Below are 72089 nucleotides of genomic sequence, written 5' to 3'. Positions count from 1 at the left end.
CCTAGGGGAATCCAAGGAGGGGTGACTGGCGGGGCTCGGACCAGGTTCTGTTACCCAGAATCCTTTGCAAAGCTCAAAAATTGGCTAAAAAAACACATGTTCCTCACATTTCTGTGGCAGAAAGTTCTGGAATCTGAGAGGAGCCACAAATTTCCTTCCACCCAGCGTTCCCCCACGTCTCCCAATAAAAATGATACCTCACTTGTGTGGGTAGGCCTAGCGCCCGCGACAGGAAACGCCCCAAAGCGCAACGTGGACACATCACAGAAAACAGACCTGTTTTTAGCAAAGTACCTACCTGTAGATTTTGGCCTGTAGCTCAGCCGCCACCTAGGGAAACCTACCAAACCTGTGCATTTCTGAAAACTAGAGACCTAGGGGAATCCAAGGAGGGGTGACTGGCGGGGCTCGGACCAGGTTCTGTTACCCAGAATCCTTTGCAAAGCTCAAAAATTGGCTAAAAAAACACATGTTCCTCACATTTCTGTGGCAGAAAGTTCTGGAATCTGGGAGGAGCCACAAATTTCCTTCCACCCAGCGTTCCCCCAAGTCTCCCGATAAAAATGATACCTCACTTGCGTGGGTAGGCCTAGCGCCCGCGACAGGAAACGCCCCAAAGCGCAACGTGGACACCACCAAAATTTTGGAAGAAAACAGACCTGTTTTTAGCGAAGTGCCTACCTGTAGATTTTGGCCTGTAGCTCAGCCGCCACCTAGGGAAACCTACCAAACCTGTGCATTTCTGAAAACTAGAGACCTAGGGGAATCCAAGGAGGGGTGACTGGCGGGGCTCGGACCAGGTTCTGTTACCCAGAATCCTTTGCAAAGCTCAAAAATTGGCTAAAAAAACACATGTTCCTCACATTTCTGTGGCAGAAAGTTCTGGAATCTGAGAGGAGCCACAAATTTGATTCCACCCAGCGTTCCCCCACGTCTCCTGATAAAAATGATACCTCACTTGTGTGGGTAGGCCTAGCGCCCGCGACAGGAAACGCCCCAAAGCGCAACGTGGACACATCACATTTTTTCATTGAAAACAGTGCCTACCTGTAGTTTTTGGCCTGTAGCTCAGCCAGCACCTAGGGAAACCTACCAAACCTGTGCATTTCTGAAAACTAGAGACCTAGGGGAATCCAAGATGGGGTGACTTGAGGGGCTCTGACCAGGTTCTGTTACCCAGAATCCTTTCCAAACCTCAAATATTGGCTAAAAAAACGCATTTTTCACACATTTCGGTGACAGAAAGTTCTGGAATCTGAGTGGAGCCACAAATTTCATTCCACCCAGCGTTCCCCCAAGTCTCCCGATAAAAATGATACCTCAGTTGTGTGGGTGGGCCAGGTGCCTCCAACAGAATAAGGCCCAAAACTTGTAGAGATACAGGGGATAGTACTGCGAGTTTATAAGGACATATTCTTTTATACATCTTTAGACTGACTCTGCTTTGGGGACCCACATACGTGAGGTGTCATTTTATTTGGGAGACTGAGGGGAACACTGGGGAGTAGGAATTTTGTGCTGGAGTGGTGATCGTACGAAGAAAAGTCAGGAAAATATGCTTTTTTTAAGCACATTTTGAGGTTTACAGAGGAGTCTGGGTAAGAAAATGTTGGGGGATCCACGCAAGCCACTCCTCCCTAGACTCCTTGGGGTGTCTAGTTTTAAAAAATGTCTGGGTTTGGTAGGTTTCCCTAGATGAAGGCCGCACACAGGACCAAAAACATAGGTGCCCTCTCCCCCCCCAAACACAGGTAGTTTTGTAATATATCGTTTTGATGTGCCCACATACGTTCGTGATGTGCCAAACACTAAAATTTTGAAAAGAAACACACTTAGGTTATGTGAAAAAGACCCCTCACCCACCAACCAAGTTGGTGGCATGCTTCATCATCGGGGTCCCACCTGAGGCACCTAGCGTGTCATAGGTGTGCTGCGACGCCTGATTACAGCGGAGCAGGTTTGGTCATTTTTACCACACATACTGGTTGGATTTGGCACGAGGGTGAGTGATGGTTCAGTGGATCAAATTTTACTAACAAGAGCTTTCACAAAAATGAAAAGCACTGTTAGTAACTGAAAGGCAAAAAACTGAACCAATGACTCACAGCTCGTGAGCTGTAAAGCCGCGACAAGGCACCAACCGCTTTACAGTCCATTCACACAACTTTCATACATGACACACACAAGGCCATTCACACCGCCAGCCACGGGCCCAGCACATTACAACACTCACATCGACAGACAGCGCCACTCAAGGGCCCATCACTTACATACGCCCACATGCCTGATACAACAATCACACCAGCTGATGGGAGTGTGTGGACTGGTGTTTGGCTTGCAGTGTGTTGCAGTAGCCAACATCAAGTCAATATGTACAGTCTCAGCCAAGCCCCACTCCACACACAATGGCATCATATTTTTTTTTTTTTTTAACAGAGGAACCCCTAACTAAGTAGAAAGAATTACAAAACAACAAACACAAAAGCTCTAACTAACAACATGACAGAAATGCTAACCATGAAACTAAACACATGAAAATACAAAACAGACATGAGTTTACACTCATGGTTGTTCCCAGAAATTCTTCTGGGTGTGGTAATTCTTAAAACAAGCACCGACACACAGCCCAGGCTTTGAAGGACAATCTGGGCAGTACATTCGAGACTCCCTCCGGATACCTCTTCGAAAACACACTCTACATTTCTTAGCTGGAAAGTCTTTTTTGGGTGTGGGAGGAATGTGCTCAGCAAAGTGGCGATCTTTCAATCTAGCCACATCCTCCACCACTGCTTCTCTAGGAACTCTGGCCTGTTCCACCACAATAAGGCTCTCTATCACTGACTCCTGAAATTTCACAAATGTCATCTTTGAGTCTGGAGACCTATCCCTAAACACAATAAAAGCATTGAAGGTTGCTAAGTGGAAGAGGTGAAGTGCTAACTTCTTATACCAAACATAAGACTTACAAATAGCAGTATAAGGTTCCAACCTCTGGTCAACTCTATCTACACCTCCCATGTGCTTATTATAATCTAAAATGCACACAGGTTTGCGCACTTCAGCAACCTGGCCCCAAACAGTCACAGGGGAAGTACTCTCATCATGGATGGTACTTAGCATGTAGACATCCCTCTTGTCTGAAAATTTCAAAGCTAGCAGCTCCTCGTTCCGCAAGGCACAGCACTGTCCCCTCTCAAGTTTTTTACAGACAAGCTCCCTTGGATAGCCTTTCCGGTTAGAACGGATTGTGCCACAAGCAACTGTGTCCACTCTAAACAATTCCTTGAACAACTGCACACCAGTGTAGAAGTTATCTACATACAAATGGTGACCTTTGTTGAACAGTCGTCTACCAAGATCCCACACTATTTTCTCAGTAACTCCAAAAGTGGGAGGACAACCAGGGGGGTCAATATTGGAATCCCTACCAGTGTACACACGGAAACTATACACATATCCTGTCCTACTTTCAGACAGCATATACAATTTAATTCCATATCGTGCCCTTTTGCTAGGAATGTACTGCCTAAAAACCAAACGACCCTTGAAGAGGACCAAAGACTCGTCCACACTTATCTCTTTGCCTGGAACATAGACCTCCGAAAACCGATCTACAAAATGATCAAGGACAGGCCTAATCTTAAAAAGACGGTCAGAATCTGGGTGATCTCGTGGCAAGGCTAATGCATTGTCAACAAAATGCAGCATCCTAAGAAGAAGCAAATACCGATTACGACTCATGGTAGCTGGAAATATAGCTGTTGCCATCAAGGGACTAGTAGACCAATAAGAAGCCAGTGACGGCTTCCTTATCAACCCCATCAAAAAAGTCAAACCCAAAAACTTTTTTAGCTCCTCCAAATTTGTGGGAATCCACTGGGCAGCTCTAGAGTGTGGCCTAAGTCTAGCAGCGTTGTCCCTCAAATGCTGCTCCGCATACAAATTAGTCTGCTCAACAATCTCTTCCAAAAACACATCATCCATGAATAACTCAAAGAAATTGATAGGCATAAAGTTCTCTGTATTGGCGTTACACCCCGGGAGACCAGTAAAGGCAGGCAACTCTGGCTGCTCCATGTTTGGGGCAACCCAGACATCAGGTCTTCTAACGGGAAACCTTTCAGCCCCAGGTTGCTGCACTATTGGCACATCAATGTCCTCCTCTAAAACAGAACCTTCATCTGCACTGAGTGTGGCTTCATCATCAGAAGATTCCCCTCCAACAGAAACATCACTGCCAGAATCTCTGACTTCCTCCTCTGCCTCAGATGCAGAGTCCGTCTCATAGTCATGATCAGACTGTGACTCAAAAAGCATACCAACCACCTGCTGAGCGGTCATCCTGCGGCTAGCCATGATCTCTCCTGCTAAAATTAACTGGACAAATTCACCACCAACAACCAGCACTGTGTAAGACAAGTAACAAAGTGTAGCTTTGTTAGTAAGAGTTACAAACTCAAAAACTATACCGCTCACTTGCCTGAAAAAGCTTGATTCACCAGCAACTACACAGCAATCACCAATGATATCCCACTAAAAAGAAAGAAAGAAAGGCAAATTAGAAATAAGACACAACAAATATCATTGTGCACAAACCTAAGGACAATTTCACACACAATCCTGCATTTAGTACACCCCCTACAAACATGTCATTCATGCATGGCAACAATACTCCTTTGGAGTAAATTGTTTTTACTTACCTAAAACATGCAACTGTGCAAACTGTAGGTCAACCACCGCCAAAACCGCAAGGAGCCACAGCAAATAAAGCAAAAGCTTTGAACTAGAACAAAAAGGAGGAAACATTTTTTTATCACAAATGCAAAGACTTCTTCAGTTGACAAACACCCCACCATCAAACATTTTAGAAATTGGTGCCTAAGTGGATTCTGTCATAGGGGCAGATGGGCCTACTAAAAAAATAGGCCTGTCTGCCCCAAGGAAGCCAGAAAATACCTTTAGTACTGTGTCCCCATGGAGAGCGACCCTTGCCAAAGGGGACAGCCCTCAAACAAAAAAAAACAAAAAAAACACACACAACACTATCCCTGGTGCCTAAGTGGCTTCTGCCCCCTTGGGGGCAGGTGGGCCTAAGAAAATAGGCCCATCTGCCCCCAGGGGGTGTAGAAATGGCCAACAGGTCAATGCCCCCCTTGGGGGGGCGCCCCGTGACCAAGGGGACGCCCCCCCACAAAAATAAACACATAAAAAAAAATCCCTGGCGTTCTAGTGGTTTCTGCCCCCCTTGGGGGCAGATCAGCCTAAAAATAATAGGCTGATCTGTCTCCAAGGGGTGCAGAAATGGCCTGGGTACATGTGCCCCCAAAGTGGGGGGCGACCCTTGCCCAAGCCCCCCCCCATCCACTAACACACACACACACACACACTATCCCTGGTGTCTACGTGGCTTCTGCCCCCCTTGGGGGCAGGTGGGTCTAGAAAAATAGGCCCATCTGCCCCCAGGGGGGGCAGAAATGGCCAACAGGTCAATGCCCCCCTTGGGGGGGCGCCCCGTGCCCGAGGGGACGCCCCCCCACAAAAATAAACACATAAAAAAAAACCCTGGCGTTCTAGTGGTTTCTGCCCCCCTTGGGGGCAGATCAGCCTAAAAATAATAGGCTGATCTGTCTCCAAGGGGTGCAGAAATGGCCTGGGTACATGTGCCCCCAAAGTGGGGGGCGACCCTTGCCCAAGCCCCCCCCCATCCACTAACACACACACACACTATCCCTGGTGTCTACGTGGCTTCTGCCCCCCTTGGGGGCAGGTGGGTCTAGAAAAATAGGCCCATCTGCCCCCAGGGGGGGCAGAAATGGCCAACAGGTCAATGCCCCCCTTGGGGGGGCGCCCCGTGCCCGAGCGGACGCCCCCCACAAAAATAAACACATAAAAAAAAATCCCTGGCGTTCTAGTGGTTTCTGCCCCCCTTGGGGGCAGATCAGCCTAAAAATAATAGGCTGATCTGTGTCCAAGGGGTGCAGAAATGGCCTGGGTACATGTGCCCCCAAAGTGGGGGGCGACCCTTGCCCAAGCCCCCCCCCATCCACTAACACACACACACACACACACTATCCCTGGTGTCTACGTGGCTTCTGCCCCCCTTGGGGGCAGGTGGGTCTAGAAAAATAGGCCCATCTGCCCCAAGGGGGGGCAGAAATGGCCAACAGGTCAATGCCCCCCTTGGGGGGGCGCCCCGTGCCCAATGGGACGCCCCCCCCACAAAAATAAACACATAAAAAAAAACCCTGGCGTTCTAGTGGTTTCTGCCCCCCTTGGGGGCAGATCAGCCTAAAAATAATAGGCTGATCTGTCTCCAAGGGGTGCAGAAATGGCCTGGGTACATGTGCCCCCAAAGTGGGGGGCGACCCTTGCCCAAGCCCCCCCCCCCATCCACTAACACACACACACACACACACTATCCCTGGTGTCTACGTGGCTTCTGCCCCCCTTGGGGGCAGGTGGGTCTAGAAAAATAGGCCCATCTGCCCCCAGGGGGGGCAGAAATGGCCAACAGGTCAATGCCCCCCTTGGGGGGGCGCCCCGTGCCCAAGGGGACACCCCCCCACAAAAATAAACACATAAAAAAAAATCCCTGGCGTTCTAGTGGTTTCTGCCCCCCTTGGGGGCAGATCAGCCTAAAAATAATAGGCTGATCTGTCTCCAAGGGGTGCAGAAATGGCCTGGGTACATGTGCCCCCAAAGTGGGGGGCGACCCTTGCCCAAGCCCCCCCCCATCCACTAACACACACACACACACTATCCCTGGTGTCTACGTGGCTTCTGCCCCCCTTGGGGGCAGGTGGGTCTAGAAAAATAGGCCCATCTGCCCCCAGGGGGGGCAGAAATGGCCAACAGGTCAATGCCCCCCTTGGGGGGGCGCCCCGTGCCCAAGGGGACGCCCCCCCCACAAAAATAAACACATAAAAAAAAAACCCTGGCGTTCTAGTGGTTTCTGCCCCCCTTGGGGGCAGATCAGCCTAAAAATAATAGGCTGATCTGTCTCCAAGGGGTGCAGAAATGGCCTGGGTACATGTGCCCCCAAAGTGGGGGGCGACCCTTGCCCAAGCCCCCCCCCATCCACTAACACACACACACACACTATCCCTGGTGTCTACATGGCTTCTGCCCCCCTTGGGGGCAGGTGGGTCTAGAAAAATAGGCCCATCTGCCCCCAGGGGGGGCAGAAATGGCCAACAGGTCAATGCCCCCCTTGGGGGGGCGCCCCGTGCCCATGGGGACGCCCCCCCACAAAAATAAACACATAAAAAAACATCCCTGGCGTTCTAGTGGTTTCTGCCCCCCTTGGGGCAGATCAACCTAAAAATAATAGGCTGATCTGCCCTCAAGGGGGGCAGAAATGGCCCTAAAAGACATGCCCCCCAAAGGGGAGCGACCCTTGCCCAAGGGGGCGCCCCCCCATCCACTACACACACAATCCCTGGTGCCTAAGTGGCTTCTGCCCCCCTTGGGGGCAGATGGACCTAAAAAAAATAGGCCGATCTGCCCCCAAGGGGGGCAGAATTGGCCAACAGTTCTCTGCCCCCTTGGGGGGGGCGCCCCTTGCCCAAGGGGGCACCCCCTCCCAACATACCTGCACAGAAAATATAATTCCCTGGTGATCCAGTGGTTTCTGCCCCCCTTGGGGGCAGATCCGCCTAAAAAGTAGGCCAATCTGCCCCCAAGGGGGGCAGAAATGGCCGTAACTAATTGCCCCCACAAGGGGAGCGACCCTTGCCCAAGGGGCCGCTCCCCGCCAGCAAGAAACACGAGCAAACAACAACAAAAAAAAATCCCTGGTGTCTAGTGGGCATTCCTGCTGCCCGATCGCAATGCGATCGGGCAGCAGGAATGCTCAAAGAGACACCGGGGGAAAGGAAAAGCCTTTCCTTTCCCCCGGTGCCTCTTTAGCCCAAACCCCCCACCCACCGGGAAGAGGAACTCACCTCTTTCCTCGTCGCCGCACAGGAAGCAAATGGCTTCCTGTGCGGCGAAATCCCCATAATGAAGTCAGCGCGCGATCGCGCGCTGACGTCATTATGGGGGGGTGGGGGGGTCGGGGGTGGAAGGGGAAGGGCTTCCCCTTCCATCCCTGACTTTGGGGGGGTGGGGGGAAGCACACAGAGGGAGCGAGAGCGCTCCCTCTGGGCTGTGTGCCGAGGACGTAGTGGTTACGTCCTCGGCACAGCAGCACTGTGCCGCGGGACGTAACCACTACGTCCGCGGCACAAAAGGGGTTAACATACAGCGCACCATGGCAGTAGTTAGAGAACTAGAGCCAAACACTTTGACGTTAGTTTGGTGTTTTGCAGGATTAGTGTAAAAAATGTTGACGCTAATCCTGCAAAGCACATTGAGTCCCACTGAAAACAGTGGTGTGCCTCCTTTTAACGCCTGCTCTGTGCAGGTGTTAAAAATGCAGTTATAAATGGAAGAAATAGATCTTTTGGATTTCATTACACCATTTTTTTGTCCCCCTAACCGGGGAACACCCCACTTGCATACATTATGCCTGGCGCAGGTATAATGTGGCACAAGGGGTTACAAAGTGGTGCAATGCATGCATTGCGCCAGTTTGTAAATATGGCGTGGGGAAAAGGCCTACCTTAGCTCTGTCTTAGCGTAAACAAAATGATGGTAAGGGGGCGCTAATGTGGCGCATGCGGCTCTTAAATCTGCCCCACAGACAGGTGACAAAGAGCCAGACGAGAGTCAGCGAGAGGGAACCCTGGTGAGAGGAGATGACGGTGTGAGACCTGCGATAAAGGAAGAGACCGATGAGAAAGAGATAGCTGAGAGAGACAGGAAGAGATGCAAATGACAGGTTTGAGAAAAGTAAAGTGCTACAGAGACAGCTTGGGATAAACAACAGAGAGGCGGACGGAAGCAGGTGCATCTTGCCTGGAGGATGAAGCTCACAGATGGACAGTTCAGAGAAGTGGAGTGAGAAATAGGAATGTTGGCTATGGGGGAGAAAACCAACTCAAGCAACAACCACAGTCTTTGTCAGGGTGAACCACAAACATTCACAAAATTAACCCGTGCTTAACCCGCAAGTAGCTTGGCACAAGAGCAGTCAGGTTTAGATTAAAAGCAATGTGTAAAGTATTTATGCATAAAGAAAAACACAACACAAGGAAAATCCCACACCTATTTAGAAAAAAACAGACTAGATTTACATCAATTACTAGACAGCCAAACAACAAAAATGTAATCATTAGAACTGGATATATGTCATTTCATAGATTTGAGGTAAATATAGTGCCTGAAATCACACAGAGCCACTCATGGTTATCTGGTCATGTGAGACTAGGTAAAAGAGAGAAGTACAGGCCAACAGCGATGGAGCGTGGGCTGGATACAGGGACCAGGTTAGTTCCAATGAAAAAGTTACTTTCTAAAGTCCAGAGCAAATAGTGCTATTCCTGGTGGAATAGGTCACGAGGAGCAGGTAGAGCGTCGTGGATGATTGTCGCTGCAGCACGAGGAGAAGCCTGGGCATTTAGGACAGTAGTTGCTGTAGCACAAAACTCCTGTTGGGTGTCATGGAGGGTCGTTTCTGGATCTTGGCACGCATGGACTTGTTAGCAAAGAGCCAAAAGAGGAGTGCTGTAGGAGGCTGGCCTGGCTTGTAGTGGGTACCAATGGTCCTTACACCTTGTGCCAGGTCCAGTTATCCCTTATTCGTAGAGCAGTAGTGTTCTAGCAGCTTAGGCTGGTAGAGGTAGCTATAGCAGAGCAGCTTAGGCTGAACTAGGAGACATGCAATGCTCCTACTATACCACTTATATCATATAGGTACTATATCATAAGAAAGACAGTACTCAGAGTTACTAAAAATAAAGGTACTTTATTTTAGTGACAATGTGCCAATAATATCTGAGAGGATATACTCCATCAGGAGGAAGTAAAATAGACAAAATATACACAGAAAACCAAATCAGGTAAGTAACACAGCCAGAAAGTAGCTCAAACACTGTAGAATACAGTAGGATGCAATAGGCCTAGGGGCAACACAAACCATATACTAAGAAAGTGGAATGCGAACCATGAATGGACCCCTAGGCTAGTGTAGTGTGTAGAGGGTCGCTGGGAGTGTAAGAAAACACTAAGGGTGTCCAAGATACCGCACCCAAGACCCTGGAAAGTAGGAGTAAAGTACTACTATTTCTCCAGAAACAAACTAAAGTCGTGACAAAGGATTTTGCAAAGACCACAATAGACTGCAAAGCACTGAAGACGGATTCCTGGACCTGAGGACCTGCAAAGGAAGGGGACCAAGTCCAAGAGTCGCGAAACTGTCTGGGGGGGTAGGAACCCACTAAACCCCAGATGAAGGTGAAAAATGGCTGCCTCTGGATGGTGGAGGATGCAGAGTTGTTCCCTTGGCAAAATACCGTAAAAAAGCCGTGCTAGCTGCAAGAGTCGAGGTTAGAGAAAAAGGGTGCTGCCTGGGCCCAGGAAAGACCAGGATGTCGCCACTTGGGAGAGGAAACAGAGGGGGCCCTCAGCAACGTACAGAGTCCACGCACAAGAAGGTAGAACCCGCAAAAGTCCTTGAACATGGGTTCAAGAAGTCTGAACACAGCGGTCATCTCAACACTGCAAAAGGAGGTCCCACGACACCGGAGATCAACTCAGGGAGCTGAGCATCACAGGACAGAGTGCTGGGGACCTAGGCTCAGCTGTGCATGCAGGATTTCTAGGAAATGTGCACAGAAGCCCTTGTAGCTGCAGTTCACGCAGTGCACAGGATTACTGTCTGGAGAGGGGAGGAAAGGACTTACCTCCTCCAAATTTGGACAGTTGGACCACTGGACAGGCTGGGTCACTTGGGTCCACCACCTGTGTTCCAGGGGCCATGCTCATCAGGATGAGAGGGGTCCCAGAGTACCGGTGACGCTGAGATTTGGTGCCTGCTGAAGCAGGGGGAAGATTCAGTCGAACCACGGGAGATTTCTTCATGGCTTCCAGTGCAGGATGAAAGCAGGCAGCCCCCAAAGCATCCACCACCAGGAAACAGTCGAGAAAGCCGACAGGATTAGGTGCTACAATGTCGCTGGTAGTCTTCTTGCTACTTTGTTGCAGTTTTGCAGGCGTCCTGGAGCAGTCAGCGGTCGATCCTTGGCAAAAGTCAAAGAGAGAGGTGCAGAGATACTCTGGTGAATTCTTGCAAGTCATTATCTAAGGAACATCCCACTGGAGAGACCTTAAATACCCCTCAGAGGAGGATTGGCCACCTAGTAAGTTAAGCAGCTATCAGGAGGTGTCTTTGACGTGACCTGCGGGCACTGGCCACCCAGAGGCCTCCAGAGTGCCCTCACACCTCTGGAAACAAGATGGCAGAGGTCTGAGACACACTGGAGGAGCTCTGGGTACCACCCCTGGGGTGGTGATGGACAGGGGAGTGGTCACTCCCCTTTCCTTTGTCCAGTTTCACGCCAGAGCAGGGTCTAGGGGTTCCCTAAACTGGTGTAAACTGGCTTATGCAAGGAGGGCACCATCTGTGCCCTTCAAAGCATTTCCAGTGGCTGGGAGAGGCAAACCCTTCCCAGCCTTTAACACCTAATTCCAAAGGGAGAGGGTGTAACACCCTCTCTAAGAGGAAATTCTTTGTTCTGTCTTCCTGGGACTGGGCTGCCCAGACTCCAGGAGGGCAGAACCCTGTCTGTGGGGTGGCAGCAGAGGTAGCTGCAGAGATAACCCCAGAGAGCTGGTTTGGCAGTACCCGGGGTCCATAGTGGAGCCCTGGGGATGCATGGAATTGTGTTCCCAATACCAGATTTGGCATGGGGGGACAATTCCATGATCTTAGACATGTTACATGGCCATGTTCGGATTTACCATTGTGAAGCTACACATAGGTATTGACCTATATGTAGTGCACGCGTGTAATAGTGTCCCCGCACTCACAAAGTCCGGGGAATGGCCCTGAACTATGTGGGGGCACTTTTGCTAGTGCACGGGTGCCCTCACACTTAGTAACTTTGCACCTAACCTTCAGCAAGTGAAGGTTAGACATATAGGTGACTTATAAGTTACTTAAGTGCAGTGAAAATGGCTGTGAAATAACATGTGCGTTATTTCACTCAGGCTGCAGTGGCAGTCCTGTGTAAAGGTTTGTCTGAGCTCCCTATGGGTGGCAAAAGAAATGCTGCAGCTCATAGGGATCTCCTGGAACCCCAATACCCTGGGTACCAAGGTACCATATACTAGGGAATTATAAGGGTGTTCCAGTGTGCCAATTGAAATTGGTAAAAGTGGTCACTAGCCTATAGTGACAAATTTAAAGGCAGAGAGAACAAAATCACTGAGGTTTTGGTTAGCAGAGCCTCAGTGACACAGTTAGTCACTACACAGGTATACACATTCAGGCCACAAACTATGAGCACTGGGGTCCTGGCTAGCAGGATCCCAGTGAGACAGGCAATCACAAACTGACATACATGTAACAATGGGGGTAACATGCCAGGCAAGATGGTACTTTCCTACAAGTGCACTGTGATGCCAGACAGGAGTCCTGGACCTGGGAGGTATCTCTTGGGGATCACTGACTCACTCTTGCAGAGGCCAGCAGGGTTCAAGCACTTCCAATTGCAGGGCCAGTTACAGGTCCAGGCAGCAGGTCAGCTGGGCAGATGCAGTAAGGCCTCTGGAGTATGGTACGTTCCAGTACCTCATAACAGGAAGTGTATTGGACTGGCTGCTGGCAACCAACCCAAGTGCTATCAATTAGTTACAAATCAATAAAGTCACTCAGTAAGGAGCAACACACACCCATAGCTGACACAATTTTACTTTAATAAAACACTAGCATAACCACAAATATTGCCAATAATAGTCAAACAGGAGAATAACATTATATATATATATATATATATATATATATATATATATATATATATATATATATATATATATATATATATATATATACCCACACACACATAGAAATGGGGTCTCTAGTTGGCAGTCGGTTTGCACCCTGTCCAAGTAGGAACCCTCACTCTAGTGAGGATAGGGGAGATGCCTGCTCAGATAAGCCCTGCTCCCCCTCTTGGTAGCTTGGCACGAGCAGTCAGGCTTATCTCAGAAGCAATGTGTAAAGTATTTGCACAGAACACACAGTAATACAGTGAAAACACTACAAAAGAACCCCACACCAGTTTTACAAAAATAGGCAATATTTACCTATATAAAACAAGACCAAATACGATAAAAATCCACCATACGATAATAAATATATGATTTCTGCAAGATTTACTCTTTGAAGTCAATAGCTCCACCTGAGGCTATCACGGCGTCGTGATCAGCAAAACTAACAGTTCAGGCCAGCCACGGCATCGCGGGCAAGCTATGGTGTCGGGAAAGACCTGCAAACAGTACCTTTGGAACTGCAGGGCATTGTGATCCTCGAGGTGAGCGGCATCGCTGACGTTGCGGTGTCGGTTCCGGAGTCGGTGCAGGAGTCGTCAGGGCATTGAAGTCACCCGCCTTATGGATCGAACTCCGGGCTGATGAAGTCAGGAGATCTGGTGGGGATGCTGTGGTGCTACAGTACAATTTACCTAGGGAGCGCTTGCAGTTTAGCACTGGTCAGCAGTGGTTAAGTGCACAGAGACAATAAACCAGCAAAAACAGAGTCCAGTAAACCATAAAAACAGGTGATCAGAAGGCAAAAAGACAGGGGAGACACGCCAAAAAAGCTGCCAGATCGAACAATACATATATATATATATATACATATATATATATATACATTAGCAGAAATGATTATAGGTAGTTCATGAGCTGGCTCAATTCACTCATGATGCAGTAAATTAAAGGCACAATACTGACCAAAGTCCGTCACTCCCTACTGCGTGGCTGCTGCCGCTGTTGTGCCTGACAGAGCCTCTTGGCTCTGTGCTGGAGGCCCGCCTCCACCCGCAGGCATCCAGCTGAGCCTCATCCCTAGTGGCCATTTGTCTGTCTTGTTTGTCTGTCTTTTCTCTCTTTCCTCTTTTTCGCTGTTTTACTCCTTTTTCTGCTCTGTCTCTTTTTTGCACTTTTTGCGCTCTTCCCTTTCCTGGGCTTTCTGCTCCCTGCCGCTGCTGCCCCCGGCCCTGCCCCCCACCCTCGAAGCCCTTTTCCACCCTCCCACCTCCCGCCTCCCAGCTGACCAATCCCTTCCCCCTCCCTTCCCTAATTAAGGGTGGCGGCTGCGCAGTGAGGGGCGACTTCACTGACCTTTCTGGCCAGCGTCCGTCGCTCCCTCCTGCATTGCCACTGCTGTTGTTGCCGCTGTTGTGCCTGACAGAGCCGTCCAGCTCTATGTTCGAGGCCCACCTCCACCCACAGGCACTCCCTTGCGCCTTATCACTGGTGGTCTAGTGGCCATCTGTGTCTGTCTGTTTTGTCTGTATTTTCTCTTTTTCCTCTTTTTTGCTGTTTTGCTGTTTTGCTGTTTTACTATTTTTTCTGCTGTAGGAAAGTCCTCCTTTTTGCCCTGGTCAACCCCACACTTTTTGGACAGGTACTGGTGGTTACTGACTCTTGGCTGTGCCCTGGGTACTGCTTACCAGTCCCAGGGCCAGTGCTCTGTGTAAAGTGGATATGCAAATTAGGCTAATTATAATTGGCTAAGTCAACCTACCTATAAGTCCCCAGTATATGGTAGGGTATGTAGGTGTAGGGACCCCAGCATAGGCACTGCACCAATAGGTGCACTGCTGAGGTGCCCAGTGTCATTTTAAAGGCAGGCCTGCCTTGCTGGCTGCTTTTAAATTTAAGTTATATGCAAATTTGACTGTAGAATTAAAAGTAGTTCCAAAGTCTTAAACTACCTTATTTTTACATATAAGTCACCCCTAAGGTGTGCCCTATGTGCCCCTAGGGCTGGGTGCCATATAACTATAAGCAGGGACCTTATAGAAATAGTTTTATAAGCCCTGGTGAGGTAAAAACAGCCAAACTCGTTTTTCCCTCATTGTAGTGAATAGCCTTCATAGGCTAGAATGGGGAGACTTTATTTTAATTTTAAACGTCCCCTTAAGTGACAGATACAAAGAGTTTGGTATCAAATTAATTGTTATAATAAATCCCACAACTTCCAGTTGTGGGATTTAATATAACTTGTTCATGTAAAGAGTTTTAAACTTTACCTGAAAAGTTGCCAACTTCAGCCCTGCATTGTTTTTGCTGCTGTGCTCTGATTGGCCAGCCTCTGGCAGCCTGGCCAGGCTGCCTTGATGAGGTGTGAAGTGGACTGGCTTCACACAAAGAGATGTGCCTCTGGGAGGGGATCTCCCCTCAACAGATGGTGAGGTAGGAAGGGGGAGGGCTGCCAAACTGGTCTTCAAAAGCAGAGAAGGACATTTGGAGCAACCCAGCAACACCCCCACATCCTGCAACCCCAGACAACTAGGTGCCCCCTTGATTAGAATAGGAGAGGGCAGGAGAAGGGTGTGTTTAGGATTTTTAGCCACACCAGTGGGTGGGCTCAGCCAGATGAAACCTCCAAAAATCACTTTCAGCCATGATGGATTTTTGAGGAATGTTGCCTCCTGGGATTTATTTTTGCCACACTTGCCAGGAAGTGGTCATCACAGGGGGAAGGACCCTGCACCTGATTGGAGAACCAGGACCCCCCCTGTTTTTCACCCAGGAGCAGGGATAAAACTGGCAGACCTGCACCCACACCTCAGATCCCCATCAGATTCCAACAAGGAAGAACCAAAGGAGAAGAAGGACGGCCCTGCTGGACCCCTGGCCTGCACCTGGACCCTGCTCTCTGAAGGACTGCACCAGATGCACACTTGGGCTTCACCACAAGAAGGACTTTGCCTGGCTTCAACTGGTTCAAGGAGGGACTCCCTGTTTGCTACAGGTGAAAAATTGCTAACCAGAGTCCCCTGTACCAACACCTGAAGAAATCAACCAGCTGACCACTGTCCAGTGGCCAAAAAGGAGTTTGCGCCAGGTGCATTCTGGGAGTTGTAGTCCACACCCCCAAGGATCATCGCAGAGCTTCTGGAACCTTGGGGTGAACTGTGGACCCCAAAAGAACCTTAAAGAAACATCTGGAAGAAGATCCAGAAGTTTGGAGAAGTTTGGAGAACTTTTGAAAAAAAGCTCCATAGAGGGACCGACCCGTCGCGGCAACTCTAGCCGGCTTGCCTCAACCGCGACCCGGCCTGATTTGCAGGTTCGTCCCGGTGAAGAAAATCTCCAAGAAAGAGACTAATTTCAATCGTAGAAAGTTGACCGGGACCTCCCAGCCAGCATATCCGAGGAAGGCTCCAAGGACGTCGGATCAAGATCCAGGTTTACCCCGGTCAAAGGATTTTCACCTCGAAAAAAATTACTAAATCTGAAGGTAAAAGTCTCCACTGAGGGCTCCTGCAACGCGTATCCGGAGAAGAGTTCCAAGAGGTCGGATTGGACTGGCAGGTTCGTCCTGCTAAAGAAAATCTTCAGAAAAACGACTAAGTGCGAAGGTAAACTTTTGACCGAGGCCTCCCGCGGGCTGTAGCCGAGCCCGGCTCCATCGCGATCGGCCTTAAACATTGACTTTGCCCCGGTCGAGGTGTGACCAGATGACCAGATTGGCGCTTTCTGTTTCTAGGCGCTAGAAAACAATAATTCTTTAAAAATTCATATCTCAGGTTCCCCTTATCCGATTTTATTCGTTTTTGTGTCATTTTAAAGATAAATTTATAATCTATTTTGTATAAAGTGGATTTGGATTTTTAAACTGTTTCCTGTGTTTTATTTAACTACTGTTTTGTGATATTTGAATGCTTTACACTGTGTCTCCTAAGTTAAGCCTTGTTGCCCGTTGCCAAACTACCAAGGGTTGAGCTGGGTTTAATTTACTGAGACCTAACTGGACCTAAGTGGAGTTTAATGGCCTATTGCTAAGTGTAGGTACATACCTGCCCTTACCAATGACCCATTTTCCAACATCTGTTCACTGTTTTTTTGCACTTTTTGCTTTTTTCCCTCTCCTGCACTTCCCACTCCCTGGTGCTGCTCCCTGCACGGCCCCGCCCTCAAGCACTTTTGCCAGGCTGACCAGTTCCTCTCTCCACCCTTCATAAGGGTTCCTGCATGCCTGGACCCCCCTCACGATGGATGACACTCGCTCCATCATGAGCAGCATCCACTCCGGAGACCCCACTGACTCTTGCCTCCACTACATCCTCAAGAAGGCCAGTGCCTCAATCGCACCGAGCTCCTCAAGCAAGACCATCAACTGCTCCCTAGAGTCGGTAACCTTCCCCAAGGAGTGGAAGCACGCCGAGATCCGCCCGCTCTTGAAGAAACACACAGCCGCCCCAACGGATTTTAAGAACTAGCACCCCATCTCGCTGCTGCCTTTCCCAGCCAATGGTACTGAAAAAACAATCAACGCTTAGCTCTGTCAACACATTCAAGACAACAGCATCTTGGACATTTCCCAATCAGGATTCGGAACTAATCACAGCACAAGACCGCCCTGCTCACCACAAAAGATTACATCAGCTCTCTCCTCGAACCACGGCAAAATAGCAGCCCACATCGAAGAAGACCTCTCGGCCACCTCCGATACAGTGTCCCACCGCGCCCTATGCGCCAGACACCACACAGCAGGAATACGTGGCAAGGCCTTTTGGTGGATACACTTCTTCCTGTCAGGCAGAACGCAGAGAGTCAGAATCCCGCCACACCTGTCAGAACCTACAGAGACCAGCTGTGGCGTACCCCAAGGATCCTTGTTGAGTCTCATGCTGTTCAACATCTACATGGCTCTGCGCGCCCCATTCATCAGGAACTATGGACTGACATTGTCTCCTATGCTGATGAGACCCAGCTGACCATCTCTCTGACTGAAAACCCCACAACGGTCAAGAAGAACTTCCAAGACGGGAAGGAAACAATCATGACCTGGATGAAGGAGAGCTACCTTAAGCTAAACTCCTACAAGATGGAGATACTTATCCTGGCACCCTCCTACTCAGCCTTGGACGACTCCTAGTGGCCCACAACACATGGCAGCTCCCCCTCCCCTGCAGACCATGCACAAAATCTCGGCGTCATCCTCAACTCAGTGCTCACCATGACAAGACAGGTCAACTCTGTCGCCTCCACCTGTTTTCACACCCTCTGACTCCTACGGAAGATCTTCAGGTGGATCCCAAGTGACTGCCGCAAAACCGTGACACACGCCCTGATCACAAGCAGCCTTGACTATGGCAACGCTCTCTATGCCGGAACGACGAAGAAGAAACTGAGCAAACTTCAACAAATCCAAAACTCCCCTGCCAGACTCGTCTTGAACATCCCCCGCCGAGAACACATCACAGGACACCTGAGAGATCTCCACTGGCTCCCCGTCGAGAGGAGGCTCAACTTCAAGCTCCTCGTACACACCTACAGGGCCCTCCACAACCTTGGACCCAGCTACCTCAACCACTGCATCACCTTTTACTACCCTGCCAGACCTCTCCGCTCCTCCCAGCAGTTGTTCCCCACCGCACCCGGCGTAAAGAAGTCCTCGGCTGGAGGGAGATCATTCACCTACTTTGCAGCAAAATGTTGGAACACCTTACCTCTCCACCTCAGACAGTCGCCATTGCTACCTCTATTCAAGAAGGACCTCAAGACCTGGATCTTCGACTGATCCCTGAGGACATACCCCACAGCGCCTTGAGACCCCACGGGTGAGTAGCACGCTCTAAAAAAGACTGATTGATTGATTGATTGATTGATTGATTGATTGACAAAGGCAATTCTGTCATCTAGATTAACACAGGAGACATTAGCCTTTCACACTTGGATTGTATTGCTGAACCTAAGGGTACTATGATCACAGAATAGCATTTGAGTGCACAGTGCAATCACAATGAAATTAATCAAAATGCATGAGTCAAGAGAAGGCAGTACAGTCAGGCCCTTCACCCCACTTTGGACTTTACTTTGCACAACACCAGGAAGCCTGATCAACCTCTCTCTCCCGCTCCCTTTTGGTATCTATGGCGTAACCGGGGCAGCAGCCTACAGGGCGACGGCAGTTCTGTATGGCTCCTTCGGTGAGCTTCAGAGAAGTCGCTGCCACTTCCCTTTTTATATCCTAGAAACTGGCTTGAACAACATTCTGTTGCCTTCTCGCAGGTTCTTCTATTATCGGTGTTTATGACTCTATTCTTACTGTTTATGGTTTGCGCCATGGTGTGTTTTGCTCTTTCGTTTGCTCGGCCAGGGCTGTCCCCTTGGTCAGGTGGAGGAAGAATCTGCGTCCTCTGACCTGTTAGTCGGACAGGGTTCTGATGGGATGCTGTAAGCGTGCTCCTTGGTCAGGGACGTGGCCTATTTATCAAAAGCCTCTGTGTGGGAGCCCTTAATAATGTTAGGGCTGGGCTTGTCCAGTGCGATTCCCTTGCCACCCTCAAGTATCCCTAGAGCTGAGGTGTTGGACTTTTTTGCTTATGGAGGGTCATCCCCAATCTTTTTGCCTCCTGCCTCCTATTTTTTCTGACATGTTGCTGTTGGCTTTTGAACTCTGAGCACTTTACCACTGCTAACCAGTGCTACAGTGCATATGCTCTCTGTGTAAAATTGTATGTAATTGGTTTATCTATGATTGGCATATTTGATTTACTAGTAAGTCCCTAGTAAAGGGCACTATAAGTGCCAGGGCCTGTAAATCTAATGCTACTAGTGGGCCTGCAGCACTGGTTGTGCCACCCACATAAGTAGCTCTGTAATCATGTCTCAGACCTGCCACTGCAGTGTCTGTGTGTGCAGTTTTAACTGTAAATTCGACTTGGCAAGTGTACACACTTGCCAGGCCTAAACCTTCCCTTTTCTTACATGTCAGGCACCCCTAAGGTAGGCCCTAGGTAGCCCCAGGGGCAGGGTGCATTGTATGGTTAAGGTAGGACATATAGTAATGTGGTATATATGTCCTGACAGTGAAATATTTCTAAATTTGTTTTTCACTGCCGCAAGGCCTGTCCCTCTCATAGGTTAACATGGGGGCTACCTTTAAATCTGATTAAAGTGTAGATTCCCTTTGGGAGCGGATGGACATGTGGAGTTTGGGGTCTCTGAGCTCCCAATTTAAAAATACATCTTTTAGTAAAGTTGATTTTGAGATTGTGTGTTTGAAAATGCCAGTTTTAGAAAGTGAGCATTTTCTTGCTTATACCATTTCTGTGACTCTGCCTGTTTGTGGATTCCCTGTCTGGGTCAGTTTGACAGTTGGGCTGGTTGCACCACACACTAGACAGTGACACAAAAGGATCTGGGGTGTAGTCTGCATTTCCTGATGAGCCATCTGTGCTAGGAGGGAGGGGAGGAGTGGTCACTTACACCTGAAAGGGCTGTGCCTGTCCTCACACAATGCAGTCTCCGACCCTCTGGTGAGTGTCTGGGGCCTGGCCTGGGTAAAGCAGGATTTCACATTCAAAAGAGACTTTACTTTGAAGTAGGCCTACTTCAAAGGAGAAATTGGGTATAAGAAGGGCACCCAAAACCACAGACTTTAGAAACACTTCTGGAACCAAGAGCAACCTCTGCCTGGAGAAGAGCTGAATAGCTGAGGAAGAAGTGCTGCCCTGCCTGTGACTGTGCTTTGTGGAGCTATCCTGCAGTTGCTGCTTCTGCCAGAGTAAGAGGGCAAAGACTGGACTTTGTGTGCCTTCCATCTTGATAAGAAATCTCCAAGGGCTTGATCTAGGAGCTTACCTCCTGTTGTTTGAAGTCTCAGGGACAGCAAAGACTTCTCTCTGCCAGCACCTGGAATCTCTGGAGAGACTCCTACTCTGCCCTGTGGTGCCCATCCAGTTCCTGGGACACTGAAAGGAGAAGCTGGCAGCCTAAAGACAAGGAAATCCACGCACAGAGCGCCGTGCGGGGAAAAGATTGACGCGACTCTGATCTGAGGCTGAAAAAACGACGCGCCACCGGCTCCGCAGCTGAGAAACGATGCTCGCAGGAAACGCAACGGAAGAATCGACTCACGGAGCAGGAGAAACGACGCGTAGCATCGCTGACGGAGGCTGGGAGATCACAACCTGCGCTGCGGGGTTTTCGGATCATCGTGCGGCTGGATTTCCAACTCACACCCGCCCGTGCAGGGTTATTTTTGACGCACACCCGCCCGTGCGGGGTTGTTTTTGACGCGCACCAGGTACAATTTCACGCTAGCAGCGCTAGTTTGTGTTTAAAACTACTTAATTACTCTTTTTGCATTTTTATTGATAACTTGACTTGTGTGTGGTGGATTTTTGTTGTTTTGGTCTTGTTTTGTTTAGATAAATATTTCCTATTTTTCTAAACTGGTGTTGTATCATTTTGTAGTGTTTTCATTGAGTTACTGTGTGTGTTGGTACAAATACTTTACACCTAGCACTCTGAAGTCAAGCCTACTGCTCTGCCAAGCTACCAAGGGAGTAAGCAGGGGTTAGCTGAGGGTGATTCTCTTTTACCCTGACTAGAGTGACTAGAGTGAGGGTCCTTGCTTGAACAGGGGTAACCTGACTGTCAACCAAAGACCCCATTTCTAACACGAGGGTATCCAGCCTTGTTGCTGTGCAAAGCCACATAAGTGACGTTTCAGACGCCCAGTGGCCCTCACTAGCGCTTCATTAACCATATGCCTCACTTCTATGTCCAGTGCATGCACCAGATTTTGCTTCAAAGATCCTATGGGATCATCATAGACATAGCCCTCTCTGACTTCCTCATACATCATGTCTGCTATGCAGTATCAGAGGGTTAACATATTATTGTGCCCAAGCAGTAGACAATAATAATAGTGACTCCAGGTGAGGCAGTCAGGGGAAGTAAGTGCTCATTATACCCCTAAACAGTTCAAAATACTGGCAGGATGGAGTAATCATTGTTTAAAAGTAAAGGGAGGATCAGTTCATCATTCTGGCCAGAGCCTTTGCCCAAGTGTCACTAGAAGCTTGTTTTTGATGGGTTGAGGGAAGAGATTGATAAGGCGTCTCTCCTCGCCTTCAAATTGCCCGCACTTGTGAAAACAGCAAAATGGCAGGGTGCGCATGCACGCTGATTCCCCTTCTAAAACAATAGAAAGGGGACACTGTGGCCGAAAGTAGCGTCATCCTTGCTCCCTTTCTCCCACTCCACAAGGACTGAAGTGTGGGCGGCACGCCGCACCGCCGGGAGGATAAGCGCTGCAGAGTAAAACACTGTAACGAGCCCCTTTCCGACGCCCAGAGTAATCGTGCGCTTGGGAAGCGGTGTCAGCAGAATCAGCGAGTATAAAGTCTTGGTAAAAACACAATCGTTTGCGTAGCCTGTCATTGACCCAAGAAAGCACCTGAAGCACCTGCACATGTCAGAAATCAAAGTGTCATACAATTCTCCTATAGCAATAATACCTCATATACAAAACTCATACTTATTAATAATGAAAAATGCAATACAATTCTCTTACAGAAATCAATCAATCAGTGAATTTGTAAAGTGCATTACTCACCCGTGTGGGTCTCAAGGTGCTGGGGGGTGGGGGGGTGCTGCTATACCTCCTATGCAAAAATCGTAGGAGTGTATTTAACTGCCTGCAAAGCAGCACAGAAAGAGGGAGTGGAATTGCAGTAGGTTGGATATATAGGGCTACGACTCTATTGTTGGACATGTGATTATGGGGTGTTCATGGGCTATGTAGTGTTTGGAAACAAGTTTGTTTGATTGGCTGCTAAAAAATAATGAGTGAAGAAAGATAAGCATAATCAGAGCCTCTGGTCCTGACTCAGACTCACTCCAACTCCTTAGTGAAACCCCATAATCCATGGCCCTTTCTGACTCTTGACTCATCGCTCGGAGACCCAGCCAGCAAGGTGTGAGACTAGAGCTCATGCACCACCCTGCATGTTTCAATTCAGAGTCTGCCACTGATTCTCTGTTTGACCTAAGGAAAGCCATTCACTACCCTGTGTATCCCCCTCTGACGATAGCCCACTGACCTACAAGATGTGCCTGATTCAGCCTCTTTAGGGTAAGGTGAGCAGTGTCCAGTCACAGTGGTGGCCGCCACAAATCTCAAAGGGGGAAGAGGGTGGAGAGGCGGAAACAATAAAATAAAAAATAAAATTAAAAAAAACCTACCTGTCCGCCACAGGCCGCCTCACTGCTTACCTGATTGTGTTGATGTCCCAGCAGACTCTGGTACACCAGCACAGGCTCCTCGTGCAATCCTGGTGCTGCTCTCATGCTATATTTAGCATGAGAGCAGTGTCAGGATTGGTCTGAGCTACTTAGTCTGCTGCTCAGTCAGGGCACTGGAGCCTGTGCTGTTTCTCCAACCTGGCTGTGCAACACAGCTGGGTTGCAGAAACCTAAGTGTGCATGTCAGTTTGGCTAGCCCAAGACGGACGGCCAAACTGACATGCGCACTTAGGTGTACTCAATCCACTCCTCCTCCTTCCACCCATGGCCCAGCCCCGTTCCTCCCTTCACATGCTGGCTCAGCCAGCAGCTGAAAAATAAAACGATAATCAAATATTGTTTTATTTTTCAACTGCTGGCTCTGAGCCAGTGGGGGAATGTCCCTTCACCATTGTGGAGTAGCTGCTCCTGTCCACTCACTACCACTCACTCCCCTGCTTGTGCTGCTCCTCTCTGAGTCACTGACTATGTGACTGAAGAAACCCACTCATTATGACCCACAACTTTCAAAGATCCCCGGTCACCACTGTGGCACCCCTTGAAAATCTGATCCCATTCAATACCCCCATTCTGTGAGCCCCACACAAGCCCCGCCCCTAACCCCACTCTAAACCCGGCCCATCGCCCTGACTACTCAGTTGAGTGAGTACCTGCACTTCTTTTTTCTCAGTTAAAGCGCTGACTACAAGTATCCCTCCTTCACCTTTTGTGAATCTCATTTAATTTTTTTTAAAGCGCATTTGATGTTTTTCACGTTGTTTGCCTCGTTTTCGAATTCATCCTCGTATTTTGTTTAAAAACGAGGAAGCTCAAGAGTTTTATTTGAAAATAAGAAGTGGTCCCAAGAGGTAACAGCCCGATTGACCCAGATCAAGCATTTCCTTATTGTGTTGATTCGGATCACATATTTCATTACTGTGCGCACAAACTGTTCTTCTATTGTGAATAAAATGTGTTTATGTGAACCCCATGCAGGCTGGGTTATTAGAAGGGAGTCTGACCTGAAACATCCCGCGTATGATTCAAATTCTATGTCAGGACCGGAGTCGAGGATTATGCATATCTTTCTTCACTTTTTATTCAAACAGCAAGTTCAAAGTTAAACAAAAGAAACAAAAAACGGCAATGAGCTCCACGAGACTGCTACCATGGAAACCATCGTCCAATGAGGGTCCAGTGTTGCCAGCAGTATATATATCCACGAGCCTGTCAATCTTCCTCTTTCTTCACTGCTCAGGACAAGATAAGTGCCTTTCTGCCTCTGAGCGTTATTTGAATTACGCGCTTTATTATTAACGCGTTACTGCTTGCGCACATTCTGACTTGTTGACTTTCCCTGTTAACAGTGTTTATTTTGACGCGTCTCCTCAGCGCAACAGGCATCTGCCCGAGCGCTTTTTCCCTCAGGAGAGGCGTTGTGCCCTCTAGAGGGCGCACGTTTCGCATTCCTGAAATATTTATATTCGCGTGTTCAGCGCTCCAGACGCCTCGGCGCTCAACACGCGTTTTTTCTCAGTTTTGAGGACAAAATTAAGCCTAGGCTTTCCCCATCCAGCGGACTCCGTTTTTTACGGTAGTTGTTAACCTCATTTGGGAAGACTCTTCATTTTCAATACTTTTAAAGCCTTTGGCTGCTGGCAGAATTGGATAGGGGGTTCTTACCCTTTGTACATTTTCTGGGTGTTTTTTCTGTCAAATCCATTGAGTCACAAGATGCAGTCCAGTCAGGACAATGAATCTATCGCCAATATGTCCCTAGGTGAGGGCCCATCTCACCGTTCCCTTCCCCCAGGAATGGATATGTTGTTTTATCAGGCCATTTCTCAAGCCCTCGCTCCTCTTAGAGATAGCGTAGCGCAGCTCATGGAACAAGTTTCCAAAGGGACGGGCATGTTTGGCGCGACGGGGATGGAAGGTATATCCTCTTCAGTCCCCAGGAAATCGCGCAAGCGCGACGGGGGGCACCTTGAAGACGTTTTGCTTTTATCTGGCGCCTTCAATAAGAGTGCGCGCGCGCAAAAGCGCATACCCTCCCGGGAGGGTTATTTACCCGGCGTAATGGGTGAAAAGCTTCACCACAAATTGGACCTTGATACTGGGTCTCAGAGAGGCATCACTGGTGACTCATATGGGGACTCCTCCTCTGTGGCGTCCTGGAGCTTCTTTGCAGGAAACTTTTGGTTCAGAGGATTCTGAATCAGACATGTTTGAACCAGAAGGAAATTATCATCCTCGTTCTTCGGAATGGATACCAGACCACAAGGTGGCGTACGTGGAGTACGTGGCAGCAAAAATTAGACAACCTCTTGATAAAGAGGTGCGCTCCCGATTGAAAGCGGAATGCCCACGTCCAACATTAATGGACAAGGTAGCAGCCACGCCGGATATCGATCCGAAGTTGTGTACCTTTTTTTCCAAGTACATGAAGGACCCTAAGAAGGGTATAGATAGATCCTGAAGGACGTGCCAGGACAAACTCCTGGATGTGTTAGGGCCCCTTACTCAAATAATTCAACTGGCAGAACGTGCCAAACAGTCAAACTCACCCCTTCCAACTGACGTTGTAGCGGGGTGGGCCCAGAGAGCTGTATGTCTCCTGGGCAACGCAAACTGTGCCATCTTTGCTGAAAGGCGCAGATCATTGCTTATAAAAATTGACCCTAAGTTGGGGGAACTTTCCAACTCGGAGGCAGGGGCTATTGCCCAAGGCAACTTATTTGGTGATCCTTTTGTGAAGGAATTGGGAACATTTGTGGCCACCTTTTCAGCACTTGACAAAGCACAGACGTCTATTAAAAAGATCTTTCCAAATAAGGTTTTTGGAGGGGCCGGACGAGGTAGGGGTCGCTCTTCCGGCCGCCATTTCCAACAAGGCCTTGCTTCATACAGAAACAACGGTTGGCGTGATGGTCGCCAGGGAACCTTCTACCCCCAACAGAGGCAGAGGAAAAGGCAGAGCGAATAGACTCGCCCGGGGAGCAAGTAATGCCCCAGGAAGACCCTCGAGTAAGGCTTACCCCTGTTTCCCCTCAAAAATTTGGAGGGAGGTTACGTTTATTCAAGGCCGCTTGGAAACGTATCACCTCCGATGCTTGGGTGCTACAAACAGTCTCCGGTTTTCAAATAGAATTTTGGGGAACCCCAACCCAGGACTCTCTACCCATTCCTTTAGTTTTTTCAATGGCAGAATCCAATCTCAGACATACAGAGGTTCAGGATCTCCTCCAAAAAGAAGCCATATGTGTCACGTCCTTGCATCCCAGAGGCTTCTTAAGCAACATCTTCCTTGTGGAGAAAAAGGACAAAGGGTTTCGCCCGGTCATCAATCTCCGGTCCTTCAACGAATGGGTAACATACAGGCATTTCAAAATGGAGGGCATTCACTTACTCCGGGATCTCCTACTGAAAGAGGACTGGATGGTCTGCCTGGACCTCAAGGATGCTTATCTCACAGTCCCGATCTTTCCGCCTCACCGCAGGTTCCTACAATTTCAGTGGAGGGATCAGGTGTTCGAGTTCACCTCTCTCCCATTCGGTCTGTCATCGGCACCATGGTGCTTTACCAAACTCCTCAAACCTGTAGTGGAGGTTCTCCGGTCGCAGGGAATTCATCTTATCATTTATCTGGACGACATCCTTCTTATGGATCAATCCATATCTCAGCTTATCTCCAATATGAACACAACTATTGTGCTTCTGCAGAATCTAGGTTTTGTGATCAACCAACAGAAGTCAGATCGCCTCCCTTCCCAAACCATGATTTTTCTGGGGTTCCTTATAAACTCCCGGTCAGCATCCCTCAGTCTACCCAGTCCGAAGATCTCCAAGATCAAGAAGGAATTAAAGAAGGTCCTAAGACGCGACAGGATTTCGTTGCGCCAGTTGGCCAGGATAGTGGGTCTGCTTTCATCATCGATTCAGGCCATCTTTCCGGGGCCCCTCCACTACAGGGCCCTTCAACGTCTCAAGGCCTATCACCTTCGACGCGGGGTCACATACTCCGAGTTAATCTCCCTCTCTCTGGAGGCGAAGACCGAGTTACATTGGTGGCTGGACCACATGGAGGCATGGAATGGCAGAGCCATCTTCGGAGCCTCCCCAGACCTAGTGATAGAGTCGGATGCCAGTCGCCATAGTTGGGGTGCGCGTTGCGGGAACCTCTCATTCAGGGGACGCTAGACCCCTCGGGAGCTCGATATGCACATCAATTGCCTGGAACTTCTTGCAGGCTCTTTTGCGATCAAGTCCCTAACACGGGACAGAATTTCGTGTGTTGTTCTCCTACGCATGGACAATGTCTCAGCTGTTCAATACATAAACCGCCTGGGGGGGACACGTTCGAAGGCTCTAGCGGATCTAGCGAAAGATTTTTGGCACTTTTGCCTTCAACATCAGATATCTGTCACGGCGGAGTATCTCCCGGGGGATCAGAACGTTGTAGTGGATTGGAGTTCCCGTTTCCTAACGGACTCCAGCAATTGGCAACTAGACCACTTGATTTTTCAGTCAATAATGAATCGATGGGGTCCTTGCTCAGTGGACCTGTTCGCATCCAGATGGAATGCCCACTTGCCTCTGTATTTCAGCTGGCGCCCGGATCCGGAAGCCTCAGCAGTGGATGCATTTCTCCAAAACTGGGAACCGCATCTGGGATACTCATTCCCCCCGTTTCTCCTTATCCCGAGGGTTTCGGCTCAGGTTCGCCGCCAGAGAGCGACAGTGGTTCTGATAACCCCACTTTGGAGATCCCAGGCGTGGTTTCCAAATCTTCTGGAGCTCTCATGCGAAGCTCCAATCCGCATTCCGTTCTTCCCCTCAATTCTACGAGATCCAGCAGGTGTATTCCATCCCCTGGTTCTCCAAGGCCACTTATCTCTGGTGGCGTGGAAGATTTCAGGTATCGCTGGCAAGATTGCCGACTTTCACAAGAAGCTAGGAAGTTCATTGCACAAGCCTGGGCACCTGGGACAGGTAAGCGGTATAGGTCCGCATGGAATAGGTGGTCTCGCTGGTGTATGGACAAACATTTCGATCCCATGGGGGCCCGCGTTACCGACATCATTAATTTTCTTGCAGAACTAGCGGAGTCAGGTTTGGCTTACTGTACGATAAACTCTTTTAGATCAGCCATCTCAGCAGGTCATCCTCCTCTTGATAATCAACCGATCGGGGAACATCCTTGGATATGTAAACTCCTTAAAGGTATTAGACTTTCTAGGCCTCCGCAACCTAGATATTCAGAGCTCTGGGATGTCAATCTAGTTCTTAATTTATTATCCTAGTGGCAGGATAATCAATACCTGTCTAGGAAAGAGTTGTCAGCAAAACTGGACATTCTTTTATGCCTCATTTCATGTAAAAGGGTATCGGATATACGGGCTTTAGATATCTCTGCTAGAGTTTTTTCTCCAGAAGGAGTAACTTTTACGATCTCTAGGAGAACTAAAAATAATACAAGGTTGCTGCACCAACTTATGGTGAAAAACTTTCAAAACTCTATTAAAATTCGTGCTAATGACTGCATTTACCATGATGCCTTGGGGTCACAAATGCTGGAATGGAATACAGGGTGCTCCCCGTTTTGACTGTTGTAATTAAGGCTCCCGTGAGCCTCTGAGCTGACGAGCTCGGGTGAAGCACCTGTGCGCCTTCTTGAGTGGTACTTAAACCTGTGAATACCTTCAAGGCGGCATTTCAAGCAACCCCGCCAGCTACACGTTGCTCTTCGCTGATGACGGCCAAATAGCCAGAAACACGTGTCCGAAAATACAGCACTTGCCGCACCAACTTATGGTGAAAAACTTTCAAAACTCTATTAAAATTCATGCTAATGACTGCATTTACCATGATGCCTTGGGGTCACAAATGCTGGAATGGAAGACAGGGTTCTCCCTGTTTTGACTGTTGTAATTAAGGCTCCCGTGAGCCTCTGAGCTGCCGAGCTCGAGTGAAGCACCTGTGCGCCTTCTTGAGTGGTACTTAAACCTGTGAATACCTTCAAGGCGGCATTTCAAGCAACCCCGCCAGCTACACGTTGCTCTTCGCTTGATGACGGCCAAATAGCCAGAAACACGTGTCCGAAGATACGGCACTTGCTGCACCAACTTATGGTGAAAAACTTTCAAAACTCTATTAAAATTCGTGCTAATGACTGCATTTACCATGATGCCTTGGGGTCACAAATGCTGGAATGGAAGACAGGGTGCTCCCCGTTTTGACTCTTGAAGGTCGGTATCTTACCCCGCTTTCCCTAGCGTTCCTAAGTTATGTGTATTACGTTGCCTCAAAACCTACGAGGACGTAACAATGAAACTTAGACCTCCGGGGGAGAATCAACTTCTAATCTCATTAAAGAAGCCTTTTAAGGCAGTCTCATCCTCCTCCATCGCCAGGTGGGTTAGATGGATTTTAGCGGAAGCAGGTGTCAACGTACAGGTGTTCGGTGCACACTCCACTCGGTGTGCCATGGCCTCAAAAGCCATCCAACTTGGGGGTCGACTGGAAGATATTATGAGTGTAGCAGATTGGTCTTCAGAATCTACTTTTAAAAAGTTTTATTTTAAACCGATACACGATGCAGCCTCTCTAGTGGTAAGTAAGCTTTGAACTTGCATAATCCTGGCCCCCGGTCCTGACATAGAATGCGAAATTTCTTAGCTATCGTGAAGGAAAGTTTCAATTGTATTAAGGACACGGAGGCGAGTATTATCCCACCCAACACTGGACACGTGTTTTTCCCACCCGAACTTCACGTCTCCTCGTACTGAGGTGGTATATATATATATATATATATTTTTTTTTTTTTACATAGATACTTAATTGTATGCTTTCTTTAACGAGTTTAATAGTTAGATTTTTCTGCATTAGTTCTTGACTTGTATTCTTTCTGCAATAGCTAAGATCTTATGGACATAAGGGCTATTTGTTGCTCGATATTTATCATCATTGGTCAGTATACTTTAACCTCTCATATCTACCCATAGGATCAGAGACAACGGCCTCTTGAGACATCTACAATTCCTTTTGCAGCGAAGTCGAGGAAGATTGACAGGCTCGTGGATATATATACTGCCGGCAACACTGGACCCTCATTGGACGATGGTTTCCATGGTGGCAGTCTCCTGGAGCTCATTGCCGTTTTTTGTTTCTTTTGTTTAACTTTGAACTTGCTGTTTGAATAAAAAGTGAAGAAGGATATGAAGAATCCTCGCCTCCGTGTCCTTAATAGAATTGAAACTTTCCTTCAAGATAGCTAGGAAATTTCGCAGTCTCCCTTAGTTTCAGCGTAAAATAAAGTTTAAAGTGAAACAAAAGACGTTGTGTCCGTGCAGGCCAAGCTCTGATGCAGGCGACTTCTGCCGGTTCTTTAAATCTTAAAATATCCTGTTGTTTCCACTCTCTTCCCATTAAACTTTTCCGCGCGTCAGTACAAATTAATTGGGGGTTAAAGTCCCTCGTTTGTTTTGTACATCTGTCTCTTAGTTGTTCCAGAACGTTGTAATTTCATTGTTAAAAATTGAATTTAATGCTAAAAAACATAGGTCGTCCTAAAAGGAAAAAATGTTTCTTCTCCGCGTCGGGGAATTGAACCCCGGTCTCCCGCGTGACAGGCGGGGATACTGACCACTATACTAACGAGGAACTGATGACTCCCTGGTACCTGACCTCCTACTGATTGTTCTACCTGTCCCCCTGCTGGGGGCGCTGCACCCCCAGAAATGCCACTGGTGACCCCGCCTGTGCCAGGAAGGAGCCGGTCTCTGTGTATCACTGATTTACAGCTTCCTCTGCACAGACTCCTCCTTTTCTCTCTCTGACAGTCACTGGGATCAGCGGCTGCACCTCCGTCCATTTGTGCTCTGGCTAAATTCACTTCTTGGTGTCATCTGATAAAAATGTGGGACACAAAAAGAATTGTCAAGCTCTAGTGTCGTTGCTTCAAAACATGGCGTATTTTAATTTCAGAATGTGAAATGAAATATGAAGCGCAAATAAGAAAAAGTCCTTCGAGCCGGATTTGAACCAGCGACCTAAGGATATCAGCTTCACCACTACAGTCCTCCGCTCTACCAACTGAGCTATCGAAGGGACGGAAGCAGCATGTGACTGCAGCCTTCAGGATATTTACCTGCCAGCAGTGGGGCACATGGTGACCATGTGTATGTGTGCTGGGCATTTAAAGACCGAGGTCACATATCAAGCTGTGTCTTCAGGATGCATGCTGTTTATTTTCAGATGCCTATCTCATTCTCCAGCATCACAAACCTACAATCAGCATCATTTCATCTACCACCGGAGTACTTTTTGGAAACTCATCGCACAATAACTACAAAGGGTGACTCTGCATTTTAATCGGCAAGGCGTGCTTTTCCTCTTCATTTGCGTACTCTGGAAAACACATGCCGCTTTAGCAATGCACATTTTCAGTGCTTTTCTAATAGCTCAATATTTCAGCAGCAAGCATGGGGGAGGGCTTTCTGTTGAAGTCAGTCATACAGCCATTGTCTTTCCATCTTGATTACCTTTACTTAGAATTCAAGAAAATAAATGTGTCTTGTCGCAGACGCACAAAGTGATTTCTCAGCATTCTCAATGGTTTATTAAAAATAACAGGAACTAACTTTCTTGAGAAAAGTACAGCTCAGGAAATAAAATGGCAAAATCATCACAAGTATGTCGGCCAATGAACTCAGCTGGAATGCTGAAAGTTGTGTAGATTCTTAAACTTTGGAAAGCCTGGCGCTCAGGGTAAGAATGATAGGGAGTGTGGGGTGAAGATGCAGCATGTTGTCCAAGGTCATGCCCCTGCTATTGGTGGGGGCATGAACAATGACAACATTAACACTTACCAGTTTTATATAAAAAACATTGCTCTAGTGCAAGGGTGCCCAACATAAGTCCAGTAGAGTCGGATCCATGCCGGATTTGCAGGATATCCACAAGATATATATGAATGCCACAAATGAACAACAGTTACATACTAAGCTCGTCAGAGGTCACCTTGAAAACCTGGCATGGACGGCCCCGCCTCCCACTGCAATGGAAACCATTCTCTAACACACAGGATGGGGGGAGTGATACTGCTTCCTACCTGGCCTCGTGCAGGAAGGAAGCCAGAGACAGTGTTTGTTAAACTCACTACAAACAGTGGCAACTTGGAACGATTTCACATTTAAGACTGCACCCAACATTGTCTGCAGCTTGCCAGGCTGAGAGCAGGCCCAGGGTTTGCACAGACTTGAACAGATCCAGCTCTGCTTAAGAGGCTCAGCACTGGTTCTGTAAAGTGTCCATCCCTGGCCAGCCACAGTGCACGTGAGGAGCTGCTCATCCGGTTCTGTGCTCTTGTGCAACAAAAGGAAAGTAAAGTGACCTGATTTCTAAAGTGTTTGCTATTTCCATATGTCACCTTCATAGCACCGTAAATAACAAGTATTCATATCAGCCACTTTATATACCTTGTGAGGAAAAAGCGTTGAGCGCACTCGGTTTGGATTTAAGAATGTGACCTGTAAGTCATGCTCAGGTACCAGCAGGGGGCACTTTACTAGTGAGCCAACTTGGAGGCCGACCATGACTGACTCTGCCCCAGCCCACCCCACCTCTCTGAGACAAGCATCTGTTGCGAAAACTCCTCGTCCCCCGGTAGGCGAGACCCCCCCTGTCTCCCAGCAAAGGCCTGACAGCCATCATCTCACCCCTGGAAGCACCTAGAAACTCTGCTGCTAGGCGCTCTCGAGCACAGTGTCAGTCCCACGGCTGCCTGCGTGTCTTTGACGTCTTCAGGGTGCCCTCGCGCTTCCACATAAAGTGTAGCTCGTGACGCGCATCACCAGAAGGGAGATTATGGTTGGGGCACAGAAGCTAGACCCCAGGCGCTACATTATATACCCTGCACTGACGCTACAACATTTGGGCCCTGTCATTTAACGCCTTTATCCTGGTTAGTCAGCGCAAATGTCTTTTTATTTAGCACGTTGATGTGCTTCAAATGTCATCACAAAACCGCATCAGTACAAGTGTAACATATGCATCCCGGAAATGCAGAAGCGTTGGTTCAACACTGCTCTACCATTGGTGCAATGTATGTAATCCCACCCCAGGGGGGACTGAAAAATGCACTTAAGGAGCAAACTTTATTTTAGCTGAAATCACTCAGCCGTGTTTTTATAACTTGTTTCCTGGTTTCCTGACAGCAGTGTCAATGACCCGAATTGCAGTCTGAGCAGGGCCTGGCGATGGTTGGCAGCTCTTTCATGGCACCAGCACTGACAGCGCGTCTGAACCTTAATAAGTAAACTTACAAGGAGACGCGACGAGGTCAATGAATCTTTTGACCAACGTTTGAGATGTTCCCACCGTATATGCCCAATCCCATCACAAATCAATAATCAATAGACATTTACCATCAATGATGAATAATATTAGGAATCAATAGGAGTCAGTAATTGACGCACCATGACCTTTCAGTCATGAATAACCACGCCTTTAAATGTTAGAATGTTTATTTCCCTATATTAACAATGCTAGTGTCACGTGCGTCAATCTCAGAATCAAATGATAAACGTACAGAAACAAGACTGGCGATCCGACTGCGGAAAAACCTCAATCTAATCAAAGCATGCACTACTACACACTCTGATATCACAGTGCAAATTAATAATAAGAATATCTGTGCAACGGTTATCTTATACATCTAGTTTCAGCAAGGTAAAGACTTTAATTATTAATTCAAATAGAAGGTCTCATTAGTGAACTCCTCAACTAACATCAGATTAGCATCAGCATGTTGGGCTCATTGCAAAACAATTTATTCAACACAAATTTAGAAAACCATCCAGCTATTGCTCTGTCAAAATATAGCGCTTGGTACCTAGAAAGAAAAGCAAATAGACAATACAGTCGACATTCTAAGATATTACCTATCCTCAGTATGGATCAGCAAGCAGAGTCAGTCTTCCTCCTCAGGACATCAGCTCAGTCAGCAAGGCATCAGGCAAAGTTCAGAAAGGGCAAAGTCTTTACCATTAAAGTGAAGCAAAGTCTCTTTTCAAGACGCAAAAATAAAGTACTGTCCTTTCGGCTAGCGAGGAATGGGTCAAAAGAACCTGTCTCTCCTCTGTGCAGTGCGGATATATCAAAGTCCGTAAAACTATCTCCCAAAACCCTATTGGTCAAGGGATCGCATGTTAGCACTTTGTCCAATAAAGTTAAAACATTCAATTAGTGATTTCTAGTATTTCACAGTTCACATGTCAAGGATTGGTCCAGCTTGCGATGTCCTCATCATCCGGCTCGTCAGGTAACAATATTGTTGCATTTCGTACCACAGTCAGTGTCTCTATTGTTGTCTCCTGAGAAAGTCCGTCTAGCACATGATCATTCTAATATGTAGCGAAAGACAGGAACAACATTTTCTAGCAAGCAGTTCTCATGAGAAGAATGTAGTCACAAGCACATTACTTCATCCAGTGGAAAAATACAGTTTAATCCCTTCAAGCAAACAGTTTATTAAACGCGTTAAAAAATGCAGTTCAACATGAGGCCGGGCGACTAGGCCAAGACCTGCGCTAAGTTAAAGCTTTCAATTAATAAAGCTAACACTTAATATATAACTCAAAATGTGATGTATTACTACATTTATAAAACATATGCTCAATATTTCATTTTTAATATAGCATTAGTATTACATTTTGTGTGCATTGGAAAACACTTCTAGTGGGCACATTTCAAATGCGTGCATTATTTCCCCTACGTTATTCCAATTTCTATGCAATCTCATCACTCAGTATACATGAATATTCATTAATAATTCTTGTTAAAACTCCTGCACTAGCAGCACAATGGCTCCAGATGACAAACAAGCATTTGCCACGGTAATAGATCTTTCCTATGTGGGATCTATTGGTTTTGTGAATTTATTTTAGTTATATAGTACAGCTGCACGGGTGTCAGTGAAGCATGGCTGAATGTAAAATAAAAGTGATATGACGTAATTAATGCTGGCTGTGTCTTACAACTTTTTTCTTTACTTTCAACCATTTTGCAACATGGCTAAAACATTGGCAAAACCTGTAGATCTCACATAGGTGAGACCTATGGGCTTTGTCAATGCTTGTGTTCCTTACAGTTAATAGACTGTAATTCTTGTAATATAGCACAATGAGCTATGAAGGACAAGTGACTCCTACACATTGTAACCCTCACTGTATTATGCAACAATCGTCGTGTACATTGATTTACATACTGCATGATTTATTGTCAAAGTACACGGCTGTGTGTAAATGTGTCTGATGCTGAAATATTTTACACACTCCCCGAGCACCCCGTGTACGTTGTACAGCTGCCCTTTGAGTGGGTGAAATGATTTGCCCCAATCACACAAATTCTCAGTAACGAACTGAATGAAAACAAGACAAGCGTGAGGGGGGGCCCAGAACAAAACCTCCCCCTCTTCTGAGGGGGACCCACAGCTCAGATTGTGTTATAATTTACAACTAACAGGTTTTGCCCCGCCCTGCAGACTTGGACAAGTTCTTTTCACAACCGTGTTCATACTCAGTTGATGATCAGTCCTGGAGACCGAGTGAGTCTCTCTTCCCACACACAAGACAGAAGTTTTTTGTGTCGGCTCCCAGCGCACTGTGCAGAGAGAGGGGCAGGTCGTGTACTTTGTGACATGTGCAGCACCTGTGATCCTGGACAACTCAGGGGGTATCGGCCGCACACACTGCCGAAGGGAAACCTGAAATCTGAAAAACATCAGGACTTTTACCAGGAGAACTGCGCTCTCCAGGACACTGTCATTTAACTACTAACTAAACTTTCGCCATTTTACGGAAGGTTCTATGGTGTAATGGTTAGCACTCTGGACTTTGAATCCAGCGATCCGAGTTCAAATCTCGGTAGAACCTGTTATGATTTTATTTATGTAACATACCTCACTAGACATGAAAATGATATATATATATATATATATACATACATTTGTAAATGATCGTATTGCGACTTTCTGCCATTCATGTCTTTCTCTTATTTTTAAAATTTCAGTCCAGTAATAATTAAAAGGGAGCTAATATACTTCGCAATGTTTACATCATCTTTGAGTGGCTTATCATTTTTATTTGAATATATTAGTGATATCTTAAAATTGTAGTGCAGAAGTATCATTCGTCATATATATTAATAATAGAGAACAAGTTAGGATATAGTTTTAAAATTGTTTCCGCCCGGTCTCGAACCGGGGACCTTTCGCGTGTGAGGCGAACGTGATAACCACTACACTACGGAAACTCACATGGGTTTTCTCTCTGGGAGTTCTTCCCAGGTAATGGTAATGCCAGGATGTACTCTTGTGTTCTTTTTATTTGGTGTAATTAGCCCTTCTATGTCTATATTTACAGATTAAACGGACTCTATGATGATTCTCTCTCTGCCTATAGCAGCCTTGGATGGAGCATCCCTGCTTAATTTTCTTACAATAAATGATCCTTTTTTTGTTAAACTGTTTTTAACTTGCTGGTCTCTCCGATGCGCCGCTCTTCAGTCTTTCATTACCCATTTTACAAACAGCCACAAAACAAACACGAGTGTAAACTTCACAGAGGTGTTTCCACCCCTCCAGAGGGCCTGTCTCAGCATTAGTGGCTGTTCATGTGTCTCTTTAAAACCCCTCTTGGCCTCTCTCTTCTCCTTGCATCAGGCAGACCTTTGGCTCTTACTGTTTTTGACACCAGAAAGCCCATAGACAGCAACTGGACAATATCATTTCCGGCTGTTGACGGACTTTGTTCTCTGTGGAGTTAAACTTGTCACACACACTTCATGGCTTCTTAACACCTCCAGGCCGCTCTGTCCAGATCTGTTGTGTGCAGAGAGGATGGGCTGTCATTGGGGGGTCTCCAGGGGTTGCAGCTGCGACCCCTAGCTTCCCTCCTGTGCCCCCAGCACTGTGCTTGCGACCCCTGGGCTGAAAAGAAAGCAACATACTTGAAAAAACAAATATTTGGTGTTGAAAGTGGAGCAGACGACAGTGAAAAGCGTCTCTGTGACCCTAAAAACGTGAGGAGAGATGACATACAAGAAAGAGGGGGTGGGATAGAGAGGGGGTGAAGGGAAAGACCATGAGAGGAAAATAACTAACTGTTGAGCAGTAAGGGGGCGCTACAGAGAGACGCGTGATATCTTGTGAGACAAGACAGCTGTGTGCGTGTATGTGAGGGAGACGGGGGGATTAAAGAGAGTCAGAGACAGGTGACCGGAGTGAGAGGGATATAGACAGGTGTGAAAGGGAATGAGACAGGTGAGAGCGACAGGTGACAGACACATAGCGCCTGATTTAAGAAACGTGGCGCTGCATCCAATGTATTCAATGCAGCGCCACTTTTCTTGCGCCCCTTAGCGCCCCCTAACGCCACCATGTGTGCACCTTATTTAACATACAGCGCACCATGGCAGTAGTTAGAGAACTAGAGCCAAACACTTTGACGTTAGTTTGGCGCTTTGCAGGATTAGTGTAAAAAATGTTGACACTAATCCTGCAAAGCACATTGAGTCCCACTGAAAACAGTGGTGTGCCTCCTTTTAACGCCTGCTCTGTGCAGCCATTAAAAATGCCGCTATAAATGGCACAAATAGATATTTTAGATTTCATTACACCATTTTTTGGTCCCCCTAACCGGGGAACACCCCACTTGCATACATTATGCCTCGCGCACGTATAATGTGGCACAAGGGGTTACAAAGTGCTGCAATGCATGCATTGCACCAGTTTGTAAATATGGGGCGGGGAAAAGGCCACCTTAGCTCTATCTTAGCGTAAACAAAATGATGGTAAGGGGGCGCTAATGTGGCGCATGCGGCTCTTAAATCTGCCCCATAGGCAGGTGACAAAGAGCCAGACGAGAGTCAGCGAGAGGGAACCTTGGTGAGAGGAGATGGCGGAATGAGACCTGCGATAAAGGTAGAGACCGATGAGAAAGAGATAGCTGAGAGAGACAGGAAGAGATGCAAATGACAGGTGTGAGAAAAGTAAAGTGCTACAGAGACAGCTTGGGATAAACAACAGAGAGGCGGACGGAAGCAGGTGCATCTTGTCAGGAGGATGAAGCTCACAGATGGACAGTTCAGAGAAGTGGTGTGAGAAATGGGAATGTTGGCTGTGGGGGTGAAACCCAACTCAAGCAACAACCACAGTCTTTGTCAGGGTGAATCACAACCATTCAGAAAATTAACCCGTGCTTAACCCTCAAGTAGTTTGGTGCAAGGGCAGTCAGGCTTAGATTACAAGCAATGTGTAACGTATTTATGCATAAAGGAAAAAACAACACAAGGAAAATCCCACACGTATTTAGAAAAAACAGACTAGATTTAAATCAATTATTAGACAGCAAAACAACAAAAATTTAATCATTAGAACTGGATATATGTCATTTCATAGATTTGAGGTAAATATAGTGCCTAAAATCACACAGAGCCACTCATGGTTATCTGGTCATGTGAGACTAGGTGAAAGAGAGAAGTTCAGGCCAACAGCAATGGAGCGTGGGCTGGATACAGGGACCAGGTTAGTTCCAGTGAAAAAGTTACTTTCTAAAGTCCAGAGCAAATAGTTCTATTCCTGGTGGAGTAGGTCACGAGGAGCTGAGAGAGCGTCGTGGATGGTTGTCGCTGCAGCACAAGGAGCGGCCTGGGCATTTAGGACAGTAATTGCTGTAGCACAAAACTCCTGTTGGGTGTCATGGAGAGTCGTTTCTGGATCTTGGCTCACATGGACTTGTTAGCAAAGAGCCAAAAACATTTTGATTAAGAGGAGTGCTGTAGGAGGCTGGCCTGGCTTGTAGTCAGTACCAATGGTACTTACACCTTGTGCCAGGTCCAGTTATCCCTTATTCGTAGAGTAATAGTATTCTAGCAGCTTAGGCTGTTAGAGGTAGCTATAGCAGAGAAGCTTAGGCTGAACTAGGAGACATGCAATGCTCCTACTATACCACTTATGTCATATAGGTACTATATCATAAGAAAGACAGTACTCAGAGTTACAAAAAATAAAGGTACTTTATTTTAGTGACAATGTGCCAATAATATCTCAGAGGATATACTCCATCAGGAGGTAAGTAAAATACACAAAATATACACAGAAAACCAAATCAGGTAAGTAACACAGCCAGAAAGTATCTCAAACACTGTAGAATACAGTAGGATGCAATAGGCCTAGGGGCAACACAAACTATATACTAAGAAAGTGGAATGCGAACCATGAATGGACCCCTAGGCTAGTGTAGTGTGTAGAGGGTCGCTGGGAGTGTAAGAAAACACTAGAGGGTGTCCAAGATACCGCACCCAAGACCCTGGAAAGTAGGAGTAAAGTACTACTATTTCTCCAGAAACAAACTAAAGTCGTGATAAAGGATTTTGCAAAGACCACAACAGACTGCAAAGCACTGAAGACGGATACCTGGACCTGAGGACCTGCAAAGGAAGGGGACCAAGTCCAAGAGTCGCAAAAGTGTCCGGGGGGCAGGAGCCCACTAAACCCCAGATGAAGGTGAAAAATGGCTGCCTCTGGATGCTGGAGGATGCAGAGTTGTTCCCTTGGCAAAATACCGTAAACAAGCTGTGCTAGCTGCAAGAGTCGCGGTTAGAGAAAAAGGGTGCTGCCTGGGCCCAGGAAGGACCAGGATGTCGCCACTTGGGAGAGGAAACAGAGGGAGCCCTCAGCAACGTACAGAGTTCACGCACAAGAAGGTAGAACCCGCAAAAGTCCTTGAACATGGTTTCAAGAAGTCTGAACACAGCGGTCATCTCAACACTGCAAAAGGAGGTCCCACGACACCGGAGATCAACTCAGGGAGCTGAGCATCACAGGACAGAGTGCTGGGGACCTAGGCTCAGCTGTGCATGCAGGATTTCTTGGAAATGTGCATAGAAGCCCTTGTAGCTGCAGTTCACGCAGTGCACAGGATTACTGTCTGGAGAGGGGAGGCAAGGACTTACCTCCTCCAAATTTGGACAGTTGGACCACTGGACAGGCTGGGTCACTTGGGTCCACCACCTGTGTTCCAGGGGCCATGCTCATCAGGATGAGAGGGGTCCCAGAGTACCGGTGACGCTGAGGTTTGGTGCCTGCTGAAGCAGGGGGAAGATTCAATCGAACCACGGGAGATTTCTTCATGGCTTCCAGTGCAGGATGAAAGCAGGCAGCCCCCAAAGCATCCACCACCAGGAAACAGTCGAGAAAGCCAGAAGGATTAGGCGCTACAATGTCGCTGGTAGTCTTCTTGCTACTTTGTTGCAGTTTTGCATGCGTCCTGGAGAAGTCAGCAGTCGATCCTTGGCAGAAGTCAAAGAGAGAGGTGCAGAGATACTCTGGTGAATTCTTGCAAGTCATTATCTGAGGAAAATCCCACTGGAGAGACCCTAAATAGCCCTCAGAGGAGGATTGGCCACTTAGTCAGTTAAGCATCTATCAGGAGGTGTCTTTGACGTGACCTGCGGGCACTGGCCACCCAGAGGCCTCCAGAGTGCCCTCACACCTCTGGAAACAAGATGGCAGAGGTCTGAGACACACTGGAGGAGCTCTGGGTACCACCCCTGGGGTGGTGATGGACAGGGGAGTGGTCACTCCCCTTTCCTTTGTCCAGTTTCACACCAGAGCAGGGACTAGGGGTTCCCTAAACCGGTGTAGACTGGCTTACGCAAGGAGGGCACCATCTGTGCCCTTCAAAGCATTTCCAGAGGCTGGGAGAGGCAAACCCTCCCCAGCCTTTAACACCTAATTCCAAAGGGAGAGGGTGTAACACCCTCTCTAAGAGGAAATTTGTTGTTCTGCTTTCCTGGGACTGGGCTGCCCAGACTCCAGGAGGGCAGAACCCTGTCTGTGGGGTGGCAGCAGAGGTAGCTGCAGAGATAACCCCAGAGAGCTGGTTTGGCAGTACCCGGGGTCCATAGTGGAGCCCTGGGGATGCATGGAATTGTGTTCCCAATACTAGATTTGGCATGGGGGGACAATTCCATGATCTTAGACATGTTACATAGCCATGTTCGGAGTTACCATTGTGAAGCTACACATAGGTATTGACCTATATGTAGTGCACACGTGTAATAGTGTCCCCGCACTCACAAAGTCTGGGGAATGGCCCTGAAGTATGTGGGGACACTTTTGCTAGTGCAAGGGTGCCCTCACACTTAGTAACTTTGCACCTAATCTTCTGCAAGTGAAGGTTAGACATATAGGTGACTTATAAGTTACTTAAGTGCAGTGAAAATGGCTGTGAAATAACATGTGCGTTATTTCACTCAGGCTGCAGTGGCAGTCCTGTGTAAAGGTTTGTCTGAGCTCCCTATGGGTGGCAAAAGAAATGCTACAGCCCATAGGGATCTCCTGGAACCCCAATACCCTGGGTACCAAGGTACCATATGCTAGGGAACTATAAGGGTGTTCCGGTGTGCCAATTGAAATTGGTAAAAGTGGTCACTAGCCTATAGTGACAAATTTAAAGGCAGAGAGAGCATAAACACTGACGTTCTGGTTAGCAGGATCCCAGTGAGACAGACAAAAACAAACTGACATACATGTAAAAATGTGGGTAACATGCCAGGCAAGATGGTACTTTCCTACACAACCCCCCGTAAACGAGGGACAATAAGGCTAACCTTGCCCTGATGAGTGTTCATTGTCTAAGTGGAAATATCTGGAGAGTCCATCTGCATTGGAGTGGGTACTCCCAGGTCTATGTTCCACCATATAGTCCATTCTCTGTAGGGAGATGGACCACCTCAACAATTTAGGGTTTTCACCTTTCATTTTTTTAAGCCATAATAGAGTTTTGTGGTCTGTTTGAATACTAAAGTGAGTACCAAAGAGGTATGGTCTCAACTGTTTCAAGGCCCAGACCACAGCAAAGGTATCCCTCTCTATGGCAGACCAACGCTTTTCTCTAGGGGTCAACCTCGTGCTGTTAAAAGCAAAAGGTTGTTCCTGGCCCTCAGTGTTTAGCTGTGATAGAACTGCCCCTACCCCTAATTCAATAGCATCAGTTTGAACTATGAATTTTTTGGAGTAACAGGGGCTTTTTAGGACAGGTGCAGAGCACATGGCCTGTTTGAGCTCATCAAAAGCCTTTTGACAGCTAGCTGTCCATAATACCTTTTTAGGCATCTTCTTTTACGTGAGGTCATTAAGAGGGGCAGCCATAGTGCCATAATTCTTTATGAACCTCCTGTAGTACCCAGTGAGGCCTAGGAAGGCTCTCGCTTGGGTTTGAGTTGTAGGGGGAGCCTATTCCACAATGGTCTGGATCTTCCCCTGCAGTGGTGCAATCTGTTCCCCACCTATCAGGTGGCCCAGACAAACCACTTTCCCCTGCCCTATTTGGCACTTTGAGGCCTTGATAGTGAGGCCTGCCTTTTGCAGGGCCTCCAAAACTTTCCACAGGTGGACCAGGTGATCATCCCAGGTGGAGCTAAAGACAGCTATATCATCTAGATATGCTGCACTAAAGGCTTCCAATCATTGGAGGACTGTATTCACCAACCTTTGAAAAGTGGCAGGTGCATTTTTCAATCCAAATGGCATAACAGTGAACTGATAGTTCCTTCCAATGGTTGAAAATGCTGTTTTTGGTTTAGCATCTTCTGATAACTTAATCTGCCAATACCCTGCAGTTAAATTAAAAGTGCTTAGATACTTGACAGAAACCAGTGTATCTATCAGCTCATCTGCCCTGGGTATAGGGTGAGCATCAGTTTTGGTTACTTGATTGAGACCTCTATAGTCCACACAATACCTCATTTCCTTTTTTCCATCTTTACTATGAAGTTTGGGGACAAGCACCACTGGGCTGGCTCAGGGGCTTTCAGAACGTTCAATCACTCCAAGATCCAACATTTTCTGTACCTCTTGTTTAATACAGTCTCTGACATGGTCAGACTGTCTATAAATTTTACTTTTGACAGGTAAACTGTCTCCAGCACCAATTGGGTGCTCACACCAGGTAGTTGTGCCTGGAACAAGTAAGAAGAGGTCAGAGAACTGATCAAGGAGATTTATGCAGTTGTCCTTCTGCTCAGCAGTAAGGCAATCTGCAAGTACAACTCCCTCCACTAAGCCATCAGCTTCAGTGGTGGAGAAGAGGTCATGGAGAGGGTCACTCTTTTCCTCCTGCTCCTGATCTGTGGCCATGAGGAGGGTTAAGTCAGCCCTGTCATAGTAAGGTTTCAGGCGATTGGCATGAAGCACCCTAAGGGGGCTTCTTCTGTTCCCAGGTCCACCAAATAGGTGACCTCACCTTTCTTTCCCACAATGAGATGGGGTCCTCTCCATTTGTCCTGGAGTGCTCTTGGTGCCACAGGCTCCAATACCCACACCTTCTGTCCTGGGTGGTACTGAGTCAGGACAGCATTCTGGTCATGCCATTGCTTTTGGAGCGCTTGGCTGGCCTGAAGGATTTTACTGGCCTTTTTCATGTACTCAGCCATCCTTGATCTGAGGACAAGTACATAGTCCACAATGTCCTGTTTGGGAGCTTTTAAAGGTTGTTTCCAACCCTCCTTCACAAGAGCAAGGGGACCTCTTACAGAGTGTCCAAAGAGGAGTTCAAAGGGGCTGAAGCCCACTCCTTTCTGGGGTACCTCCCTATAAGCAAAAAGGAGGCATGGCAAAAGGACATCCCATCTCCTCCTGAGTTTTTCAGGGAGTCCCATGATCATTCCTTTGAGAGTTTTATTAAACCTCTCAAACAATCCATTTGTTTGTGGATGATAAGAAATAGGGAACTTGTAAGTAACACCATACTCGTTCCACATAGCTCTGAGGTATGCAAACATGAAGTACTACCTCTGTCTGATACTACTTCTTTAGGGAAGCCTACTCTGGAAAAGATTCCCAAGAGGGCTTTTGCCACCGCAGGGGCTGTAGTGGTCCATAAGGGTATAGCTTCACGATACCTAGTGGCATGGTCTACTACCACAAGGATAAATCTATTTCCTGAAGCTGCTGTGGGGTTAAGGGGGCCAACACTGTCAACCACTACCCTCTCAAAGGGCACCCCAACCACTGGGAGTGGAATTAAGGGGGCCTTAGGTGTGCCACCATCTTGCCACTGGCTTGGCAGGTCACACAGGAGCAACAAAACTCCTTGGTGTCCTCTGACATATGAGGCCAGTGAAACAATGGAACAAGTCTGTCCCAAGTTTTACCCTGGCTCAAGTGCCCAGCCAAAGGAATATCATGAGCCAAAGTCAGAAGAAACTCCCTATACTGCAAAGGGATGACCAATCTCCTGGCAGCTCCAAGTTTAGGGTCCCTTGACTCAGTATAGAGGAGGTTATCTTCCCAATAGACTTTTTATGGCTATTAGTGACATCCCCATTCTGCTGTTTGACAGCTTGCTGTCTTAAACCCTCTAGTGTGGGACAGGTCAGTTATGCCACACTCAGCTCTTCCCTAGCAGGCCCCCCTGCACCCAAAAGCTCAGCAATGTATGTTGCCAGCTCATCTGGTGTAGGTTCAGCACAGGGAGAGGATTCCTCTTCCTCAAAAGGGGAATCTTCTGGAGAGGGAGGGATATTGGGCAAGGATTTACCCTTTCTACCCCTGGCTTTTGGGAGGACTTGGTCCATTTTTTCAGGATCCAAGTTTCCCTGTCCTCCTTGCTTTTGGGCTGAGCCCTTGTGAGAGCAAAGATATGCCCTTGAATGCTTAGCATTGCTGCATGAGCCTCCAACTCCCCTGCAGCCCAAGCTGATGTTTCCAAATCATGTCCTAATAAGCAGTCTACAGGTAAATCCTTGGCTACCACGACTTTCTTTGAGCCAGTAACCCCCCCCCCCAACCCCCAGTTGAGATTCACAACAGCCATGGGGTGGCTAAGAGTGTTGTTATGAGCATCAGTCACTTGGTACTGCTGAGCAAGTAGGTGTTGTTCAGGGGCAACCAGTTTCTCAATCACCATGGTGACACTGGCTCCTGTGTCCCTGTAGGCCTCAACCTCAACGCCATTTATTAGGGGTAGTTGCTTATACTTACCCATATTAAGGGGACAAGCAACCAAGGGGGCAGAATCAATACCACCATCAGAGACTAAAACTGCCTCTGTGGTCTCCCTATCAAGACCAACCCCAACTACATTACCAATGGTGAGCCCAGCTACACCCTTTGATTGTCTATTTGTAGTGTTCTTCCCACCACCACTGCTATTACTAGGGGGACTAGTGGACACAGTTGGGGTTGTAGTGGTGGGAGCCTTGGTGTTTTTCTTTGGACAAGTGGAACCACCTGCCCAATGGCCTTTACTTTTACATAAATAGCACCATGGCTTCTTTTGATGGTGTGAAGAGGATTTGGACCCACCTCCCCCAGAGGATTTTGTGGGACTCAGAATTATTTTTGTCTTTGTCCCCACCCTTTTCAGAAGACTTACCATCCTTCTTCTTGTCATGCTTGTCAGCCCCTGTATGAGCTTTTCGGCTCACTCTTGTTCTGACCCATTTGTCTGAATTCTTTCCCAATTCTTGGGGAGAGCTCAGATCTGAGTCTACCAAGTACTGGTGCAACAAGTCAGACACACAATTATTCAAAATATACTCTCTCAAAATAAGATTATGCAGCCTTTCATAGTCAGTCACCTTATTGCCATGTAACCATCCCTCCAAGGCCTTCACTGAACAGTATACAAAGTCTGTCCAGTCTCGAGAAGACTCTTTTCTGGTATTTCTGAACTTTATCCTGCATTGTTCAGTGGTTAAGCCAAATCCATCTAAGAGTGCATCTTTCAAAACTTTGTAGTTGTTGGCATTATCCTCCCTGACAGTACGGAGTCTGTCCCTACCTTTGCCAGTGAAGGATAGCCACAAGATAGCAGCCCACTGCCTTTGAGGGACCCACTGTACCATACAGGCCCTCTCAAGTGCAGAAAACCACTTGTTTATGTCATCCCCCTCCTTGTAAGGGGGGACAATCTTATGCAGGTTTTTTGAATCTGCTTCTCTAACAGGATGACTATCACGATTGCTGCTGCTGCCACCATGGGGAACTAACCCCAACTTCTGTCTTTCCCTCTCTACATCTAGGGATTCCCTATCTAAGGCCAACTGCTGCTGTCTTAGCTTCAGTCTGGCCTCTTCTAACCTCAGCTTTCTGAGTTCCCTGTCTAGGGTGTTATCCTCAGGGTGGGAGGTTGGGAATTCTCTGACACAGAGGTAATGTGAGAATTAGCAGAAGTGGACCTTTCTCTAACTAGTGACCTGGCCTTTTGGAGTGTTAGTGAAAGGTGCCCTACTGATGTGTGACCCCCTCCCACTACCAGCTTCAGCAGGTGGACTGATAACCGAAAGGTCTTTGGAAGTACCCTCCCCAGAGTCCTCAGGGCCCTCCCCTGATTCTACCTGGGTACCCCCCTCCCCTACCACCTGAACCTTGGTTTGACCAGTCTGATTCTGGTCACTTTCAAGGAGAAGGCTAAGAAGAAGATCTTTGGTAGTGTTCTTACCAATCCCTAAACTCCTTTCTATACAGAGACCCCTCAAACGTTTAAAGTTTAGATTCTCATAAGTTGTCTTCACAACTTTGGGAGTGGCCTCTACCACAAACATAGTGGAAAGAAAGAGGTTAGGGAAGAAAGAAAAAGTTTATAAAACTTTTTAAAGAAAACATAAACACTTTTTCAAACTTTTCTGAAACTTTTTAGAAAGTTTTTAGAAAGAAAGTAAGACTGTTAAGGTTACTTGTGTATATTTCTAAGTATTTAGAATATGGGTTTCTTATGAAAAGGAACCAATGACAAAGTGGTAAAGTCGTTACAAGTACTTATCCCTCTGCTGCACCACTAATGTAGGAGGCCTGCCTGGCTTGTAGTGGGTACCAATTGTACTTACACCGTGTGCCAGGTCCAGTTATCCCTTATTAGTAGAGTAGTAGTGTTATAGTAGCTTAGGCTGGTAGAGGTAGCTATAGCAGAGCAGCTTAGGCTGAACTAGGAGACATGCAAAGCTCCTACTATACCACTTATGTCATATGGGCACTATATCATAAGAAAGACAATACTCAGAGTTACTAAAAATAAAGGTACTTTATTTTAGTGACAATGTGCCAAAAATATCTCAGAGGATTTACTCCCTTAGGAGGTAAGTAAAATACACAAAATATACACAGAAAACCAAATCAGGTAAGTAACACAGTCAGAAAGTACTGCAAACACTGTAGAATATAATAGGATGCAATAGGCCTAGGGGCAACACAAACCATATACTAAGAAAGTTGAATGCGAACCACGAATGGACCCCTAGGCTAGTGTAGTGTGTAGAGGGTCACTGGGAGTGTAAGAAAACACTAAGGGTGTTAGCAACTTCTCCTTCATGCAGAATATGTCTTACGGCGTGCTGGAGGATGAAGAGTTGTTTCCTTGGCAAAATACTGCAAAGAAGCCTTGCTAGCTGCAAGAGTCGCGGTTATAGAAAAAGGATGCTGCCTGGGACCAGGAAGGACCAGGATGTTGCCACTTGGGAGAGAAGACAGAGGGGGCCCTCAGCAATGTAGAGAGCCCATGCACAAGAAGGTAGAACCCGCAGAAGTCCTTGACCACGGGTTCAAGAAGTCTGAACACGGCAGTCGTCTCAACACTGCAAAAGGAGGTCCCACGACACCGGAGATCAACTCAGGGAGATGAGCATTGCAGGAAAGAGTGCAGGGGGACTAGGCTCAGCTGTGCATGCAGGATTTCTTGGAAATGCGCACAGAAGCCCTTGTTGCTGCAGTTCATGCGGTGCACAGGATTACTGTCTGGAGAGGGTAGGCAAGGACTTGCCTCCTCCAAATTTGGACAGTTGGACCACTGGACAGTCTGGGTCACTTGGGTCCAACACCTGTGTTCCAGGGGCCATGTTCATCAGGATGAGAGGGGTCCCAGAGTACCGGTGACGCTGAAGTTTGGTGCCTGCTGAAGCAGGGGGAAGATTCAGTCGACCCACAGGAGATTTCTTCGTGGCTTCCAGTGCAGGATGAAGGCAGGCAGCCCCCAAAGCATGCACCACCAGGAAACAGTCAAGAAAGCCGGCAGGATTAGGCGCTACAATGTCACTGGTAGTCTTCTTGCTACTTTGTTGCAGTTTTGCACGCGTCCTGGACAGTCAGCGGTCGATCCTTGGCAGAAGTCAAAGAGAGAGGTGCAGAGGAACTCTGGTGGATTCTTGCAAGTCGTCATCTGAGGAAAAGCCCACTGGAGATACCCTAAATAGCCCTCAGAGGAGGATTGGTCACCTAGTCAGGTAAGCACCTATGAGGAGGGGTCTCTGATGTCACCTGCAGGCACTGGCCAATCAGAGGCCTCCAGAGTGCCCTCACACCTCTGGAAACAAGATGGCAAAGGTCCGAGACACACTGGAGGAGCTCTGGGCACTACCCCTGGGGTGGTGATGGACAGGGGAGTGGTCACTCCCCTTTCCTTTGTTCAGTTTCATGCCAGAGCAGGGACTGGGGGTTCCCTAAACCAGTGTAGACTGGCTTATGTAAGGAGGGCACCATCTGTGCCCTTCAAAGCATTTCCAGAGGTTGGGAGAGGCAGCCCCTCCCCAGCCTTAAACACCTATTTCCAAAGGGAGAGGGTGTAACATCCTCTCTCAGAGGAGATTCTTTGTTCTGTCTTCCTGGGACTGGGCTGCCCAGATCCCAGGAAGGCAGAAACCTGTCTGAGGGTTGGCAGCAGTGGTTGCTGCAGAGAAAACCCCAGAGAGCTGGTTTGGCAGTACCCGGGGTCTATAGTGGAGACCCGGGGATGCATGGAATTGTGTCTCCAATATCAGATTTGGCATGGGGGGACAATTCCATGATCTTAGACATTTTACATGGCCATGTTCGGAGTTACCATTGTGAAGCTACACATAGGTATTGACCTATATGTAGTGCACGCACTCACAACGTCCGTGGGAATGGCCGTGCAGTATGTGGGGGCACTTTTGCTAGAGCAAGGGTGCCCTCACACTTAGTAACTTTGCACCTAACCTTCAGCAAGTGAAGCTTAGACATATAGGTGACTTAGAAGTTAATTAAGTGCAGTGAAAATGGCCGTGAAATAACATGTGCATTATTTCACTCAGGCTGCAGTAGCAGTCCTGTGTAAAGGTTTGTCTGAGCTCCCCATGGGTGGCAAAAGAAATGCTGCATCCCATAGGGATCTCCTGGAACTGCAATACCTAGCTACCATATACTAGGGAATTATAAGGGTGTTCCAGTGTGCGAATTGAAATTGGTAAAAATGGTCACTAGCCTATAGTGACAAATTTAAAGGCAGAGAGAGCATAAGCACTGAGGTTTTGGTTAGCAGAGCCTCGGTGACACAGTTAGTCACTACACAGGTATACACATTCAGGCCACAAACTATATGCACTTGGGTCCTGGCTAGCAGGATCCCAGTGAGACAGGCAAAAAACAAACTGACATACATGTAACAATGGGGGTAAGATGCCAGGCAAGATGGTACTTTCCTACAAGTGCACTGTGATGCCAGACAGGAGTCCTGGACCTGGGAGGCATCTCTTGGGGATCACTGACTCACTCTTGCAGAGGCCAGCAGGGTTCAAGCACTTCCAATTGCAGGGCCAGTTACAGGTCCAGGCAGCAGGTCAGCTGGGCAGATGCAGTAAGGCCTCTGGAGTATGGTACGTTCCAGTACCTCATAACAGGAAGTGTATTGGACTGGCTGCTGGCAACCAACCCAAGTGCTATCAATTAGTTACAAGTCAATAAAGTCACTCAGTAAGGAGCAACACACACCCATAGCTAACACAATTGTACTTTAATAAAACACTAGCATAACCACAAATATTGCCAATAATAGTCAAAAAGAAGAATAACATTTTATATATATATATACCCACACACACATAGAAATGGGGTCTCTAGTTGGCAGTCGGTTTGCACCCTGTCCAAGTAGGAACCCTCACTCTAGTGAGGATAGGGGAGATACCTGCTCAGATAAGCCCTGCTCACCCTCTTGGTAGCTTGGCACAAGCAGTCAGGCTTATCTCAGAAGCAATGTGTAAAGTATTTTCACAGAACACACAGTAATACAGTGAAAACACTACAAAAGGACCCCACACCGGTTTTACAAAAATAGGCAATATTTATCTATATAAAACAAGACCAAATACGATAAAAATCCACCATACAATAATAAATATATGAATTCTGCAAGATTTACTCAAAAATAGACTTTGAAGTCAATAGCTCCACCTGAGGCTATCACGGCGTCGTGATCAGCAAAACTAACAGTTCAGGCCAGCCACGGCGTCGCGGGCAAGCTATGGTGTCAGGAAGACCTGCAAACAGTACCTTTGGAACTGCAGGGCATTGTGATCCTCGAGGTGAGCGGCATCGCTGGCGTTGCGGTGTCGGTTCCGGAGTCGGTGCAGGAGTCGTCAGGCCATTGAAGTCACCTGCTTTGTGGATCGAACTCCGGGCTAATGAAGTCAGGAGATCTGGTGGGGATGCTGCGGTGCTACAGTACAATTTACCTAGGGAGCGCTTGCAGTTTAGCACTGGTCAGCAGTGGTTAAGTGCACAGAGACAATAAACCAGCAAAAACAGAGTCCAGTAAACCATAAAAACAGGTGATCAGAAGGCAAAAAGACAGGGGAGACACGCCAAAAAAGCTGCCAGATCGAACAATACATATATATATATATATATACATATATATATATATACATTAGCAGAAATGATTATAGGTAGTTCATGAGCTGGCTCAATTCACTCATGATGCAGTAAATTAAAGGCACAATACTGACCAAAGTCCGTCACCCCCTACTGTGTGGCTGCTGCCGCTGTTGTGCCTGACAGAGCCTGTTGGCTCTGTGCTGGAGGCCCGCCTCCACCCGCAGGCATCCAGCTGAGCCTCATCCCTAGTGGCCATTTGTCTGTCTTGTTTGTCTGTCTTTTCTCTCTTTCCTCTTTTTCGCTGTTTTACTCCTTTTTCTGCTCTGTCTCTTTTTTGCACTTTTTGCGCTCTTCCCTTTCCTGGGCTTTCTGCTCCCTGCCGCTGCTGCCCCCGGCCCTGCCCCCCACCCTCGAAGCCCTTTTCCACCCTCCCACCTCCCGCCTCCCAGCTAACCAATCCCTTCCCCCTCCCTTCCCTAATTAAGGGTGGCGGCTGCGCAGTGAGGGGCGACTTCACTGACCTTTCTGGCCAGCGTCCATCGCTCCCTCCTGCATTGCCACTGCTGTTGTTGCCGCTGTTGTGCCTGACAGAGCCGTCCAGCTCTATGTTCGAGGCCCACCTCCACCCGCAGGCACTCCCCTGCGCCTTATCACAGGTGGTCTAGTGGCCATCTGTGTCTGTCTGTTTTGTCTGTATTTTCTCTTTTTCCTCTTTTTTGCTGTTTTGCTGTTTTACTATTTTTTCTGCTGTAGGAAAGTCCTCCTTTTTGCCCTGGTCAACCCCACACTTTTTGGACAGGTACTGGTGGTTACTGACTCTTGGCTGTGCCCTGGGTACTGCTTACCAGTCCCAGGGCCAGTGCTCTGTGTAAAGTGGATATGCAAATTAGGCTAATTATAATTGGCCAAGTCAACCTACCTATAAGTCCCCAGTATATGGTAGGGTATGTAGGTGTAGGGACCCCAGCATAGGCACTGCACCAATAGGTGCACTGCTGAGGTGCCCAGTGTCATTTTAAAGGCAGGCCTGCCTTGCTGGCTGCTTTTAAATTTAAGTTATATGCAAATTTGACTGTAGAATTAAAAGTAGTTCCAAAGTCTTAAACTACCTTATTTTTACATATAAGTCACCCCTAAGGTGTGCCCTATGTGCCCCTAGGGCTGGGTGCCATATAACTATAAGCAGGGACCTTATAGAAATAGTTTTATAAGCCCTGGTGAGGTAAAAACAGCCAAACTCGTTTTTCCCTCATTGTAGTGAATAGCCTTCATAGGCTAGAATGGGGAGACTTTATTTTAATTTTAAAAGTCCCCTTAAGTGACAGATACAAAGAGTTTGGTATCAAATTAATTGTTATAATAAATCCCACAACTTCCAGTTGTGGGATTTAATATAACTTGTTCATGTAAAGAGTTTTAAACTTTACCTGAAAAGTTGCCAACTTCAGCCCTGCATTGTTTTTGCTGCTGTGCTCTGATTGGCCAGCCTCTGGCAGCCTGGCCAGGCTGCCTTGATGAGGTGTGAAGTGGACTGGCTTCACACAAAGAGATGTGCCTCTGGGAGGGGATCTCCCCTCAACAGATGGTGAGGTAGGAAGGGGGAGGGCTGCCAAACTGGTCTTCAAAAGCAGAGAAGGACATTTGGAGCAACCCAGCAACACCCCCACATCCTGCAACCCCAGACAACTAGGTGCCCCCTTGATTAGATTAGGAGAGGGCAGGAGAAGGGTGTGTTTAGGATTTTTAGCCACCCCAGTGGGTGGGCTCAGCCAGATGTAACCTCCAAAAATCACTTTCAGCCATGATGGATTTTTGAGGAATGTTGCCTCCTGGGATTTATTTTTGCCACACTTGCCAGGAAGTGGTCATCACAGGGGGAAGGACCCTGCACCTGATTGGAGAACCAGGACCCCCCCTGTTTTTCACCCAGGAGCAGGGATAAAACTGGCAGACCTGCACCCACACCTCAGATCCCCATCAGATTCCAACAAGGAAGAACCAAAGGAGAAGAAGGACGGCCCTGCTGGACCCCTGGCCTGCACCTGGACCTGCTCTCTGAAGGACTGCACCAGATGCACACTTGGGCTTCACCACAAGAAGGACTTTGCCTGGCTTCAACTGGTTCAAGGAGGGACTCCCTGTTTGCTACAGGTGAAAAATTGCTAACCAGAATCCCCTGTACCAACACCTGAAGAAATCAACCAGCTGACCACTGTCCAGTGGCCAAAAAGGAGTTTGCGCCAGGTGCATTCTGGGAGTTGTAGTCCACACCCCCAAGGATCATCGCAGAGCTTCTGGAACCTTGGGGTGAACTGTGGACCCCAAAAGAACCTTAAAGAAACATCTGGAAGAAAATCCAGAAGTTTGGAGAACTTTTGAAAAAAAGTTCCATAGAGGGACCGACCCGTCGCGGCAACTCTAGCCGGCTTGCCTCAACCGCGACCCGGCCTGATTTGCAGGTTCGTCCCGGTGAAGAAAATCTCCAAGAAAGAGACTAATTTCGATCATAGAAAGTTGACCGGGACCTCCCAGCCAGCGTATCCGAGGAAGGCTCCAAGGACGTCGGATCAAGATCCAGGTTTACCCCGGTCAAAGGATTTTCACCTCGAAAAAAATTACTAAATCTGAAGGTAAAAGTCTCCACTGAGGGCTCCTGCAACGCGTATCCGGAGAAGAGTTCCAAGAGGTCGGATTGGACTGGCAGGTTCGTCCTGCTAAAGAAAATCTTCAGAAAAACGACTAAGTGCGAAGGTAAACTTTTGACCGAGGCCTCCCGCGGGCTGTAGCCGAGCCCGGCTCCATCGCGATCGGCCTTAAACATTGACTTTGCCCCGGTCGAGGTGTGACCAGATGACCAGATTGGCGCTTTCTGTTTCTAGGCGCTAGAAAACAATAATTCTTTAAAAATTCATATCTCAGGTTCCCCTTATCCGATTTTATTCGTTTTTGTGTCATTTTAAAGATAAACTTATAATCTATTTTGTATAAAGTGGATTTGGATTTTTAAACTGTTTCCTGTGTTTTATTTAACTACTGTTTTGTGATATTTGAATGCTTTACACTGTGTCTCCTAAGTTAAGCCTTGTTGCCCGTTGCCAAACTACCAAGGGTTGAGCTGGGTTTAATTTACTGAGACCTAACTGGACCTAAGTGGAGTTTAATGGCCTATTGCTAAGTGTAGGTACATACCTGCCCTTACCAATGACCCATTTTCCAACATCTGTTCTCTGTTTTTTTGCACTTTTAGCTTTTTTCCCTCTCCTGCACTTCCCACTCCCTGGTGCTGCTCCCTGCACGGCCCCGCCCTCAAGCACTTTTGCCAGGCTGACCAGTTCCTCTCTCCACCCTTCATAAGGGTTCCTGCATGCCTGGACCCCCCTCACGATGGATGACACTCGCTCCATCATGAGCAGCATCCACTCCGGAGACCCCACTGACTCTTGCCTCCACTACATCCTCAAGAAGGCCAGTGCCTCAATCGCACCGAGCTCCTCAAGCAAGACCATCAACTGCTCCCTAGAGTCGGTAACCTTCCCCAAGGAGTGGAAGCACGCCGAGATCCGCCCGCTCTTGAAGAAACACACAGCCGCCCCAACGGATTTTAAGAACTGGCACCCCATCTCGCTGCTGCCTTTCCCAGCCAATGGTACTGAAAAAACAATCAACGCTTAGCTCTGACAACACATTCAAGACAACAGCATCTTGGACATCTCCCAATCAGGATTCGGAACTAATCACAGCACAAGACCGCCCTGCTCACCACAAAAGATTACATCAGCTCTCTCCTCGAACCACGTCAAAATAGCAGCCCACATCGAAGAAGACCTCTCGGCCACCTCCGATACAGTGTCCCACCGCGCCCTATGCGCCAGACACCACACAGCAGGAATACGTGGCAAGGCCTTTTGGTGGATACACTCCTTCCTGGCAGGCAGAACGCAGAGAGTCAGAATCCCGCCACACCTGTCAGAACCTACAGAGACCAGCTGTGGCGTACCCCAAGGATCCTTGTTGAGTCTCATGCTGTTCAACATCTACATGGCTCTGCGCGCCCCATTCATCAGGAACTATGGACTGACATTGTCTCCTATGCTGATGAGACCCAGCTGACCATCTCTCTGACTGAAAACCCCACAACGGTCAAGAAGAACTTCCAAGACGGGAAGGAAACAATCATGACCTGGATGAAGGAGAGCTACCTTAAGCTAAACTCCTACAAGATGGAGATACTTATCCTGGCACCCTCCTACTCAGCCTTGGACGACTCCTAGTGGCCCACAACACATGGCAGCTCCCCCTCCCCTGCAGACCATGCACAAAATCTCGGCGTCATCCTCAACTCAGTGCTCACCATGACAAGACAGGTCAACTCTGTCGCCTCCACCTGTTTTCACACCCTCTGACTCCTACGGAAGATCTTCAGGTGGATCCCGAGTGACTGCCGCAAAACCGTGACACACGCCCTGATCACAAGCAGCCTTGACTATGGCAACGCCCTCTATGCCGGAACGACGAAGAAGAAACTGAGCAAACTTCAACAAATCCAAAACTCCCCTGCCAGACTCGTCTTGAACATCCCCCGCCGAGAACACATCACAGGACACCTGAGAGATCTCCACTGGCTCCCCGTCGAGAGGAGGCTCAACTTCAAGCTCCTCGTACACACCTACAGGGCCCTCCACAACCTTGGACCCAGCTACCTCAACCACTGCATCACCTTTTACTACCCTGCCAGACCTCTCCGCTCCTCCCAGCAGTTGTTCCCCACCGCACCCGGCGTAAAGAAGTCCTCGGCTGGAGGGAGATCATTCACCTACTTTGCAGCAAAATGTTGGAACACCTTACCTCTCCACCTCAGACAGTCGCCATTGCTACCTCTATTCAAGAAGGACCTCAAGACCTGGATCTTCGACTGATCCCTGAGGACATACCCCACAGCGCCTTGAGACCCCACGGGTGAGTAGCACGCTCTAAAAAAGACTGATTGATTGATTGATTGATTGACAAAGGCAATTCTGTCATCTAGATTAACACAGGAGACATTAGCCTTTCACACTTGGATTGTATTGCTGAACCTAAGGGTACTATGATCACAGAATAGCATTTGAGTGCACAGTGCAATCACAATGAAATTAATCAAAATGCATGAGTCAAGAGAAGGCAGTACAGTCAGGCCCTTCACCCCACTTTGGACTTTACTTTCCACAACACCAGGAAGCCTGATCAACCTCTCTCTCCCGCTCCCTTTTGGTATCTATGGCGTAACCGGGGCAGCAGCCTACAGGGCGACGGCAGTTCTGTATGGCTCCTTCGGTGAGCTTCAGAGAAGTCGCTGCCACTTCCCTTTTTATATCCTAGAAACTGGCTTGAACAACATTCTGTTGCCTTCTCGCAGGTTCTTCTATTATCGGTGTTTATGACTCTATTCTTACTGTTTATGGTTTGCGCCATGGTGTGTTTTGCTCTTTCGTTTGCTCGGCCAGGGCTGTCCCCTTGGTCAGGTGGAGGAAGAATCTGCGTCCTCTGACCTGTTAGTCGGACAGGGTTCTGATGGGATGCTGTAAGCATGCTCCTTGGTCAGGGACGTGGCCTATTTATCAAAAGCCTCTGTGTGGGAGCCCTTAATAATGTTAGGGCTGGGCTTGTCCAGTGCGATTCCCTTGCCACCCTCAAGTATCCCTAGAGCTGAGGTGTTGGACTTTTTTGCTTATGGAGGGTCATCCCCAATCTTTTTGCCTCCTGCCTCCTATTTTTTCTGACATGTTGCTGTTGGCTTTTGAACTCTGAGCACTTTACCACTGCTAACCAGTGCTACAGTGCATATGCTCTCTGTGTAAAATTGTATGTAATTGGTTTATCTATGATTGGCATATTTGATTTACTAGTAAGTCCCTAGTAAAGGGCACTATAAGTGCCAGGGCCTGTAAATCTAATGCTACTAGTGGGCCTGCAGCACTGGTTGTGCCACCCACATAAGTAGCTCTGTAATCATGTCTCAGACCTGCCACTGCAGTGTCTGTGTGTGCAGTTTTAACTGTAAATTCGACTTGGCAAGTGTACACACTTGCCAGGCCTAAACCTTCCCTTTTCTTACATGTCAGGCACCCCTAAGGTAGGCCCTAGGTAGCCCCAAGGGCAGGGTGCATTGTATGGTTAAGGTAGGACATATAGTAATGTGGTATATATGTCCTGACAGTGAAATATTTCTAAATTTGTTTTTCACTGCCGCAAGGCCTGTCCCTCTCATAGGTTAACATGGGGGCTACCTTTAAATCTGATTAAAGTGTAGATTCCCTTTGGGAGCGGATGGACATGTGGAGTTTGGGGTCTCTGAGCTCCCAATTTAAAAATACATCTTTTAGTAAAGTTGATTTTGAGATTGTGTGTTTGAAAATGCCAGTTTTAGAAAGTGAGCATTTTCTTGCTTATACCATTTCTGTGACTCTGCCTGTTTGTGGATTCCCTGTCTGGGTCAGTTTGACAGTTGGGCTGGTTGAACCACACACTAGACAGTGACACAAAAGGATCTGGGGTGTTGTCTGCATTTCCTGATGAGCCATCTGTGCTAGGAGGGAGGGGAGGAGTGGTCACTTACACCTGAAAGGGCTGTGCCTGCCCTCACACAATGCAGTCTCCGACCCTCTGGTGAGTGTCTGGGGCCTGGCCTGGGCAAGGCAGGATTTCACATTCAAAAGAGACTTTACTTTGAAGTAGGCCTACTTCAAAGGAGAAATTGGGTATAAGAAGGGCACCCAAAGCCACAGACTTTAGAAACACTTCTGGAACCAAGAGCAACCTCTGCCTGGAGAAGAGCTGAATAGCTGAGGAAGAAGTGCTGCCCTGCCTGTGACTGTGCTTTGTGGAGCTATCCTGCAGTTGCTGCTTCTGCCAGAGTAAGAGGGCAAAGACTGGACTTTGTGTGCCTTCCATCTTGATAAGAAATCTCCAAGGGCTTGATCTAGGAGCTTACCTCCTGTTGTTTGAAGTCTCAGGGACAGCAAAGACTTCTCTCTGCCAGCACCTGGAATCTCTGGAGAGACTCCAACTCTGCCCTGTGGTGCCCATCCAGTTCCTGGGACACTGAAAGGAGAAGCTGGCAGCCTAAAGACAAGGAAATCCACGCACAGAGCGCCGTGCGGGGAAAAGATTGACGCGACTCTGATCTGCGGCTGAAAAAACGACGCGCCACCGGCTCCGCAGCTGAGAAACGATGCTCGCAGGAAACGCGACGGAAGAATCGACTCACGGAGCAGGAGAAACGACGCGTAGCATCGCTGACGGAGGCTGGGAGATCACAACCTGCGCTGCGGGGTTTTCGGATCATCGTGCGGCTGGATTTCCAACTCACACCCGCCCGTGCAGGGTTATTTTTGACGCACACCCGCCCGTGCTGGGTTGTTTTTGACGCGCACCAGGTACAATTTCACGCTAGCAGCGCTAGTTTGTGTTTAAAACTACTTAATTACTCTTTTTGCATTTTTATTGATAACTTGACTTGTGTGTGGTGGATTTTTGTTGTTTTGGTCTTGTTTTGTTTAGATAAATATTTCCTATTTTTCTAAACTGGTGTTGTATCATTTTGTAGTGTTTTCATTGAGTTACTGTGTGTGTTGGTACAAATACTTTACACCTAGCACTCTGAAGTCAAGCCTACTGCTCTGCCAAGCTACCAAGGGGGTAAGCAGGGGTTAGCTGAGGGTGATTCTCTTTTACCCTGACTAGAGTGACTAGAGTGAGGGTCCTTGCTTGAACAGGGGTAACCTGACTGTCAACCAAAGACCCCATTTCTAACATGAGGGTATCCAGCCTTGTTGCTGTGCAAAGCCACATAAGTGACGTTTCAGACGCCCAGTGGCCCTCACTAGCGCTTCATTAACCATATGCCTCACTTCTATGTCCAGTGCATGCACCAGATTTTGCTTCAAAGATCCTATGGGATCATAGACATAGCCCTCTCTGTCTTCCTCATACATCATGTCTGCTATGCAGTATCAGAGGGTTAACATATTATTGTGCCCAAGCAGTAGACAATAATAATAGTGACTCCAGGTGAGGCAGTCAGGGGAAGTAAGTGCTCATTATACCCCTAAACAGTTCAAAATACTGGCAGGATGGAGTAATCATTGTTTAAAAGTAAAGGGAGGATCAGTTCATCATTCTGGCCGGAGCCTTTGCCCAAGTGTCACTAGAAGCTTGTTTTTGATGGGTTGAGGGAAGAGATTGATAAGGCGTCTCTCCTCGCCTTCAAATTGCCCGCACTTGTGAAAACAGCAAAATGGCAGGGTGCGCATGCACGCTGATTCCCCTTCTAAAACAATAGAAAGGGGACACTGTGGCCGAAAGTAGCGTCATCCTTGCTCCCTTTCTCCCACTCCACAAGGACTGAAGTGTGGGCGGCACGCCGCACCGCCGGGAGGATAAGCGCTGCAGAGTAAAACACTGTAACAAGCCCCTTTCCGACGCCCAGAGTAATCGTGCGCTTGGGAAGCGGTGTCAGCAGAATCAGCGAGTATAAAGGCTTGGTAAAAACACAATCGCTCGCACAGCCTGTCAGCGACCCAAGAAAGCACCTGAAGCACCTGCGCATGTCAGAAATCAAAGTGTCATACAATTCTCTTACAGAAATCAATCAATCAGTGAATTTGTAAAGTGCATTACTCACCCGTGAGGGTCTCAAGGTGCTGGGGGGTGGGGGGGTGCTGCTATACCTCCTATGCAAAAATCGTAGGAGTGTATTTAACTGCCTGCAAAGCAGCACAGAAAGAGGGAGTGGAATTGCAGTAGGTTGGATATATAGGGCTACGACTCTATTGTTGGACATGTGATTATGGGGTGTTCATGGGCTATGTAGTGTTTGGAAACAAGTTTGTTTGATTGGCTGCTAAAAAATAATGAGTGAAGAAAGATAAGCATAATCAGAGCCTCTGGTCCTGACTCAGACTCACTCCAACTCCTTAGTGAAACCCCATAATCCATGGCCCTTTCTGACTCTTGACTCATCGCTCGGAGACCCAGCCAGCAAGGTGTGAGACTAGAGCTCATGCACCACCCTGCATGTTTCAATTCAGAGTCTGCCACTGATTCTCTGTTTGACCTAAGGAAAGCCATTCACTACCCTGTGTATCCCCCTCTGACGATAGCCCACTGACCTACAAGATGTGCCTGATTCAGCCTCTTTAGGGTAAGGTGAGCAGTGTCCAGTCACAGTGGTGGCCGCCACAAATCTCAAAGGGGGAAGAGGGTGGAGAGGCGGAAACAATAAAATAAAAAATAAAATAAAAAAAAACCTACCTGTCCGCCACAGGCCGCCTCACTGCTTACCTGATTGTGTTGATGTCCCAGCAGACTCTGGTACACCAGCACAGGCTCCTCGTGCAATCCTGGTGCTGCTCTCATGCTATATTTAGCATGAGAGCAGTGTCAGGATTGGTCTGAGCTACTTAGTCTGCTGCTCAGTCAGGGCACTGGAGCCTGTGCTGTTTCTCCAACCTGGCTGTGCAACACAGCTGGGTTGCAGAAACCTAAGTGTGCATGTCAGTTTGGCTAGCCCAAGACGGACGGCCAAACTGACATGCGCACTTAGGTGTACTCACTCCACTCATCCTCCTTCCACCCATGGCCCAGCCCCGTTCCTCCCTTCACATGCTGGCTCAGCCAGCAGCTGAAAAATAAAACGATAATCAAATATTGTTTTATTTTTCAACTGCTGGCTCTGAGCCAGTGGGGGAATGTCCCTTCACCATTGTGGAGTAGCTGCTCCTGTCCACTCACTACCACTCACTCCCCTGCTTGTGCTGCTCCTCTCTGAGTCACTGACTATGTGACTGAAGAAACCCACTCATTATGACCCACAACTTTCAAAGATCCCCGGTCACCACTGTGGCACCCCTTGAAAATCTGATCCCATTCAATACCCCCATTCTGTGAGCCCCACACAAGCCCCGCCCCTAACCCCACTCTAAACCCGGCCCATCGCCCTGACTACTCAGTTGAGTGAGTACCTGCACTTCTTTTTTCTCAGTTAAAGCGAAGACTACAAGTATCCCTCCTTCACCTTTTGTGAATCTCATTTAATTTTTTTTAAAACGCATTTGATGTTTTTCACGTTGTTTGCCTCGTTTTCAAATTCATCCTCGTATTTTGTTTAAAAACGAGGAAGCTCAAGAGTTTTATTTGAAAATAAGAAGTGGTCCCAAGAGGTAACAGCCCGATTGACCCAGATCAAGCATTTCCTTATTGTGTTGATTCGGATCACATATTTCATTACTGTGCGCACAAACTGTTCTTCTATTGTGAATAAAATGTGTTTATGTGAACCCCATGCAGGCTGGGTTATTAGAAGGGAGTCTGACCTGAAACATCCCGCATATGATTCAAATTCTATGTCAGGACCGGAGGCAAGGATTATGCATATCTTTCTTCACTTTTTATTCAAACAGCAAGTTCAAAGTTAAACAAAAGAAACAAAAAACGGCAATGAGCTCCACGAGACTGCTACCATGGAAACCATCGTCCAATGAGGGTCCAGTGTTGCCAGCAGTATATATATCCACGAGCCTGTCAATCTTCCTCTTTCTTCACTGCTCAGGACAAGATAAGTGCCTTTCTGCCTCTGAGCGTTATTTGAATTACGCGCTTTATTATTAACGCGTTACTGCTTGCGCACATTCTGACTTGTTGACTTTCCCTGTTAACAGTGTTTATTTTGACGCGTCTCCTCAGCGCAACAGGCTTCTGCCCGAGCGCTTTTTCCCTCAGGAGAGGCTTTGTGCCCTCTAGAGGGCGCGCGTTTCGCATTCCTGAAATATTTATATTCGCGTGTTCAGCGCTCCAGACGCCTCGGCGCTCAACACGCGTTTTTTCTCAGTTTTGAGGACAAAATTAAGCCTAGGCTTTCCCCATCCAGCGGACTCCGTTTTTTACGGTAGTTGTTAACCTCATTTGGGAAGACTCTTCATTTTCAATACTTTTAAAGCCTTTGGCTGCTGGCAGAATTGGATAGGGGGTTCTTACCCTTTGTACATTTTCTGGGTGTTTTTTCTGTCAAATCCTATGAGTCACAAGATGCAGTCCAGTCAGGACAATGAATCTATCGCCAATATGTCCCTAGGTGAGGGCCCATCTCACCGTTCCCTTCCCCCAGGAATGGATATGTTGTTTTATCAGGCCATTTCTCAAGCCCTCGCTCCTCTTAGAGATAGCGTAGCGCAGCTCATGGAACAAGTTTCCAAAGGGACGGGCATGTTTGGCGCGACGGGGATGGAAGGTATATCCTCTTCAGTCCCCAGGAAATCGCGCAAGCGCGACGTGGGGCACCTTGAAAACGTTTTGCTTTTATCTGGCGCCTTCAGTAAGAGTGCGCGCGCGCAAAAGCGCATACCCTCCCGGGAGGGTTATTTACCCGGCGTAATGGGTGAAAAGCTTCACCACAAATTGGACCTTGATACTGGGTCTCAGAGAGGCATCACTGGTGACTCATATGGGGACTCCTCCTCTGTGGCGTCCTGGAGCTTCTTTGCAGGAAACTTTTGGTTCAGAGGATTCTGAATCAGACATGTTTGAACCAGAAGGAAATTATCATCCTCGTTCTTCGGAATGGATACCAGACCACAAGGTGGCGTACGTGGAGTACGTGGCAGCAAAAATTAGACAACCTCTTGATAAAGAGGTGCGCTCCCGATTGAAAGCGGAATGCCCACGTCCAACATTAATGGACAAGGTAGCAGCCACGCCGGATATCGATCCGAAGTTGTGTACCTTTTTTTCCAAGTACATGAAGGACCCTAAGAAGGGTATAGATAGATCCTGAAGGACGTGCCAGGACAAACTCCTGGATGTGTTAGGGCCCCTTACTCAAATAATTCAACTGGCAGAACGTGCCAAACAGTCAAACTCACCCCTTCCAACTGACGTTGTAGCGGGGTGGGCCCAGAGAGCTGTATGTCTCCTGGGCAACGCAAACTGTGCCATCTCTGCTGAAAGGCGCAGATCATTGCTTATAAAAATTGACCCTAAGTTGGGGGAACTTTCCAACTCGGAGGCAGGGGCTATTGCCCAAGGCAACTTATTTGGTGATCCTTTTGTGAAGGAATTGGGAACATTTGTGGCCACCTTTTCAGCACTTGACAAAGCACAGACGTCTATTAAAAAGATCTTTCCAAATAAGGTTTTTGGAGGGGCCGGACGAGGTAGGGGTCGCTCTTCCGGCCGCCATTTCCAACAAGGCCCCGCTTCATACAGAAACAACGGTTGGCGTGATGGTCGCCAGGGAACCTTCTACCCCCAACAGAGGCAGAGGAAAAGGCAGAGCGAATAGACTCGCCCGGGGAGCAAGTAATGCCCCAGGAGGACCCTCGAGTAAGGCTTACCCCTTTTTCCCCTCAAAAATTTGGAGGGAGGTTACGTTTATTCAAGGCCGCTTGGAAACGTATCACCTTCGATGCTTGGGTGCTACAAACAGTCTCCGGTTTTCAAATAGAATTTTGGGGAACCCCAACCCAGGACTCTCTACCCATTCCTTTAGTTTTTTCAATGGCAGAATCCAATCTCAGACATACAGAGGTTCAGGATCTCCTCCAAAAAGAAGCCATATGTGTCACGTCCTTGCATCCCAGAGGCTTCTTAAGCAACATCTTCCTTGTGGAGAAAAAGGACAAAGGGTTTCGCCCGGTCATCAATCTCCGGTCCTTCAACGAATGGGTAACATACAGGCATTTCAAAATGGAGGGCATTCACTTACTCCGGGATCTCCTACTGAAAGAGGACTGGATGGTCTGCCTGGACCTCAAGGATGCTTATCTCACAGTCCCGATCTTTCCGCCTCACCGCAGGTTCCTACAATTTCAGTGGAGGGATCAGGTGTTCGAGTTCACCTCTCTCCCATTCGGTCTGTCATCGGCACCATGGTGCTTTACCAAACTCCTCAAACCTGTAGTGGAGGTTCTCCGGTCGCATGGAATTCATCTTATCATTTATCTGGACGACATCCTTCTTATGGATCAATCCAGATCTCAGCTTATCTCCAATATGAACACAACTATTGTGCTTCTGCAGAATCTAGGTTTTGTGATCAACCAACAGAAGTCAGATCGCCTCCCTTCCCAAACCATGATTTTTCTGGGGTTCCTTATAAACTCCCGGTCAGCATCCCTCAGTCTACCCAGTCCGAAGATCTCCAAGATCAAGAAGGAATTAAAGAAGGTCCGAAGACGCGACAGGATTTCGTTGCGCCAGTTGGCCAGGATAGTGGGTCTGCTTTCATCATCGATTCAGGCCATCTTTCCGGGGCCCCTCTACTACAGTTAATCTCCCTCTCTCTGGAGGCGAAGACGGAGTTACATTGGTGGCTGGACCACATGGAGGCATGGAATGGCAGAGCCATCTTCGGAGCCTCCCCAGACCTAGTGATAGAGTCGGATGCCAGTCGCCATAGTTGGGGTGCGTGTTGCGGGAACCTCTCATTCAGGGGACGCTAGACCCCTCGGGAGCTCGATATGCACATCAGTTGCCTGGAACTTCTTGCAGGCTCTTTTGCGATCAAGTCCCTAACACGGGACAGAATTTTGTGTGTTGTTCTCCTACGCATGGACAATGTCTCAGCTGTTCAATACATAAACCGCCTGGGGGGGACACGTTCGAAGGCTCTAGCGGATCTAGCGAAAGATTTTTGGCACTTTTGCCTTCAACATCAGATATCTGTCACGGCGGAGTATCTCCCGGGGGATCAGAACGTTGTAGTGGATTGGAGTTCCCGTTTCCTAACGGACTCCAGCGATTGGCAACTAGACCACTTGATTTTTCAGTCAATAATGAATCGATGGGGTCCTTGCTCAGTGGACCTGTTCGCATCCAGATGGAATGCCCACTTGCCTCTGTATTTCAGCTGGCGCCCGGATCCGGAAGCCTCAGCAGTGGATGCATTTCTCCAAAACTGGGAACCGCATCTGGGATGCGCATTCCCCCCGTTTCTCCTTATCCCGAGGGTTTCGGCTCAGGTTCGCCGCCAGAGACCGACAGTGGTTCTGATAACCCCGCTTTGGAGATCCCAGGCGTGGTTTCCAACTCTTCTGGAGCTCTCATGCGAAGCTCCAATCCGCATTCCGTTCTTCCCCTCAATTCTACGAGATCCAGCAGGTGTATTCCATCCCCTGGTTCTCCAAGGCCACTTATCTCTGGTGGCGTGGACGATTTCAGGCATCGCTGGCAAGATTGCCGACTTTCACAAGAAGCTAGGAAGTTCATTGCACAAGCCTGGGCACCTGGGACAGGTAAGCGGTATAGGTCCGCATGGAATAGGTGGTCTCGCTGGTGTATGGACAAACATTTCGATCCCATGGGGGCCCGCGTTACCGACATCATTAATTTTCTTGCAGAACTAGCGGAGTCAGGTTTGGCTTACTGTACGATAAACTCTTTTAGATCAGCCATCTCAGCAGGTCATCATCCTCTTGATAATCAACCGATCGGGGAACATCCTTGGATATGTAAACTCCTTAAAGGTATTAGACTTTCTAGGCCTCCGCAACCTAGATATTCAGAGCTCTGGGATGTCAATCTAGTTCTTAATTTATTATCCTCGTGGCAGGATAATCAATACCTGTCTAGGAAAGAGTTGTCAGCAAAACTGGACATTCTTTTATGCCTCATTTCATGTAAAAGGGTATCGGATATACGGGCTTTAGATATCTCTGCTAGAGTTTTTTCTCCAGAAGGAGTAACTTTTACGATCTCTAGGAGAACTAAAAATAATACAAGGTTGCTGCACCAACTTATGGTGAAAAACTTTCAAAACTCTATTAAAATTCGTGCTAATGACTACATTTACCATGATGCCTTGGGGTCACAAATGCTGGAATGGAATACAGGGTGCTCCCCGTTTTGACTGTTGTAATTAAGGCTCCCGTGAGCCTCTGAGCTGACGAGCTCGGGTGAAGCACCTGTGCGCCTTCTTGAGTGGTACTTAAACCTGTGAATACCTTCAAGGCGGCATTTCAAGCAACCCCGCCAGCTACACGTTGCTCTTCGCTGATGACGGCCAAATAGCCAGAAACACATGTCCGAAAATACAGCACTTGCCGCACCAACTTATGGTGAAAAACTTTCAAAACTCTATTAAAATTCATGCTAATGACTGCATTTACCATGATGCCTTGGGGTCACAAATGCTGGAATGGAAGACAGGGTGCTCCCTGTTTTGACTGTTGTAATTAAGGCTCCCGTGAGCCTCTGAGCTGCCGAGCTCGAGTGAAGCACCTGTGCGCCTTCTTGAGTGGTACTTAAACCTGTGAATACCTTCAAGGCGGCATTTCAAGCAACCCCGCCAGCTACACGTTGCTCTTCGCTGATGACGGCCAAATAGCCAGAAACACGTGTCCGAAGATACGGCACTTGCTGCACCAACTTATGGTGAAAAACTTTCAAAACTCTATTAAAATTCGTGCTAATGACTGCATTTACCATGATGCCTTGGGGTCACAAATGCTGGAATGGAAGACAGGGTGCTCCCCGTTTTGACTCTTGAAGGTCGGTATCTTACCCCGCTTTCCCTAGCGTTCCTAAGTTATGTGTATTACGTTGCCTCAAAACCTACGAGGACGTAACAATGGAACTTAGACCTCCGGGGGAGAATCAACTTCTAATCTCATTAAAGAAGCCTTTTAAGGCAGTCTCATCCTCCTCCATCGCCAGGTGGGTTAGATGGATTTTAGCGGAAGCAGGTGTCAACGTACAGGTGTTCGGTGCACACTCCACTCGGTGTGCCATGGCCTCAAAAGCCATCCAACTTGGGGGTCGACTGGAAGATATTATGAGTGTAGCAGATTGGTCTTCAGAATCTACTTTTAAAAAGTTTTATTTTAAACCGATACACGATGCAGCCTCTCTAGTGGTAAGTAAGCTTTGAACTTGCATAATCCTGGCCCCCGGTCCTGACATAGAATGCGAAATTTCCTAGCTATCGTGAAGGAAAGTTTCAATTGTATTAAGGACACGGAGGCGAGTATTATCCCACCCAACACTGGACACGTGTTTTTCCCACCCGAACTTCACGTCTCCTCGTACTGAGGTGGTATATATATATATATATATTTTTTTTACATAGATACTTAATTGTATGCTTTCTTTAACGAGTTTAATAGTTAGATTTTTCTGCATTAGTTCTTGACTTGTATTCTTTCTGCAATAGCTAAGATCTTATGGACATACGGGCTATTTGTTGCTCGATATTTATCATCATTGGTCAGTATACTTTAACCTCTCATATCTACCCATAGGATCAGAGACAACGGCCTCTTGAGACATCTACAATTCCTTTCGCAGCGAAGTCGAGGAAGATTGACAGGCTCGTGGATATATATACTGCCGGCAACACTGGACCCTCATTGGACGATGGTTTCCATGGTGGCAGTCTCCTGGAGCTCATTGCCGTTTTTTGTTTCTTTTGTTTAACTTTGAACTTGCTGTTTGAATAAAAAGTGAAGAAAGATATGAAGAATCCTCGCCTCCGTGTCCTTAATAGAATTGAAACTTTCCTTCACGATAGCTAGGAAATTTCGCAGTCTCCCTTAGTTTCAGCGTAAAATAAAGTTTAAAGTGAAACAAAAGACGTTGTGTCCGTGCAGGCCAAGCTCTGATGCAGGCGACTTCTGCCGGTTCTTTAAATCTTAAAATATCCTGTTGTTTCCACTCTCTTCCCATTAAACTTTTCCACGTGTCAGTACAAATTAATTGGGGGTTAAAGTTCCTCGTTTGTTTTGTACATCTGTCTCTTAGTTGTTCCAGAACGTTGTAATTTCATTGTTAAAAATTGAATTTAATGCTAAAAAACATAGGTCGTCCTAAAAGGAAAAAATGTTTCTTCTCCGCGTCGGGGAATTGAACCCCGGTCTCCCGCGTGACAGGCGGGTATACTGACTACCATACTAACGAGGAACTGATGACTCTCTGGTACCTGACCTCCTACTGATTGTTCTACCTGTCCCCCTGCTGGGGGCGCTGCACCCCCAGAAATGCCACTGGTGACCCCGCCTGTGCCAGGAAGGAGCCGGTCTCTGTGTATCACTGATTTACAGCTTCCTCTGCACAGACTCCTCCTTTTCTCTCTCTGACAGTCACTGGGATCAGCGGCTGCACCTCCATCCATTTGTGCTCTGGCTAAATTCACTTCTTGGTGCCATCTGATAAAAATGTGGGACACAAAAAGAATTGTCAAGCTCTAGTGTCGTTGCTTCAAAACATGGCGTATTTTAATTTCAGAATGTGAAATGAAATATGAAGCGCAAATAAGAAAAAGTCCTTCGAGCCGGATTTGAACCAGCGACCTAAGGATATCAGCTTCACCACTACAGTCCTCCGCTCTACCAACTGAGCTATCGAAGGGACGGAAGCATCATGTGACTGCAGCCTTCAGGTTATGTACCTGCCAGCAGTGGGGCCCATGGTGACCATGTGTATGTGTGCTGGGCATTTAAAGACCGAGGTCACATATCAAGCTGTGTCTTCAGGATGCATGCTGTTTATTTTCAGATGCCTATCTCATTCTCCAGCAGTACAAACCTACAATCAGCATCATTTCATCTACCACCTGAGTACTTTTTGGAAACTCATCGCACAATAACTACAAAGGGTGACTCGCCATTTTAATTGGCAAGGCGTGCTTTTCCTCTTCATTTGCGTACTCTGGAAAACACATGCCGCTTTAGCAATGCACATTTTCAGTGCTTTTCTAATAGCTCAATATTTCAGCAGCAAGCATGGGGGAGGGCTTTCTGTTGAAGTCAGTCATACAGCCATTGTCTTTCCATCTTGATTACCTTTACTTAGAATTCAATAAAATAAATGTGTCTTGTCGCAGACGCACAAAGTGATTTCTCAGCATTCTCAATGGTTTATTAAAAATAACAGGAACTAACTTTCTTGAGAAAAGTACAGCTCAGGAAATAAAATGGCAAAATCATCACAACAAGTATGTCGGCCAATGAACTCAGCTGGAATGCTGAAAGTTGTGTAGATTCTTAAACTTTGGAAAGCTTGGCACTCAGGGTAAGAATGATAGGGAGTGTGGGGTGAAGATGCAGCATGTTGTCCAAGGTCATGCCCCTGCTATTGGTGGGGGCATGAACAATGACAACATTAACACTTACCAGTTTTATATAAAAACCATTGCTCTAGTGCAAGGGTGCCCAACATAAGTCCAGTAGAGTCGGATCCATGCCGGATTTGCAGGATATCCACAAGATATATATGAATGCCACAAATGAACAACAGTTACATATTAAGCTCGTCAGAGGTCACCTTGAAAACCTGGCATGGACGGCCCCGCCTCCCATTGCAATGGAAACCATTCTCTAACACACAGGATGGGGGGAGTGATACTGCTTCCTACCTGGCCTCGTGCAGGAAGGAAGCCAGAGACAGTGTCTGTTAAACTCACTACAAACAGTGGCAACTTGGAACGATTTCACATTTAAGGCTGCACCCAACATTGTCTGCAGCTTGCCAGGCTGTGAGCAGGCCCAGGGTTTGCACAGACTTGAACAGATCCAGCTCTGCTTAAGAGGCTCAGCACTGGTTCTGTAAAGTGTCCATCCCTGGCCAGCCACAGTGCACGTGAGGAGCTGCTCATCCGGTTCTGTGCTCTTGTGCTACAAAAGGAAAGTAAAGTGACCTGATTTCTAAAGTGTTTGCCAGTTCCATATGCCACGTTCATAGCACCGTAAATAACAAGCATACATATCAGCCCCTTTATATACCTTGTGAGGAAAAAGCGTTGAGCGCACTCGGTTTGGATTTAAGTATGTGACCTGCAAGTCATGCTCAGGTACTACTAGTGAGCCAACTTGGAGGCCGCCCATGACTGACTCTGCCCCAGCCCACCCCACCTCTCTGAGACAAGCATCTGTTGCGAAAACTCCTCGTCCCCCGGTAGGCGAGACCACCCCTGTCTCCCAGCAAAGGCCTGACAGCCATCATCTCACCCCTGGAAGCACCTAGAAACTCTGCTGCTAGGCGCTCTCGAGCACAGTGTCAGTCCCAGGGATGCTTGCGTGTCTTTGACGTCTTCAGGGTGCCCTCGCGCTTCCACATAAAGTGTAGCTCGTGACGCGCATCACCAGAAGGGAGATTATGGTTGGGGCACAGAAGCTAGACCCCAGGCGCTACATTATATACCCTGCACTGATGCTACAGCATTTGGGCCCTGTCATTTAACGCCTTTATCCTGGTTAGTCAGCGCAAATGTCTTTTTATTTAGCACGTTGATGTGCTTCAAATGTCATCACAAAACCGCATCAGTACAAGTGTAACATATGCATCCCGGAAATGCAGAAGCGTTGGTTCAACACTGCTCTACCATTGGTGCAATGTATGTAATCCCAGCCCAGGGGGGACTGAAAAATGCACTTAAGGAGCAAACTTTTTTTAGCTGAAATCACTCAGCCGTGTTTTTATAACTTGTTACCTGGTTTCCTGACAGCAGTGTGAATGATGACCTGAATTGCAGTCTGAGCAGGGCCTGGCGATGGTTGGCAGCTCTTTCATGGCACCAGCACTGACAGCGCGTCTGAACCTTAATAAGTAAACTTACAAGGGGACGCGACGAGGTTGATGAACCTTTTGACCAACGTTTGAGATGTTCCCACCGTATATGCCCAATCCCATCACAAATCAATAATCAATAGACATTTACCATCAATGATGAATAATATTAGGAATCAATAGGAGTCAGTAATTGACGCACCATGACCTTTCAGTCATGAATAACCACACCTTTAAATGTTAGAATGTTTATTTCCCTATATTAACAATGCTAGTGTCACGTGCGTCAATCTCAGAATCAAATGATAAACGTACAGAAACAAGACTGGCGATCCGACTGCGGAAAAACCTCAATCTAATCAAAGCATGCACTACTACACACTCTGATATCACAGTGCAAATTAATAATAAGAATATCTGTGCAACGGTTATCTTATACATCTAGTTTCAGCAAGGTAAAGACTTTAATTATTAATTCAAATAGAAGGTCTCATTAGTGAATTCCTCAACTAACATCAGATTAGCATCAGCATGTTGGGCTCATTGCAAAACAATTTATTCAACACAAATTTAGAAAACCATCCAGCTATTGCTCTGTCAAAATATAGCGCTTGGTACCTAGAAAGAAAAGCAAATAGACAATACAGTCGACATTCTAAGATATTACCTATCCTCAGTATGGATCAGCAAGCAGAGTCAGTCTTCGTCGTCAGGACATCAGCTCGGTCAGCAAGGCATCAGGCAAAGTTCAGTAAGGGCAAAGTCTTTAGCATTAAAGTTAAGCCAAGTCTCTTTTCAAGACACAAAAATAAAGTACTGTCCTTTCGGCTAGCGAGGAGTGGGGCAAAAGAACCTGTCTCTCCTCTGTGCAGTGCGGATATATCAAAGTCTGTAAAACTATCTCCCAAAACCCTATTGGTCAAGAGATCACATGTTAGCACTTTGTCCAATAAAGTTAAAACATTCAGTTAGTGATTTCTAGTATTTCACAGTTCACATGTCAAGGATTGGTCCAGCTTGCGATGTCCTCATCATCCGGCTCGTCAGGTAACAATATTGTTGCATTTCGTACCACAGTCAGTGTCTCTATTGTTGTCTCCTGAGAAAGTCCGTCTAGCACATGATCATTCTAATATGTAGCGAAAGACAGGAACAACATTTTCTAGCAAGCAGTTCTCATGAGAAGAATGTAGTCACAAGCACATTACTTCATCCAGTGGAAAAATACAGTTTAATCCCTTCAAGCAAACAGTTTATTAAACGCGTTAAAAAATGCAGTTCAACATGAGGCCGGGCGACTAGGCCAAGACCTGCGCTAAGTTAAACCTTTCAATTAATAAAGCTAACACTTAATATATAACTCAAAATGTGATGTATTACTACATTTATAAAACATATGCTCAATATTTCATTTTTAATATAGCATTAGTATTACATTTCGTGTACATTGGCAAATACTTCTCGTGGGCACATTTCAAATGCGTGCATTATTTCCCCTACGTTATTCCAATTTCTATGCAATCTCAATACTCAGTATACATGAATATTCATTAATAATTCTTGTTAAAACTCCTGCTCTAGCAGCACAATGGCTCCAGATGCCAAACAAGCATTTGCCACGGTAATAGATCTTTCCAATGTGGGATCTATTGGTTTTGTGAATTTATTTTAGTTATATAGTACAGCTGCACGGGTGTCAGTGAAGCATGGCTGAATGTAAAATAAAAGTGATATGACGTAATTAATGCTG

At 47.5% G+C, this 72089-nt stretch overlaps 5 non-coding genes across 5 annotated transcripts; 1 reads left to right on the top strand and 4 right to left on the bottom strand.

The window, feature by feature from the left end:
* Nucleotides 1-30726: 30726 nt before the first annotated feature.
* On the bottom strand, nt 30727-30798 carry TRNAD-GUC (transfer RNA aspartic acid (anticodon GUC)). The gene has a single exon. It is a non-coding gene; the product is annotated as a tRNA-Asp (tRNA).
* Nucleotides 30799-31159: 361 nt separating this feature from the next.
* TRNAY-GUA (transfer RNA tyrosine (anticodon GUA)) lies at nt 31160-31245 on the bottom strand. Its single transcript is given in 2 exon segments — nt 31160-31195; nt 31209-31245. It is a non-coding gene; the product is annotated as a tRNA-Tyr (tRNA).
* A 4754-nt stretch (nt 31246-35999) lies between these two features.
* On the top strand, nt 36000-36071 carry TRNAQ-UUG (transfer RNA glutamine (anticodon UUG)). Its single transcript has one exon. It is a non-coding gene; the product is annotated as a tRNA-Gln (tRNA).
* Nucleotides 36072-36377: 306 nt separating this feature from the next.
* On the bottom strand, nt 36378-36450 carry TRNAV-CAC (transfer RNA valine (anticodon CAC)). Its single transcript has one exon. It is a non-coding gene; the product is annotated as a tRNA-Val (tRNA).
* A 31646-nt stretch (nt 36451-68096) lies between these two features.
* Nucleotides 68097-68182, bottom strand: TRNAY-GUA (transfer RNA tyrosine (anticodon GUA)). The gene is given in 2 exon segments: nt 68097-68132; nt 68146-68182. It is a non-coding gene; the product is annotated as a tRNA-Tyr (tRNA).
* Nucleotides 68183-72089: the final 3907 nt, after the last annotated feature.

This window comes from Pleurodeles waltl, chromosome 4_2 (assembly GCF_031143425.1).
Source record: "Pleurodeles waltl isolate 20211129_DDA chromosome 4_2, aPleWal1.hap1.20221129, whole genome shotgun sequence".
Taxonomy (NCBI): Eukaryota; Metazoa; Chordata; class Amphibia; order Caudata; family Salamandridae; genus Pleurodeles; species Pleurodeles waltl.
Note: the sequence above shows the minus strand (reverse complement) of the source record. Positions and strands in the feature narration are given on the sequence as shown.